This window comes from Maniola jurtina, chromosome 12 (assembly GCF_905333055.1).
Source record: "Maniola jurtina chromosome 12, ilManJurt1.1, whole genome shotgun sequence".
NCBI lineage: Eukaryota > Metazoa > Arthropoda > Insecta > Lepidoptera > Nymphalidae > Maniola > Maniola jurtina.
In genome coordinates this window covers 6,870,344-6,942,432 of record NC_060040.1, presented here as the reverse complement: position 1 = coordinate 6,942,432, position 72,089 = coordinate 6,870,344, and the positions used below count along the sequence as shown (strand labels likewise).

Sequence of the window (72,089 nt, the reverse complement as noted above, 5' to 3'; positions counted from 1 at the left end):
GTTTCAAAGACACAAAGATATCCTATGTTTAGAGTCACCAGACTCGTTGAGCCTTGGTAGGTTCCGGTTATTTTTATCAATAATATCAGCTGATAACTATCGTTAGTACTAATTATCATGATCCAGGAACACTGGTCAAATTAACTACGGCTAATTCTAAACCCTAAAAGAAATGAGGAATATGATACGGAGAGATCGAAATAAATAATATAAACACTGCGCCGTTTACTTTACTACACGATTCGACGCTTTAAATTATTTATAAACGTCACCAAAGGATCCGAGAAATGGCTTCAATAAATCTGTTTGTAGTTAATTCGCACTTTAGCTGCCTAATTTTGGAGACTGAATGATAAATTTTGTACTTTAGCATAAATCAATTGCAGTGATTTTAAAGCCCCTAAAACATTTAAAGAAAAACTGTGATAATTTAAATACTAGAAAGTAGAAATAAAATTAACTTAAGAATCTAATACCCGCTTCAAAGCATTTTATTTATTGGCAATTAAATGATATCCGCGACTATGTAGGTATTGGGCAGGTAGGCATTTTTTATTTTTATATAGGTACTAGAATGTCCTTTAAAAACAAGTTATTGTGAAGAAAATCTGATGTGTATCGATTTAGCATTCCACAATAAATATTTACACAGAAATCGTTTATGGGAAACCTATATAAAGAATACAAAGGGCTCGTTTAGATAGTCTTCTTTACTTTAGAAATAGCGTAATACTGCTTGCTCGCTTTCAGCTATCAGTTTTTTAACCGTTCTAAAGCTTTTATGGTTTCGCCGGTTACTTACGTGTTATACTCCCAATTAGGATATTTCAAAATTGCAGTGAACTCCTAACAGCTCTTTTAGGTGTATCAATACATACTGATATAAATTATTATCTATACTTACGTAGGTATATCATGCAATTTGGTTTCGAGAACTTTACGAAAACTAAGTTCCAATTTAAAGTTCCAATAGGTCGAGTACGTTACAAAATAACATTGTAACTGATTTATGTATAGCAAATACTGTATGCTATAAAAGACAACGTCGGGTAAAATGTTGCTTACAGATATACAGAAAACCAGCAACGATAGCGCATAACATCAAACGAGTACGTGATTTTACTTGAAATGCTTTACTCTCTCAACTCGATATTGCAATTTGCAACATTGGCTTAAAGGTGCGCTTACATTGGCAATTTGTTAAGCAATGCTCTGCAACACGCATGGATCAACCTGGAGCAATTAGTGGAGCAATCTGCAGCAATTTTAATAAAATGCGGCAATCTTTTCGACAATATTGTTTCTAATAGCTCCATATATTCCGTTCATTTTCCCTTGTTGCTGTTTTAAACTCGTGATAATACCAACCATAATAAAACTCATAATAAAACCACTACAAGCCGCTGCCAGTAAAACCTCGTCCATTGCCAGGGACTACTACTGAACTCAATTGCTAGTGAATAAATATATTGCCTAGTTGTTCTATATCCATATTACTCCATGTCTCATTATGGTGCTATGGAGCAACATTGATGTTTCAGGTAGATATTGCAATAAATTTCTTCTTGCTGTCGTAAATTGCCTAGAATGGAGTAATTTTGATTGCCCATGTAAGCGCACCTTTACACATAGAGCTACGAGTGCAATCAAAATAATAATTATGAATACTTTTGAACTGGTGCATGAATTCACATAGGTACTTAAATATTCATTGCCTTTTGTAGCGATACGAATGCTAAAGATCCAAACGCATTAATGCGCTGCGCTGCGCGACGCGACGCGACGTAGCATCGCCTCATGAGTAGATTGCATTGCCTTGTTCCATACAAACTCGTTTAAGTAATAGTTTACTTAAACGAGTTTACTTGCCGCGACGCTCAAGTGCGCTTTGCTCCATACAAACTCACATTGTATAGGTATTAGCCGCGTCGCGCAGCGCAGTTCAAGGATTGATTTAAGTAATCCGTTAACTTGTAAATGAACGCTTGCGCACTGCGTCCCTGAATCCGCAAGCAACATCCGTCGAAACGGACGCGGTCCATCGCATCACAATAAAATCGACATCCGGACTCGAACCACGATATCCAGATCTGAATTTTCTTGGATTTGGTCCTCTCAATTTGATTTAATGCAGTGCGTAAAAGACAGATTTATTTTCTTCCGATTTGATAAATTAGGTTTCATAAAAATTACTATAGTGCAAATAACGTCATACCACGATATATTTGAATTATCGATATTATATGTCTTCATTTGTATGTTATTTACATAAATTATAGGTATGTAATTAAATCCAGATGTGGGCAAAGTTAATCCAAAATTTAACTTCGTTAAGTCGCTACTTGAACAGATAATTTCAACTCGATTATTGCAAGTTAGGATTTGTCCGTGAAAAGTTAACCATCCAAAAAAACCTACTCAGGTTAAAGTTTAATTTAAAACACGAAGTAAGCTTAAAATCATTATTTTACGAAAATTGATGTAAAGTCATCCTTATTTACCTGTTTAAATACACTTTCAAATCAATACTAAGAGTCCAAAAGTAGGTACTTTTGAATTGAAGATATTATTCTCGGGATCGGAAAACGAAATTCGAATCTAGTGCGCAACCTTTCATCACAACCCATTCACTATTACCTATTCACTACACTATCCATATTATAATTAATGTGTTATGTGAAAGTGTGTTTGTTTGTTGGGTTATCCTTCAATCACGCTACAACCGAGCAACGGATCAACGTAATTTTTGACCTGGGAAATGACATAGGCATCTCGTCCCGGAAAATCAAAGAAATTCCACTGGATTTTGACGTGACAACGTCTTATAATTCGATAGAGCCGGCTGCACGCTCGAAAAAACATGACTCATGCGGCGTTACCTCGCTCTGAGGCGTTCCATGTAAGGCTTGAAGTGCAAGCGAGAACGAGCGACAAAGAAGCACAATCGGCCTTTGTTGTCACGTTCAACTATCGTCAGTAAACCGACTTTACAGACAACCAATTTTTTTAAGAAACTAAATCCACGCGGACGAAGTCGCGGGCATCAGCTACTTCGGATCGGGAATTCTCGGATTCAGATTGGATGCAGTAGGTGGGTGCATAAAGAGCCTTAGCGATGCGGAGTATTGTTGAGTTTGTCTTTTCTATTTCATCTTGCTTAGGTACTATCAAAGAGATGGAACCGTACGGGCAAAATGGGATATCACGGCGCATACAAAATCGTCGTCTGCATTTGATAGCAGTGGCTATTAGATACAGAACATCAATTCTTGAACATTACGTTATCGCTAAGTGATCGTAATGTTTATTTTCCCTATGTTCATTCAGATGTAAGGGAAGTCCGATATGAAAATGCTAATGGATCTTATAATTTTATAAAATACTACTAAGGTCTAAATGGACTAAAGTGAAAAGTCACTCCATGGCCGCGAATTCCAGCGGGATGCAGGTTCAATACTTGCCAGACGCCGGTTCTACAATTTTTTGGATGTATTACATTATTAATTTGATACAATCATTGTACTAAACATTTATTAACGGCTCCTAATTTTATAGGTTACGATATTATAATGTTTAATCAGACCGAAGTTATGACGTTATGAAATACGGCGAAACACTTCGAGAAAAAGGTACGTAGCGCCCCGGCCGCCGTTTGGCTCGTCTTGGCGGGGGCACTACCGTGCCGCCCCGATACTTATTATAATAAATGTTTGTTTGGCTATGCTATTTTTTTAATAAGAATATTAGCCAAGTTCATCATGATGACTAATATTCCCCTTTCCCCTCTAACTAAGCGTAAAGCTTGTGCTAGGAATAGGTACGCCAACAGTACTCCTACGACAATAATCCCCAGGATGTAACACTGTACCGTGAAAAGCTAGCAGACAGACAGACGCACTTTCGCATTTATAATAATTAGTATGGATTTGGATTTTATTTAGTAGATAGGCAATAATAATTAAAAAAAAATTAGTAACGTCTGTAATTTTTTTCTGAACCCTACACTTATATCTGTGTGCGTGCGTACCTACCTACGAATTTGTCTTCGAGCAAAGTACATTTGTATGAGCTTTCGCCTATCTGGAGTTCTATAATATTTATATAAGTAGGTATCAAAAGGAAAATGTGTAATCGACATGCTGTTTTAAAAAGTAATTTCTCTAGGATACCTGTTATGTTCATATACGACGACATCTTGTAAATACGTAGCTGCAAACTCTACAGACTATTCTACAGCGTATTATATTCAATACATCAACCGAGGCTAATAAATTTAAAGCAGTTTATCAAATATACTCCCTCCATAAACCGGATATAAATTTTGAGCGTGAGCAGTGAATCCCGCAAGCCGTCGTCCGCAGACACAAGTCTTTATTCTTCCTTACAAAATAGTGGATTCCTGTTATCATATTCAGGTCTTGTACAAGTACTATCAGAGGAAATATTAGGTCAATTATCAACTTCGGGTTCCGGTTGCTGTTACAATCTAGGCACTAGGTTATCCGCTCCTGCATCGCTTGGATAGGTAGACTTATTTCTGAAAATTCGTAAATAAACGCTACGCCCAAACTTCAAAGTTTATAGGTACTTAGACCCAGGCGGTCAGAGCTCTTACGTTGAACTTGTATTGCTCATTTCCTTTTAAATGACTGAAGGAATTGTGCCAGTTTATTATTTCCAGTAAGCAACATTGAAAATCTGAATTTGGCCTTTAGTCTTCCTTCGTGCCTAGGACAGCATGTTAAGTCGTAAAATGTCCTTGTCACTATGTGATATAATATGTGAAGGACTGTGCTTATTAACTTCGGCAATTACTCCTACAATAAATATAAATAATAGGCAGCAAAAAGATGACTAATTCGCTCCTACAGCGTCTTCGTAGAAGCAAAAACAACATTCTGGATAGCAAATAGAAATAGTACGGCCTGTCCATTGCGTCACGGGTTCTAATTATTTTCAGCATTTTTCAGCCTTCCATCAGGTGAAACCCGCCAAAAAGTAAGTAAAAGTTAGCCTTTCATAAAACTTTAGAGTCGAGAACTATTTATTCTTCGGTAGCGTAAACGATGAACGCAATGCTACGTCATTAGTGGCTTGCGCTACGCGTTTATTTTCCACAAAGTCAAAGGAACTAGCAGAGATGCTCATACACCCGTGAAAGCAAGAACGTAAGGCGTAACTGTGAGTTCATCGACAGGCACTAATTAACGGTTTGAGTTCTTTATATAGGACCTTATGCCGCGTTTGCATTGTTCTAGTTCTTGTGAGAAGGAATACCACCAGATTTGCGTACAAGTTCTTTGCTTATGAAATATATTTCTCAAAACTTATACATAGCATACAAGCTTTTACTTTCAAGCAAGTGTTGTGCCAGAAATTTATCAAAAAAATGCACTCAGTGAGCACAAGATTTTCACGACTTTCGGGGCGAACCACTATTATTTTTAAGTTTTAAAACAAACAAGTATTTTCCATCTTGGCTGGGAAGTTACGTCGGTAATTCACAACTGTTGGTAAGCTCCGAATGTTCAAGGTATAGTTTCCAAGAGGCAAAGTAGGTACTAAAAATGTTACATTTTTAAATAAAAGTTTCTTAAAGCGCATTAAAGAGCCATTAAAGTCGCCATTTATTATGGCGTGGTCATTATTGCACCTTGCACTATGCAAGTGGTCTCGAGGGCTAAGACATAACGTCTTGCAAGACCACCCTATTAAGAGATCATTATCTTATTCTAATGAATTTTCTGTCTCTTGCACCTATTCGTAAACTCACCTTTAAATTCTTATGATAAAATTAATATTGTCAAAGGAAACTAGCCTTGCGCCTAGCTAGCAGACTGATGCAGGAAAGTCTGTGCGCAAAAACTAGTGCCCTCTTTATTCCCTCACTCCCATAGTCCTAATGGGACGACAACTGACGCGTTCAGAGAATCAAGCGCAACGCAACATCTTTTCTAAAACCGCTAATTTCATTACACCCGAATTTTACTGAAATTTTTTGACGAAAAAACCCAATAACTGTTGGCCAGACTTAGGATATTTCACTAGCTTTTCCCGCGACTTCATCTGCGTAATATGTATAGGAACTGCTTGTAGTAGGTACTCAGGGATAATGTAGGTATCTATCAATAAAAGAATTTTCCGATTCGGGTTATTAGTTCCGGAGATTACCCCGTACATCCAAACTTACAAACGTTTCCTCTTGACGTAAATGATAATAAGCTAGTCGCTAACAACGAGATAGTCACGTATATGTAAATACAAATTACAGGAATAGCATTGTAGTGGTGTACTGTATAGTGTACTTGCATTGTTATAACAGTTTGCTTAAACCGAAGTCACCCGCAAAACCACTTACATCACCAACTGAGCCGTTATCCATCACTTGCGGACAACCGCAACGACTTGAGAAAACAACTACTTGTAAATCACTGGACTGAATAACGAATAAGTGCTCAAGAAATCCGCTACTTCAATACAGGCTACTGAAAAAAACCAGCCAAGTGCGAGTTAGGGAACCAACCAACCAAACAACGGGAAGTAGGTTTCTTGACAGACACGATGAGCGGACGGACGGACAGACAGACAGACAACAAAGTGATCCTATAAGAGTTCCGTTTTTCCTTTTGAGGTACGGAACCCTAAAAAGGCAATAATTTACATCCCACAAACCAAATAAACAAAAATTTGTGAGAATCTTAAAAGACCTAAACTATTTCAACGTAATCGTTAATCCAAAGCGGACTTCCGGTTAGGTACTTCGGTTCTGGTCATTTCTCACATATGATCACGTAAAGAAACTCCGAGTAAGTATAGTTTTTTTTTATGAAAGTAAGTAATTCTGAGGCCCATAGTTAATGTAAATCCCCACTAATCCTAAAAGAGGATTAAACCACTTTAGATTAATGAGCAAATTATTCGATAACTACGAATAGTTTGCACAACATCCATCAATCCAACTTTGCCGTTTCAACTTTCACACACAACACGCGTCGAAAAAGGCAAGTTTTCATGTGATAAAGTGCTCACAAGCACTCTTCTAAAGGCAGCACCAGAATATGTCAAGATGTTGGCCCAATGCCAGTAGTTCCTGACCCTGTTAACTTACTACTGTAATTTATTGAGTACGAGATCGATATGTGGTATCTTATCCTAGTTTTTCTTTGTTAAGTTTCGTTTGGTTTGAATTTACAGACTAGGATTTTTCGGGTTCCGTACCTCAAAAGGAAAACTGGAACCCATATAGGATCATTTCGGTGTCTGAGTGTCTGTCTATCTGTCTGTCTGTCCGTCTGTCGTGTCTGTCAAGAAAACCTATAGGGTACTTCCCGTTGACCTAGAATGAAATTTGGCAGGTAGATAGGTCTAGCACAAGTAAAGGAAACAATCTGAACACTGTTTTGTGGTTACATCACACGAAAAAAATTAAAATGTGTGAATACCAAGTGGGATTTCATATGAAAGAGCTTTACGTGTAAGTACATTCTAAAACAGATTTTTATTCATTTTTACGCATAATAGTTTTTGGTTTTTCGTGCAAAATGTCGGGAAAATACCTGACAATGGAACCCTCCGTACGCGAGTCTGACTCGCACTTGGCCGGTTTTTATTATAGTTCTAGCTGCTTCTTATGACATCAACCGTGTGGTTTTAGATTTTGTGAAATGCCGTTCGAATTCTAAGATACCTATTCCGGGATAAATCGGTGCATACCAAAAAAAAATTACACTTTCTACTTACATTATTAATTAATAAACAGCTTGAAGTCTGATAAAAAATCTCATTCTTTCCATTGTCTTGTTCGCTCGCTCTGTAATTTCTAGACAACACTACTGGTATACTACACTATGGAAAACTTTTCTAAGGAATCGTCTAAAAAGGCTGATTTTTGGTTTGACTAAGGCTTTAAATGAAATAAATTATTAAATTAGACAAAATGGTTTCAATCAAGGAAAATACATCTTGGAAAGAAGGAAAGAATTTATCTTATCCATAAAAGAGTACCAGTTTAATAAGGCTCACCGTATACCAATTACCACGAGACCTATAAAAGGTGTAATAACTGCTAGAGCCGCAAATAATACTGACCACAGCAGCACTATAATTGGCCGCATCGTTGTAATATCGGACGACGTCAGTAGAGTCCTAGCGCTTAAGTAAGTAATCTCCCCACAAGGATTTACATACTTCGTCGATTCCGATCTATAACATTTTCATTCCTGCTGAAAAATTCGAAGCCAGTCGTTCTTAACCTTTTTTAACCCTCGACCCAAAAAGAGGTGTGTTATAAGTTTTACATGTGTATCTGTGTATCTGTCTGTGGCATCGTAGCTCCTAAACTAATGAACCGATTTAAAATTAGTTTTATTGTTTTAAAGGTGGCTTGATCGAGAGTGTTCTTAGCTATAATCCAAGAAAATCAGTTCAGCCGTTTGAAAGTTATCAGCTCTTTTCTAGTTATTGTAACCTTCACTTGTCGGGGGTTATCAGCTCTTTTCTAGTTATTGTAACCTTCACTTGTCGGGGGTGTTATAAATTTATAATTTACGCTTGTGTTACTGTGCGCTTATAACTGTAATAATCTCATGAAGTAACTACACTTGATGAAGTAGGTAGGATCAAATGGTAGCGAGGAAAATGTAAATATTCAATAAGCTTCAGTCAGCTGTTCTCAATGGAGGTAGTTAAACAAGATTGCACATTATTATTACTGGCCGAATTTCCTAAAGGATCGGAAATGAAATTTTGATAACGTATTACCATTCTCGAACACTCTACGTTTGAGTGCTTCGAGTATAAAGTCCGCTAATCGAATTCTAATATTTGTTTTAGATACGATACTTACAATAGGTATAGGTGCGTACGGTACGTATGATAAAGCTGATTTTTCACTGTGTCAAAATTACATATCTATGGTCAAAAAAGACATTCAAGGTTACAATAATAGAGCTAAAAATTGGTACGTAACACCAATATAAATAAATTGTCAAAAGTCCCCATGGATCCCACATTTGCAAAAAATATATAGTCAAGGTCAAACTGATACAATAATTGTAGATCATAAAATTATCTACAATACAAAAATTGTTTTATAGTTTTTGTATAATATGAATCACTATTCCTGAGATATCACGATTCTACAAGTTTTCCTTTAGTATTTTGGCTGCCGACCTTGTACACTCTACATCATAATATTAATTCTACGTCACGCCCTAGTTTTTGTCTGATTAGACTGGTATTAAGAAAGTACCTACTTCAAATTGATTTAAATTGTTTATAAGTTGAACAAAAACTCTTCTGAGTGATTATAATTAGTGACTTATTATTGCCCAGTTCAGGGCAAAGATTCTTTTAATAAGGTGGAATTTCAACTTTTAAGTTAATAAAAACCTATAATATCAGTTTTAAATGCTTTTCTTATCACAAACTGAACGACTGGCAGCAATCCAAGAGGAAATGTGTAGAAATTAGATGTTCGTAACAGATATCTGTACATTTTCAATCTAAAAGTACGATCAAAAATACATTATGAGATTTTATTTATATAGCCTATTATTGGAATAGTTTTCCATCGGTTTGATCATCACACTAATATTATGAAGGCGAGAGATTGTATGTGTGTATGTTTATTACTCTTTCGCAGAAAAACTACTTGACGGATTTGGCTGAAATTCGGAATGAAAATAGATTATATCCTGAATTAACACAGGCTACTTTCTATCCTGTAAAATCAAAGTGTTTCCACGGAATTTTGTAAACCCAAAACCACGCGGACGAAGTCGCGGGCATCAGCTAGTTGTTTATATATTTTTAAATTCCGCCCAAGCGAAGCCAGGGTCGGTCAGCTAGTCGTTACTAGTTTATTGTAAATTACAAAACACAGATTTAATTAATTAAGCTTCATTTTGAAACAGCGTATAATACCTATTGGTCTTACAAAAGAAAATTTTCTTGAAGGTTTGAAAACTCAACTTGTTTTAAAGGCCGGTTTCTATTAAATATCCCAATCAAGTCTTCTTGACTGAAGTTTTTAACCCAACCATAAAACAAGTTCAAAGTTTTATAAATTCGTTTTTATTAATGAAACTACCTATATGAATGTCTGTTATATTTATTTTGTATATATTATTAGTGTGTTAATATGTTAATATTATAATCGTTTAATTTATTTAGCTATTAGTATTTAGGTTTATTATATACACCACCTCCCACTGTCTATATTTTGTTCGTTTTCTCCCTAGCGTTAAGATGTCTGGAAGAGATCGCTATTTAGCGATAAGACCACCTTTTTGTACCTACATTTTAAGTTTTCTTTTTTTAATATATAGATATACCTAGTGCAGTACGCTTTTTTTTTTTTTTGTTGACGCTGGGGAATGCATTTACGCATCCCCTCCGGAGGGAGGGTATGTGGGAGTCGCCGGCCGAGAGGCGACCGGAATACCCACTAAACCCCAGCGGCGCTACTGCGCGTCGCCTGGCGACGCGCAGTAGCGCCGCCACAAACACAACAGTTAAGCTGTACGCTTGCGTTGTGTTTGTTACCTATTGAACTTAACTGGCACGCAATTCCCCTCAACAGAATAATGGGGCAAATTTTTGCCAATTTTTTCCCCTAAAAAATGTTTCAATATGAAGCGCTTTAACCGCCAGAGCTCATTTTCCCATGTGTTTTGTTTACACGTCTGCGTTTTGTGTAATGCGGTTCATCAACCTTCTTTTTAAGAGCGTAAACCAAAAAAAACATGTTGCATACGTTGAGCCTGACATCATTAACGTAGAATACGTTGACGCAGTTTTAAGTGTAGACTTCAATGTCTATATGCTATGTGTAGGCTATGAATAGTTTTGAACGACTTTTAAAAGTTCTATACGCTATGAATATTATATTAGTGAAGGCAAACTTGCACGTGACCTTTGTTTGGCACTACTAGATAGTAGATTATATATACCTACTAATAAATAAAATATTTACACGTTATGTACACTGAATATTTTTATATTCAGTCATCCAGACAATATGTTTATCAAAACTAATCCTCCAAACGGCTGAACTAATTTTGACAGGGCTTCCACTAACTTAGTCTAGACTCTAGAGGATCATGCAAGAAGTAATCTAGGCATGTAGGCTACTTTTTATCCCAAGAAAATAAAGGATTATAACGAGAGTTTTTAAAGAATATAAATATACGTAGATAAGGCCGCTATCTCATAATAATTATGTCACTATTGGTTGCCAGAAACGTATGCTCACAAATCAATTTGTCATTTTGTGGGAAATATAAAATTTTCTTTCATTCCTCCATTCAAAATGTAGAGGAAACAATAACGAATCTTTTTTAGTTATATAAGATGTACTTAGGTATGTATAAGCAGCTGCAATAAAAGCGTCTGAAAATACAGCAGCAATATTTATTTTTCCAAGGCCGTTATGCGACATTCGACTGTACGGTCAGATTAACAAGGCTATGATGAATGGGCTGTCTCTTGCCTCCTTTCTTCGCTTCTGCCGCTTTATTTTTTATGACCTGAAAATCTGAAATACGCTTATTCATCCGGCATTTTGTGACGGCTATAAAATGTAGGCACTGAGATTAAACTTGTTATATTTGATGAATACAAATGTTTTCTTGTTTTATGTTGGTTCTGGGAAATGTTTCATTCTAAGAAGGTTTTGGTCATAAGGGCTTTATTTTAAACTAGGGATTATTTACATATTTTTATGTCCACTTGACCCAATTTCCGCCACAGCAAATTCACAGGATAAATTATCCATACAATTATTATAAAATGCGAAAGTGTGTCTGTTTGTCTGCCTGTTGGTACTATACTAAGTTTAATGGAAAGGCCATTCAACACGACTCAAAAAAATGATTCGGCAGACCAATAGATTTACAATTTACATGCTCAACGAGGCATGGGATTGTAGCACCGCCAGTATGGCATCTTCTTGGCTCAATCTGAGACTCGAACTCAGGACCTTACAATTCGCAGCAAATAAGCTAGCCAAGAGACCAAAATAAGCCTACATAAGCGTGTACCTTGCTGAAAATGCGATCTAATTTGTTCAGTAGCTCGGACTAAATCTGCATGATACAATAGGGTCTTGGACTGTAGTAATAAAATGATGTGATGATTTGTATAATAGCGGTAGTTTACGGGGCTAGAATTAATTAAAGAGAATAATTAAAAACCATATTTTTTATTTATTGTTAATATAATCATCATGTCACTGTACGGAAGGCAATCAATGACGTCATAAGGCATAAACGACAAAATATATGTTTCAATTTTTTTACATAAAAATAGAGTAATTTCTGCGGGAAAATATTTTTATGTTCAAAAATTGAAAAATATTTGTAAACGCAGTTCGCAAAAGGCTAAATCTACAGGATAAATATTTACGGTCGAGTTTTTCTGCATAGTCAAACTACGGCTGGTAATGTATGTTTACCGATGATATAAGCCCACTTAAACAATTACCTTACTTATTGCATGCATTATGCAGTTCGTACAAGGCTAAATCTGCAGGATAAATATTTACGGTCGAGTTTTTCTGCATAGTCAAACTACAGCTGGTAATGTATATTTACCGATGTTATATGCCCACTTAAACGATTACCTTACTTATTGCATGCATTATGCAGTTCGTACAAGGTTAAATCTGCAGGATAAATATTTACGGTCGAGTTTTTCTGAATAGTCAAACTACGGTTGGTAATGTATTTACCGATAATGTAAAATGCAGTCTGACTTGCTCACCAGTCTGGCACAGGCTAAAAGCTGGGACACACCAAACGCGTGTGCAGCACGTAAGCGTAGACGTAGCGCGTACCATGACGTTGTAATGTATGGAACTGTATGAGATATGGCATAACGCTTGCGTGACGTGAACGTTCGCGTAGACGTAATGCGTGCTGTCATGTTTATGGATCTATGCGCGTCACTACGCGCGTGGTTACGTTACGTGCTTGGTGTGAATCAGCTCTCTGCAAATAAATGTTTACTGTCGAGTTTTTTTAAATAATCATATTACATATTATTAATGTATTTACCGATGATGTAAGCCCATTTAAGCAAGTACCTGGCTGAATACGTGCACTATGCATCCGATTTGCTCACCAATCCGGCCCGGGCTCAATCTGCAGCATAAAGGCCGATTCACACCTAACAAGTACACGGTACACGTGCGTAGTGACGCGCGTGAATCTTAGACAACTGCACGCATTACTTCGTCTACGCGAACGTTCACGCCACACAAGCCATGTCTCCTAGTTCCATACATTACAACGTAATGGTACGCGCTACGTCTACGCTTACGCAGGCTGTGTGAACGAGCTGTCACCTAATGTTTAACGTCGAGTTTTTCCGAATAGTTCATATATTACAATTGGGAATGTATTTACCGATGACGTAAGCCTATTTAAGCGAGTACCTCGGTGAATACGTGCACTATGCAGTCTGATTTGTTCACCAATCCGGCCCGGGCTAAACCTGCAGGATAAATGTTTATGGTCGAGTTTTCCCGAATAGTGAAACTAGAACGTTGAGGCAGGCTGTATTTTGCTTGTCGCTCGCACACCGTAATTCTAGGTATTAACGCAATGTAGTTGTTACTCTGCAAATTGCGCAGCTAAATATTTTGTCACTGCAGCTTCGCTACGGCTTTCAGAAATTTATTACCTTTTATTATTCACTACATATTTTAGTACATTTAAAATTAGAGAACATTACCCATACTAATATTATAAATACAAAAGTGTGTCTGTCTATTTGGCTCTCCATCTTCTGTGTGTTGATCCTGACCGAATTCTGCAGAACAGCCATGGATATAGCTTGGATCCTGGACTCAGATACAAGATAGTACTTTTATCCCCGAATGTCAAAAAGTTCCCAGGGATTTATAAAAACAAAAAGCCATGAGGAAAAGCTAGAACACAAAACGTTTATTTTAATTGATACTTTATAACACTGACATCCCACAAAAACAGTCCAATCCTCGCCGTCTCGATCTGGCTTTTGTCAAAGAGAAGGATTAAACATACGAGTGAACAGTGAACACACGTTAACACAGACGATAAAAATATCTTTCTGACTGCCGAAAGCATACTATCTCTACTCTAGTGAAGGACCACCGCCAAATTGTGCGTTAATTCGGCGTTATTCCACTTCTTTCTATCTAGATCGCCGTTGATAGTTGAAAATCGATCATCTAAGGTCATCTGCAAAGGTCAAGGTCAAATAGGTTAAGTACCATTTTATTAGTTATTGCTTAATTACATTATAATCACGATGACGAGAGAATATCCTCTTTTTTTGAAGTCGATGTAAGCAATTAATTTTTAATTGAGTTACAAATCGTTAAAAGAGCAATAAAAATCTTCTCCCAGCAGATAAATTTTTACCATCTTACATTCAGAAGTAATTCAAAAAAATTGGGGTGGGTCATTAAAATTCAATGGTAATTAAATGTCGGGAAAGAACATTTACCTAATTTTTCGATTCTACAAAATTTTCAGAATTTGCTAAGTTTAGTGCAAACTTAACAAATTCTAAAAGCTTAGTCTTAAAGCCAATTAAGACTTATTGATTGTTATCAAAAAAATGAATCTGCCAGGTAGCTATATATATATTTGATTTTATTCATATTGCTAATAGGTACCTATTAAGCGACTTTCAAACCATTTATAAAATAAAGTCTATTATTTATTATTTTATCATTTATCTGAAGGTGAGCTAATATGGCTCGCGTCACTGCGACCAGCGAAGTATAATTATTGTGAGTCTTGATTCCCCCAGTTCATATCTATTCTTTGAGGCCAACCAGCTGGTCTATTGCGAAAAAGCTGCATTAATATTGTTACCATCTCAACTGTTGTTATTAACTGAATTTATGATACTCTTGTTGAAACAATGCATTTCAATCAATAGTGAGAGAGTGCCGGCCATTCAGAGATGACTTCGGCGCTAGGGCCCAGGATTATAAACCTGGCTATTCTCTACGGCACGAGAGTCTTGATATTACAAGGAATCATGAATAATTGGCTTCCCAACAGTTTGCTGCACTTGTGAAACAAGGCTGAAAAGTAACGGAAATACTAATGAATCGGGGAAATCTTCAATAGAATTTACAGACCGAGGTTTTACATAAGTTTATATTGAACAAGTATAATAATTACCATTTCATTTTATTTACACGCGCTTATCTCGTGAAAACTCTGCCACCAATTTTGAAACCCGATTCTACACAGAAGGGACTGCTTTTCAAAAAAGGTTCAGTAATTAATTAAAAGTCTTTACCGCCCTTCAAAGCTGGGGCGAGTAAAAACTAGATATTATGTTACGAAAAAAATTGCGTCAGATATTCAATTCGACGGCGTCAGAAAGGTGAAACTCAGCGATAATTCTTGAACTTAATTGACGGTGCCGACTCACGGATCATAAATTCTAGATATAATTAAAACGACCCTTGTCGGATCGCACAAATTTACACGTGACCCTTCGCAATGGATAACGACTTTGAATACATGACGGTTCAGCTCGGTTACTTTCGAGGATAAGTACCTACTTTCCTTGAACTGGCTTAGAATTAATACAGTCGTTTCACTAGTTTCCCGTATTTAAGAGTTATTTTTGACGGATATCCATACAATATCCAAAGTAAATCTGAGGAAATACAGTCGAAAAGTCTGTAAATACTAAACAACACCGCACTTTGTTAACACGGCGAGATTGATTTTCAATACAATTTTAGCAGATTTACTTACGTAAAATTCACGTTTTGAAAATTTATTCTCAAGGCGACAGTTACTTACTAATGACATCCGGATTTAGAGGCTCTATAGTAACTCTAGTAACTTTCAAGTTAACGTTTACATTAAAAGTTAAGGCTATTTTACGCCAGAGAAATACAGTGCGACACTGAGGCATGCTACGGACCGCATGTTTGAATATCTTAAAATTAGCAAGAACCTTCAGCGAACTGTCACACTTATACCGTAGTTCGCGACCGTTAGGGAACTTCTAGCAAAACGTCGGGGCTTGGATATCACTGTACATTTGACGCCCTATTTTTCTATGATTTCACGTCAATATAATATATTATCATCATCGATTCAGTTTCAAACCGAGAGTTCCCTAACTCTAGTTCACTTCGACAATGCTTTCTCAGTGTACAATAGACTACATACATACCCTACCGTATGTTGCATAAGATGATAATCTATCAAATCTTTGAAAAGAGCAACCGCCGAGTTTCTTGCTGGTTCTTCTCGGTAGGGAAGGCATTCCGAACCAGTGGTAGATGCTTTTGACGGATCAAAAGAACTTGTAAAAGTCTAATTGAATAAAAACATTTTGAATTTTGAATTTGTTTGAAATTTTAAGACCGAAAATTATATTTTGATTTCAAGTATACAGTATGTCGGACGTTGTCGCTCCGGCGTGAAACAGCCTTTAGGCTCAGGGCTTAGTATAAAATATTGTGGGTCCGAATTTTCTCGGATTTCGATTGGGTATGGGACACGGAACTTGCCATACTGCAAAAGGTCTGTACAATATTCAATTCGTTCGAGTAGGACACGGACGCGATATGACCTAGGTTGACCTAAGTACCTACCTAGTTCATAAAATATCAAATTATACCCACTAAAATTATTTCAAACATGCCTATGCTTGGTATCTCTGAATAATTCATGAAAGCACTCAATTATCCTCTGACATGGTGTCCTAGACCTTTTTGTTGTGAATTTTGCTCTGAAAAGGGCGCCAACTCATGAAAGTCATAAAATTGGAAGTGTTTTTCTTTTCTTTATTCTTTTGAGCAGCATAGTTTCTAGATTTGAATTTTGAGCGACAAGGCATGTGAAAAGATATGTAGAGAGGTCTGTATTTATTTACAACCAATTAATAGGACAGCTTCCTTTTTAAAGCACAGTCGATCCACTTTGGTAGAGGTTTTAATCTACTATGAGTTACGATGAAAAATATATTGATGATCGCATTTTATCTTATTTTATACAAATTATCGGAAAGAGCTGAGCTTATTTTTCCAAATTATCGCTTCAGAATATCCTATTAAAACCTCGGTTTTATAGCCGAATATCTCATTGAATATTTTCACAGTCCGTCGTTGAAAACTGCAGTTATGCACCGAAGTTAAATTGGCTTTAGATCAAGAGATTATTCAATTTATAGTGGGTAAATTTTACTAAGATCATTATTTTTATAACTTACTATAACTTACTTTTCAATATTCTTTAAAATATCTTTTTATATAGTACTTATTATATTTTTCGCGACTTTAGGTAATCCCAGAGAATAACCGTATCCGCCTATTCCGAGATATAAGAAGCGTAGGTATATAATATATCACTTTCTAGCTCTTTATCTATAAATCAGGTTTAAAATATCACATGCATCCGTTGCTTCGTTGAAAACGTGAAAGTCAACAAACAATTTTTTGTATCTATATCTACTTAATAATTTGAAAGTATGGATTGGTGCTTATTGACTGGCAGATATAAATATCTAGTCCTTACTTGTTCATTTAAGAAAGTATCATAATAAGTACTTTTAATATTATCTACAATAATTTGAATCGTGAGTTTTAAGTATCTGGCACTAACTTGAAAATTAAAGATTGATGAAGCTTTTAAAGGAAAATTCAAAAGCCAAGACGTCCAAGTTTGCGCTTTTGAACTTAAAGATCGGAAGCGCGACAATTAGTTCCTTTCACAAAAGGATTCTGTAAGTTATCGTTCACTAGTTGACTCGGCCCGATTTCCCAGTTGGGCTTAAATAAATAATGTTTTATCTCACACTGAGTCCATAGTTAGTTTACAAAAATATACTATTCCTTATAATTATGTTAGTAACGTTAGTACCTACTAAATAAATAAATAAAAAACTTAACAGCTGTTGTATATATTAACGGCTGAAATTAATAATAATAATCAATCCTATCTGAAATCTATCAACAGGTTACTTAAAAACGTTGTTGTTTTGTCAAAAATTGTAGTAATTTTTGATCTTCAACAGCGCGGCGTCGCTAAGTAATTTATCGACAGATTTCGGATAAATTAACTTATTAATTTTCGCCGTAGGTAAGTAAATGTGCTGTACATATTGGTACTGTTAATATCTTTCGTTTAATCATTATAATTAATGACGATGAAAACGAAGTTCAAATCCACTTGGAAGTTAAGAAGTTATGAACGAATACTTATACAGACAAACACAGATTTATACAGACAAATACAGATTTATATTATAGATTTTAGAGAATATATATATCTGCAATTATTTCCAGAAAAGAAGCTGCACAGTACCATTTTAATGAACGCCAAAAATATGACAAAGCGTTCATCATGTTATGAGAAAAAATCACCATCCATGAAATTGGATGTCAAAAAATTTCATCACAATTTACTAAATTGCTATAAAAAGCATAGTCATCAAAAGGCCGTACATTTTAAAAATTATAGAAGTTATGTAATTCAATTATGAATAACTAGCTGATGCCCACAGCTTCGTCCGCGTGGATTTTGAATTTTAAAAATCCTTTGGGAACTTTTTGATTTTCCGAAATGAAAAGTAGCCTATGTCACTCTCCAGGTTTTTAACTATACCCATGCAATAAATCACGTTCATTCGTTGCTCCGTAGCAACTTGATTGAAGGACAAACCAACCAGCAAAACAAACATACTTTCGCATTTATGATATGGGTAGTTTGTTTGTTTTGTTTGAAAAATGTCTTTATTATCAAATATTAAATATATACACAGTTTATGTCCCGGTAACACACACAGGATAAACACAAAATAATAAATCTAACACAGTTTTGCAGGCTATACACGCCCCTTTCAAACTTACCAATATCATAGTTAACACTCCATTCACATCATAAATACATAACAATAGGTTAAAAAAAAAAAACTAAATATGCAAACCTTAGTACACGGTTAACACTTCTACACATATTGATATGGGTAGTGATATCGCCTTGCTGCGTGGACATAGCTTAGTTAGTCTAGTTTATAGCAGCTCACTGCTATAAACATTAAACCTGACCTAAACATTGTTTAGGTCAGAACTTGAAGGTGTTGGAATGGAACTCTGCAACGAAAACGCAGCCCACCACGAGGTAGACTCTCAAGCAAGGCTGTGAGTCACGGGACACAAGCGGAACATCCATGTAAAAGATGTCCAGTATTGAATGTCGATGGACTGAATAATCACAAAGCGTAACAGCACCATGACGCGAGAAAAAAGTCGAACGGCTGAAGCTAAATGGACGTGCGGACTGCGGACTAAGAACAATCAAGTGGGACAACGCTTTCACGCAGCTTTTTAGGGTTCCTTATTTCAAACGGAAAAACGGAACCCTTAGAGGATTACTTTGTTGTCTGTCTGTCTGTCTGCCCATCCGTCCGTCTGTCCGTCTGTCGTGTCTGTCAAGAAAACTTATAGGGTACTTCCCGTTAATCTAGAATCATGAAATTTGGTAGGTAGGTAAGTCTTATAGCACAAGTCCGAAAACCGTGAATTCATGGTTAGATCACAATCAAAAAATTAAAATATATTCATTAAAATATATAAATTAGTGTTTTCAATTTTCAAAGTAAGATAACTATACTAAGTGGGGTATCATAATATAAGAGGGCTTTATCTGTACCTTCGATAACAGATTTTCATTTATTTTTATGCATAATAGTTTTTGATTTATCGCGCAAAATATCGGAAAAAAAATCATGCACCAAGGGTTCCGTACGGGGGTACCGTACGGAACACGGTGCACGAGTCTGACTCGCACTTGGCCGGTTTTTTAGCAATGTTAAAAAAATTTCGGGCAGGTACCTACTGCTGATATTCAAATTGAATGTGATAATAATTGATATCGAAATCTACAACCAATTACGGATATTTACTCAAAGCGTAATGACCTTTAATATTTGGGTCAGTAAATTTATATATGTGTACATGGTTCTATTAAACGGGCCCAATTATAATATTTTGCACGATTGATAATAAACTTTGTCTTATAATATTAAATAACCCGACGTTTACCTCAAAGTCTACACTTACATAATAGGTACTCTAGGTTGCCTACTTGCTAGCACACCCATGAAAATTAATGTTTATAAAAACAGATTTGAATGTATGGAACGCCTACATCCGGTATCAGATTTCCCCTCCACTTTTAATGTAGGTACCTTAAAGTCATGAGTGAACAGGTGAGTAGGCAAGCGCTCCAGCTGAAGACTGCATCAGCAGGTCTGGCAATCAGACCTGCTGATGCTACGTCCCTCTGCCAGACACCCTTAATCTTTTAAACTTTAAGGGCATCTGAAGGGGGTTGCCACGATACTATGTGTCTGGAAATGCATGACTTAATTTCTATTTTTTTTTTTTTTTTTTTAATTAACTATCAAATATTGAACGTTTTACAAATGCTTTTAACACAACAAAAAAAAAACCACTAAGGTTTAGTAACCTAAACTAATTACTATTCCGAAAAAAAAAAAAATTAGACGTGACGTAAGATTTTTACACCTTTATTATGTACTTTTTATCTCCCTAAGCAGCATGATCTAAACTTTATAATCGCTGATCATTCCTTCCTGTTTTGGGAAAATTATATACGCAGAGAAACATTCAGCTTTTATAAAATAACGAAGGTGTACTAGAGCTCAGCACGTGCAATTTATAATTTAAAAGCGCGCGTTTCCCTACGAGAGAAATTTAAGGAAATAGGTATTCTTAGAGTAACTTCTCAATATATTTCCACTAATATAATTTTTGTACGACAAAACATTCTCAGTTACAAAAAAATCGGTGACTTCCACAACAGGCCAACTAGAAACCGTAATAAGCTCGCAAATCCTACGCTCCGCTTCAAGGAAAGTGGGAAAGTCATTTGTGGGAATGAGTGTAATATTTTACAATAAAATTCCACAGTAAATTTAAAGTAGACTTGGCTTTACAAAAGTTAAAAAAATCTATTAAAATTATGCTCCTGGTAATATTATACAATCGAAGATTATGTAAATGCGATATTATATATGGCATATTATTGTTAACTAATCAGTTGAAAAGAGCAACCGCCGAGTTTCTTGCTGGTTCTTCTCGGTAGGAACGGCATTCCGAACCAGTGGTAAATTGTTTTGACGATTCAAAAGCACTTGTAAAATTTACTTCAATAAAAATATATTCTATTCTATTCAGTCTCTGGATTTAAAGGTAAGCGGGAGCGCTTGCTCGGTTGCTGCCCAATCTCGGTGGTCCAGACGCCTCCTGTCGGAAGCTCTACACTGGGATCGTGCGTTCAATGGCCCTTTATGGGGCTCCTGTGTGGGCGGAAGCTCTGACGGACCGCAACGTCGCAATATTGCGGAGACCGCAAAGATCGATGGCCGTCAGGGTAATAAGGGGGTACCGCACGATCTCCTTCGAGGCGGCGAGCCTCCTTGCCGGATGTCCACCCTGGGATCTTGAGGCAAAATCTCTCGCCTCCTTGTACCAGTGGAATAAGGAAGTGCGCGGGCGGGGTGAGTTACCGATGCCCCAAGAATATGCGCGGCATCGCTCCCAGCTCCGAGGGGTCTTATTAGTGGAATGGAGGGAGCGGTTGGATAATCCCAGCGCAGGGCATGCCATGATAGCGGCGGTAAGGCCTGTCATGGAGGATTGGCTGGGGCGCCAACATGGCGTCCTAACCTTCCGGCTGACGCAGATACTTACCGGACATGGTTGTTTCGGTAGGTATCTGCATCGCATAGGTCGGGAGCAATCGCCCGATTGCCACCACTGTGAGGACCGCCTTGAGGACACGGCGCAGCACACCCTGGAGGAGTGCCAAGCTTGGGCAGAACAGCGCCGTACACTCGATGCGGCAGTTGGTGGTGGTGGTCTCTCGCTCCCAAACATCGTGCAAGCGATGGTTCGGAGCGAAACAGCGTGGAGTGCCGCTGCCTCCTTTTGCGAGGAGGTGATGTCTGCAAAAGAGGCGGCGGAACGTGAGAGGGAAATCTCGATGGTGGATCCCTCTCGCAGGAGACGCAGCGGGCGCCGAAGGGCAAATGATGACCTCCGGCCTCCATGAGTTGCCGACCTGCGGTTGACGGGCGTAAGGGGCGTTCGTCGGCCGATACATAACCAGGTCAGGAGGTAGCGCGCCGTGTTCCGGGTGCGCTTCCGAGACGGAGCTGGTAGCAGCCAGCCTAGCGATGGGACCCGTCCGCTTGGCGGTGGGTCAAGTCCTGGCGGGAGTGCGGTGAATACTACATTAGTGATACCCGCGCAACCGCCAGTCCGTTGAGGAACAAACACAGGTTTTAGTGGGTGCAAGCCCCACATAACCCCTCCGTTTCCCCTGACGGAAGGGTATGCGTTAGGCATTTCCTGTGTATAAAAAAAAAAAAAAAAAAAAAAGGTAAACAGAAAGCGGCGTCGTCATTGGGTATACATATACGAGTAGAATAAGTAAAAAAATATATTATTTTTGTATTCAATTCGTGACTACCCCCACGGCGAAGTGCTTATTCCTATATGTCAGATATTTATTTAAAAAGCTTATTGAAAAAGCTTTTCATTTTGAATCTGAAGTATATTCGCACTTATTCCCAGATTTATTTAAAGGCAACTCCGAGTAGAAATGGACCTTTGATCCGTAATTGAAAGGCTTTAGATACACTCTACATGCTTATTTATTTGCGAGAAATCCCTTTTTCTTCAATGTAGAATCTTCTTTTGGATAGGTATAAAATTAACTGGAAAAGTACTTACTATATTCTAAAATATTCCTAATTTTTAACCGACTTCGAAAAAAGGAGGAGTCAATTCGTCGGAATCTTTTTTTTCTCCAGGACAAGAGGTAGATATCTCAATCAAAGTTGTAGCATTATTTACTTGCAGATTATATCAATGTTAATTTTTTAAATCATGCATCGTTTAGAACAGTGAAAATTTCTACTTAATCTCAGTGAAATGAATGATAATGCGAAATAAAACAGTTTCATAGAGAAACTAGATATTGAACTGTTATAGCCTTATAGTAGTAGTGCCATTAGTAGTAATAAAACCAAATTACAAAAGAAAACATTGAAACTTCCTGAATTTTAGAAAACTAAGGACCTTTATCATTTCTAATTAATTTTATTTGTTAACATGAAATCGATCTTACAATTATAATAATAGTAGGTAATTAATCGTTATTTATGTCGATATTTAATTTAAAAAATTGTTATAGGTACGCTTTATTACAAACAATATTAAATATACTGAATTTGCACTTTTTACATCAGATGCTGATACCTCTTGATATATCTATTCCAGAAAATGTTGGGATTGGAGATTTTGATTGGAGAAAACAATATAACGCAATTATTTGTGAAATACTTAGGTATACTGCAGGCAGAAGTAGTGAAGTATTTACTGCACAGGCCATAATTGACATTATTTCATGCTACTGTAACGACCCTAGATTTTACACCAAAGTGTTAAAAAAAAAAAAAAAAAAAAATATAAAAATAGTATTAAAATTTTTGCTTCAATTTTATGAAAATCAGGTCATTGAATACTTGTAGAGATGTACTTACTCATACGAACATAAAATTAATTCCTTTAGACGTTTCAATCTTAATGTGGGCCGTCCGCATTTTCGAAAAGAGGCAAACACCGTTTGGCATGTCGGTGATGCAGCGGCGCGATCGACTGCGGTCGAATTGCGTCGCGAACGATGTGTGCGCGGGCGTTAGTGCTCGAGAGTCGAAATCAAAATGTGAACGAAATAGCTCGCACAGCGAGACCGCGTGCATTTGCGTCGGCGGGCGGTGCCTGCGCGGACGTCGTAATGCGCGGAGATAATTAATTTGTTTAAATTCTGTACTGGGGCGATACATAAAGTTTATATTAAAGAATACTGAGTTGAGACTCGGACCAAGTTGGTGTTTGGAAAGAAACATTCCAAGCAAACACTCGAATAGAAGGGACCACTTTAATTACACAGATATATTTGTTATATAGGGGCGATACCTCCTAAGATCTAAAAGCGATTTATGTTTGAACTGTTGACGACGTGGCTGCTCAGGCGGGGAGAACCGTGTGTCCTCCGGATGTTTGGTGATCTTTGCTTGAGATGGCTTTCGGTGATATTAACTAACTATCTGACATATGACAGAGCGCGTTAGAAGAAACTTATGCGAGGGAGAACCCTGGTGCCTTTGATGCTTTGTCAATCCTAACTAAGGAGAGCCCTAGTGTCTTAGGTGCTTTGTGAATCCTTTGCTGAGATGATTCTAATGTGCTTTAATAACAGACTGACCACAGAGGGCAGGTAATGCTGCTATTCTGTTTGTATTCTGACATTTGTTGGAATACTTAACCGCCTTGTGGTGGTTACCCAATATTAATAATATACCCATACAAAATTACGCTAATGCATATATACTGAAGGTTGGGTTAAGGCCTGTGGATATTCCCGCAGTGAGTCTGACCCGTCCTTGAAACCTATTACAGGTCTGTAGTGGGAGGGCACCACTATAAAAATGCTATTTCAGCTTCGGCTGCAACGTGGGATCATAAGTGGCACGCACCACTTCCTAAAGTATGCTTGCATACGCTGCGCTGTTTATTTGGATGATGACGTGTGTGGGGGGGGAGCTACTGTTCATTGGTATTTTATGTGCCATATTGATCTCTTGATTTATCGAGGGTCCCAGTATGACGATGGGATACCAAGGGAAGGCAGAAGCTCACCGTACGTGGCGCGGTGGAGCTACGTACCATCATTCACTCTAAACCCTTTTTACGCCAACTAGAGTGAATGATGCCGCACACAACTTCTTCCTTTCCTAAGGAAGAAGCACACTCACACACACACGTCTAATAAGTAGGGCTCTATATGAAGTGTTGTCTTGTAAGAGCAGTCTCATGATCCTTTCATATTTTAATGCGTTCCTATGCGGAACACACATTTTAATTCTCGAACTAGCACTTGTCTCACCATACCAAATGCTAAATAAATATTCATACACAAACAACACACTTTCAATACTCGAACTAAGTACGCACTGGCAATAGTCTTGCCGGACCGAACGCTCGAGAGACATTATACGAAATCACACATTTTCAATACTTGAACTCTGTAAAGTCGTTTAAGTCTGATGAACTCATTATTTCCGACGCTCTAAAAGTTCTTGGTTTATTATGGACACAACATCACAAGGGGTCCTACCACTATACGATACACGTGCCACTTTAAAGAAATTGTTTTAAAATGTAATCTTTAGAAAGATCCGAAGGAAAAATAGGGTAGAGTTTTTTAGGACCCCGTTAGTTCAGTTACAATTTGGTGCCGTGACCAGGATTGGTCATAACGGCTTAATAGAGTAGGGTAAAGTAGGCGAAAGCCTACAATTTGGTGCCGTGACCAGGATTGGTCATAACGGCTACATAGAGTAGGGTAAAGTAGGCAAAAGCCTACAATTTGTTGCTCGTGAAATGGAAAGAGTCTGAGGAAATTTTGAGTTCATAAAGACTTGGACGACTTATTATCAGGGGGTTGTGGGGGAAAAGGTGATTGAAGAGAAGGAAGTAAGAATGTAGTAACTGTCTAATTGACAGGGGGTTGTGGTAGCTGGTTGTGTTTCGTGATTATGAGTGTTAGCTAGTGTACAAGTACCCTGTTTTAAAGCTTATATGCGCAAAAGGTTATAAGAGATGGTATGTTTAATGATTGACGGAGTAAATGACAGAGAATAAGGAGCGAAAGACAAATAATAGATGAAAGGTGAACAGAGCAAAATAAAGAAAGTTTGATGAAGCGAAAGACGATAAATAAAAGGTGGACAGAGCGAAAGACAGAAAGGTTGTTGAAGCGAAAAAATTTAATATATTGATCGATGATGGATAATAGGTGATGGAGACGTGGATTTTAAGAGGAATTATAGGGTAATCATGTTATAGCATAACACATGCTATAACGTGAAATCTTAATAAGTTTTAGATCATAAAGTCATAAAATCAGAGTTTGTGAAAATTTAAGATATAATAAATAAATAGATAGCTTAAAAAAACGGAAACATTGATAGATGGAGCACTAGACACTTTAACTAGGGGAATCAAGAATTATTGAATTGACGCTTAGGTAATTAAAAAGGGGATAGTGGGGAATACGGAAGTACTGTGATTAAATATTTAATATTGTTTAGAAACGAGAGAATGTTATGAGAATATTATCAGGATGTTGTCAAATGAATGTGTGAGTAAATATTATGTATGTTGATTGACGATGAATGATATGACAAAGAAGTGAGCATAAAGTAGTAAGTTATGAAAGGGAAGTGTGTAAAACAAATGATATATGATGTAAATACAATAAATAGTCAAATGAAGTGTCAGGCATAGATCGCTTTTGGATCTGGGTATAAGAATATTAATCTTAGATAAATTCAGCTGTCATAGAATCATAAGATCGGGGGGTTGACCATTGAAAGTGCAAAGTAAACAGGAATTGTATTTCCTAGTGTAAATTCTATTCAGCATGCTTCATAGAAGGTATTCTTTTCGCATTCTTCATAGAATTTAGGGGGTTGAATGTAACGACCCTACATTTTACACCAAAGTGTTACAAAATAATATTAAAAAAAAAAAAAAAAAAAAAAAAAAAAAAAAAATTGTATTTAAATTTTTACTTCAATTTTATCAAAATCAGGTCAGTGAATACTTGTAGAGATGTACTTACACATACGAACATAAAATTAATTCATTTAGACCTTTTAATCTTAATGTGGACCGTCCGAATTTTCGAAAAGAGGCAAACACCGTTTGGCATGTCGGTGATGCAGAGACGCGATCGACCGCGGCCGAATTGCGTTGGCGAGCGATGTGTGCGCGGGCGTCGTAACGCTCGGAGCAGAGTCGAAATCAGAACGTGAACGAAGTAGCTCGCACAGCGGGACCGCGTGTATTTGCGTCGGCGGGCGGTGCCTGCGCGGACGTCGTAATGCGCGGATATAATTAATTTGTTTAAATTCTGTACTGGGGCGATACATAAAGTTTATATTAAAGAATACTGAACACGGACCAAGTTGGTGCTTGGAGAGAAACACTCTAAGCAAATATTCTAATAGAAGGGACCACTTTAATTACACAGATATATTTGTTATATAGGGGCGATACCTCCTAAGATCTAAAAGCGATTTATGTTTGAACTGTTGACGACGTGGCTGCTCAGGCGGGGAGAACCGCGTGTCCTCCGGATGTTCGGTGATCTTTGCTTGAGATGGCTTTCGGTGATATTAACTAACTATCTGACATATGACAGAGCGCGTTAGAAGAAACTTATGCGAGGGAGAACCCTGGTGCCTTTGATGCTTTGTCAATCCTAACTAAGGAGAGCCCTAGTGTCTTAGGTGCTTTGTGAATCCTTTGCTGAGATGATTCTAATGTGCTTTAATAACAGACTGACCACAGAGGGCAGGTAATGCTGCTATTCTGTTTGTATTCTGACATTTGTTGGAATACTTAACCGCCTTGTGGTTGTAACTGAACTAACGGGGTCCTAAAAAACTCTACCCTATTTTTCCTTTGGATCTTTCTAAAGATTACATTTTAAAACAATTTCGTTAAAGTGGCACGTGTATCGTATAGCGGTAGGACCCCTTGTGATGTTGTGTCCATAATAAACCAAGAACTTTTAGAGCGTCGGAAATAATGAGTTCATCAGACTTAAACGACTTTACAGAGTTCAAGTATTGAAAATGTGTGATTGCGTATAACATCTCCCATGCATTCGGTCCGGTAAGACTATTGCCAATGCGAACTTAGTTCGAGTATTGAAGGTGTGTTGTTTGTGTATGAATATTTATTTAGCATTTGGTCTGATAAGACAAATGCTAGTTCAAGAATCAAAAGGTGTGTTCCCGCTTAGGACCGAATTAAACTATGATAGGATCATGAGACAGCCTTACAAGACAACACATTATAAAGAGCCCTACTTATTAGACGTGTGTGTGTGTATGTGTGCTCCTTCCTTCGTAAAGGAAGAAGTTGTGTAGCGGCACCATTCACTCTAGTTGGCGTAAAAAGGGTTTAGAGTGAATGATGGTACGTAGCTCCACCACGCCACGTACGGTGAGCTTCTGCCTTCCCTTGGTATCCCATCGTCATACTGGGACCCTCGATAAATCAAGAGATCAATATGGCACATAAAATACCAATGAACAGTAGCTCCCCCCCCACACACGTCATCATCCAAATAAACAGCGCAGCGTATGCAAGCATACTTTAGGAAGTGGTGCGTGCCACTTATGATCCCACGTTGCAGCCGAAGCTGAAATAGCATTTTTATAGTGGTGCTCTCCCACTACAGACCTGTAATAGGTTTCAAGGACGGGTCAGACTCACTGCGGGAATATCCACAGGCCTTAACCCAACCTTCAGTATATATGCATTAGCGTAATTTTGTATGGGTATGTTATTAATATTGGGTAACCACCATGTAGGCTTTCGCCTACTTTACCCTACTCTATTAAGCCGTTATGACCAATCCTGGTCACGGCACCAAATTGTAACTGAACTAACGGGGTCCTAAAAAACTCTACCCTATTTTTCCTTCGGATCTTTCTAAAGATTACATTTTAAAACAATTTCTTTAAAGTGGCACGTGTATCGTATAGTGGTAGGACCCCTTGTGATGTTGTGTCCATAATAAACCAAGAACTTTTAGAGCGTCGGAAATAATGAGTTCATCAGACTTAAACGACTTTACAGAGTTCAAGTATTGAAAATGTGTGATTTCGTATAATGTCTCTCGAGCGTTCGGTCCGGCAAGACTATTGCCAGTGCGTACTTAGTTCGAGTATTGAAAGTGTGTTGTTTGTGTATGAATATTTATTTAGCATTTGGTATGGTGAGACAAGTGCTAGTTCGAGAATTAAAATGTGTGTTCCGCATAGGAACGCATTAAAATATGAAAGGATCATGAGACTGCTCTTACAAGACAACACTTCATATAGAGCCCTACTTATTAGACGTGTGTGTGTGAGTGTGCTTCTTCCTTAGGAAAGGAAGAAGTTGTGTGCGGCATCATTCACTCTAGTTGGCGTAAAAAGGGTTTAGAGTGAATGATGGTACGTAGCTCCACCGCGCCACGTACGGTGAGCTTCTGCCTTCCCTTGGTATCCCATCGTCATACTGGGACCCTCGATAAATCAAGAGATCAATATGGCACATAAAATACCAATGAACAGTAGCTCCCCCCCCACACACGTCATCATCCAAATAAACAGCGCAGCGTATGCAAGCATACTTTAGGAAGTGGTGCGTGCCACTTATGATCCCACGTTGCAGCCGAAGCTGAAATAGCATTTTTATAGTGGTGCCCTCCCACTACAGACCTGTAATAGGTTTCAAGGACGGGTCAGACTCACTGCGGGAATATCCACAGGCCTTAACCCAACCTTCAGTATATATGCATTAGCGTAATTTTGTATGGGTATATTATTAATATTGGGTAACCACCACAAGGCGGTTAAGTATTCCAACAAATGTCAGAATACAAACAGAATAGCAGCATTACCTGCCCTCTGTGGTCAGTCTGTTATTAAAGCACATTAGAATCATCTCAGCAAAGGATTCACAAAGCACCTAAGACACTAGGGCTCTCCTTAGTTAGGATTGACAAAGCATCAAAGGCACCAGGGTTCTCCCTCGCATAAGTTTCTTCTAACGCGCTCTGTCATATGTCAGATAGTTAGTTAATATCACCGAAAGCCATCTCAAGCAAAGATCACCAAACATCCGGAGGACACACGGTTCTCCCCGCCTGAGCAGCCACGTCGTCAACAGTTCAAACATAAATCGCTTTTAGATCTTAGGAGGTATCGCCCCTATATAACAAATATATCTGTGTAATTAAAGTGGTCCCTTCTATTCGAGTGTTTGCTTGGAATGTTTCTTTCCAAACACCAACTTGGTCCGAGTCTCAACTCAGTATTCTTTAATATAAACTTTATGTATCGCCCCAGTACAGAATTTAAACAAATTAATTATCTCCGCGCATTACGACGTCCGCGCAGGCACCGCCCGCCGACGCAAATGCACGCGGTCTCGCTGTGCGAGCTATTTCGTTCACATTTTGATTTCGACTCTCGAGCACTAACGCCCGCGCACACATCGTTCGCGACGCAATTCGACCGCAGTCGATCGCGCCGCTGCATCACCGACATGCCAAACGGTGTTTGCCTCTTTTCGAAAATGCGGACGGCCCACATTAAGATTGAAACGTCTAAAGGAATTAATTTTATGTTCGTATGAGTAAGTACATCTCTACAAGTATTCAATGACCTGATTTTCATAAAATTGAAGCAAAAATTTTAATACTATTTTTATATTTTTTTTTTTTTTTTTTTTTTAACACTTTGGTGTAAAATCTAGGGTCGTTACATTCAACCCCCTAAATTCTATGAAGAATGCGAAAAGAATACCTTCTATGAAGCATGCTGAATAGAATTTACACTAGGAAATATAAGTCCTGTTTATTTTGCACTTTCAATGGTCAACCCCCCGATCTTATGATTCTATGACAGCTGAATTTATCTAAGATTAATATTCTTATACCCAGATCCAAAAGCGATCTATGCTTGACACTTCATTTGACTATTTATTGAATTTACATAATATATCATTTGTTCTACACACTTCCCTTTCATAACTTACTACTTTATCCTCACTTCTTTGTCATATCATTCATCGTCAATCAACATACATAATATTTATTCACACATTCATTTGACAACATTCTGATAATATTCTCATAACATTCTCTCGTTTCTAAACAATATTACATATTTAATCACAATACGTCCATATTCCCCACTATCTCCTTTTTAATTACCTAAGCGTCAATTCAATAATTCTAGATTCCCCTAGTTAAGGTGTCTAGTGCTCCACCTATCAATGTTTCCGTTTTTAAGCTATCTATTTATTTATTATATCTTAAATTTTCACAAACTCTGATTTTATGACTTTATGATCTAAAATTTATTAAGATTTCACGTTATAGCATGTGTTATGCTATAACATGATTACCCTATAATTCCTCTTAAAATCCACGTCTCCATCACCTATTATCCATCATCGATCAATATATTTAATTCTTTCGCTTCAACAACCTTTCTGTCTTTCGCTCTGTCCACCTTTTATCTATCGTCTTTCGCTTCATCAAACTTTCTTTATTTTGCTCTGTTCACCTTTCATCTATTATTTGTCTTTCGCTCCTTATTCTCTGTCATTTACTCCGTCAATCATTAAACATACCATCTCTTATAACCTTTTGCGCATATAAGCTTTAAAACAGGGTACTTGTACACTAGCTAACTCTCACAATCACGACACACAACCAGCTACCACAACCCCCTGTCAAATAGACAGTTACTACATTCTTACTTCTTTCTCTTCAATCATCTTTCCCCCACAACCCCCTGATAACAAGTCGTTTAAGTCTTTATGAACTCAAAATTTCCTTACTCTTTCCATTTCACGAACAACAAATTGTAGGCTTTCGCCTACTTTATCCTACTCTATGTAGCCGTTATGACCAATCCTGGTCACGGCACCGAATTGTAGGCTTTCGCCTACTTTACCCTACTCTATTAAGCCGTTATGACCAATCCTGGTCACGGCACCAAATTGTAACTGAACTAACGGGGTCCTAAAAAACTCTACCCTATTTTTCCTTTGGATCTTTCTAAAGATTACATTTTAAAACAATTTCGTTAAAGTGGCACGTGTATCGTATAGCGGTAGGACCCCTTGTGATGTTGTGTCCATAATAAACCAAGAACTTTTAGAGCGTCGGAAATAATGAGTTCATCAGACTTAAACGACTTTACAGAGTTCAAGTATTGAAAATGTGTGATTGCGTATAACATCTCCCATGCATTCGGTCCGGTAAGACTATTGCCAATGCGAACTTAGTTCGAGTATTGAAGGTGTGTTGTTTGTGTATGAATATTTATTTAGCATTTGGTCTGATAAGACAAATGCTAGTTCAAGAATCAAAAGGTGTGTTCCCGCTTAGGACCGAATTAAACTATGATAGGATCATGAGACAGCCTTACAAGACAACACATTATAAAGAGCCCTACTTATTAGACGTGTGTGTGTGTATGTGTGCTCCTTCCTTCGTAAAGGAAGAAGTTGTGTAGCGGCACCATTCACTCTAGTTGGCGTAAAAAGGGTTTAGAGTGAATGATGGTACGTAGCTCCACCACGCCACGTACGGTGAGCTTCTGCCTTCCCTTGGTATCCCATCGTCATACTGGGACCCTCGATAAATCAAGAGATCAATATGGCACATAAAATACCAATGAACAGTAGCTCCCCCCCCACACACGTCATCATCCAAATAAACAGCGCAGCGTATGCAAGCATACTTTAGGAAGTGGTGCGTGCCACTTATGATCCCACGTTGCAGCCGAAGCTGAAATAGCATTTTTATAGTGGTGCTCTCCCACTACAGACCTGTAATAGGTTTCAAGGACGGGTCAGACTCACTGCGGGAATATCCACAGGCCTTAACCCAACCTTCAGTATATATGCATTAGCGTAATTTTGTATGGGTATGTTATTAATATTGGGTAACCACCACAAGGCGGTTAAGTATTCCAACAAATGTCAGAATACAAACAGAATAGCAGCATTACCTGCCCTCTGTGGTCAGTCTGTTATTAAAGCACATTAGAATCATCTCAGCAAAGGATTCACAAAGCACCTAAGACACTAGGGCTCTCCTTAGTTAGGATTGACAAAGCATCAAAGGCACCAGGGTTCTCCCTCGCATAAGTTTCTTCTAACGCGCTCTGTCATATGTCAGATAGTTAGTTAATATCACCGAAAGCCATCTCAAGCAAAGATCACCGAACATCCGGAGGACACGCGGTTCTCCCCGCCTGAGCAGCCACGTCGTCAACAGTTCAAACATAAATCGCTTTTAGATCTTAGGAGGTATCGCCCCTATATAACAAATATATCTGTGTAATTAAAGTGGTCCCTTCTATTAGAATATTTGCTTAGAGTGTTTCTCTCCAAGCACCAACTTGGTCCGTGTTCAGTATTCTTTAATATAAACTTTATGTATCGCCCCAGTACAGAATTTAAACAAATTAATTATATCCGCGCATTACGACGTCCGCGCAGGCACCGCCCGCCGACGCAAATACACGCGGTCCCGCTGTGCGAGCTACTTCGTTCACGTTCTGATTTCGACTCTGCTCCGAGCGTTACGACGCCCGCGCACACATCGCTCGCCAACGCAATTCGGCCGCGGTCGATCGCGTCTCTGCATCACCGACATGCCAAACGGTGTTTGCCTCTTTTCGAAAATTCGGACGGTCCACATTAAGATTAAAAGGTCTAAATGAATTAATTTTATGTTCGTATGTGTAAGTACATCTCTACAAGTATTCACTGACCTGATTTTGATAAAATTGAAGTAAAAATTTAAATACAATTTTTTTTTTTTTTTTTTTTTTTTTTTAATATTATTTTGTAACACTTTGGTGTAAAATGTAGGGTCGTTACACTACGAATAGTTACATATTCTAACTATTCGTAGCATAAATTTGGGTCATATTCGCTTGATAGAGTATAGATTTAGTTTTGGATTATAATATTTAGGTTAGACAAACATCAACCTAAGGATTATGTCGATGGCTGTGTAGTTGCCAAAGTTTGTTTAAATTGATCCTTGGTCTAAATAGAAAACGTTTACATCGCCTAGGTACATAGAGGTAGTTCTGTAGGTTATAAAATAGCTGTTATCGACTTAATATAGAGACTATGTTTTTAAAATAATTCTTTATTATCAATAATATTTTACAAAACATATAATTTTATTTAAAACTTACAAGCTAAGTCGCGCTTCTTAAAGTTTACAAAAGGAAGGATTTTATAGGTACCTACATTTATTGGAAAACTTCTAATTTATTCGAACAAGTAAAATTTTATAAAAGAGCCATTTTAGACAGTATCCATTTTAAACAATATCACACAGGTAACATTTCAAAGGACTAATGAGACATCTGAACGCTATGGGTATTTACTTTTCAGTCCAATTATCCTCAAAAGAACGCCGCTCAGGTCGCTTCATAAAACTGCTTACTTAACATTTTCAGAATTCGTCCATTAGAAAATAAAAAGACGCTATTTCCTCAAAACTGTCTGAAAACTTGATTTATTTCTTTTTTTAACCCCCGACCCAAAAAGAGGGGTGTTATAAGTTTGACGTGTGTATCTGTGTGTCTGTGTATCTGTGTATCTGTGTGTCTGTGTATCTGTGTATCTGTGTATCTGTGTATCTGTGTATCTGTCTGTGGCATCGTAGCGCCTAAACGAATGAACCGATTTTAATTTAGTTTTTTTTGTTTGAAAGATGGCTTGATCGAGAGTGTTCTTAGCTATAATCTAAAAAAATTGGTTCAGCCGTTTAAGAGTTATCAGCTCTTTTCTAGTTTTCTTGTAGAAAAGAAGGTTATATAACCGTTAGGTTCATAATATTATGTCAATAGACAAATGTCAAGCTGTCAAGATGGACGTTGCCTAAATACATAATTATTTATTTGAAAATGATGTTTTGGAAAACTCAAATACTTTGGATCGTCGGGGGTGTTATAAATTTTTAATTTACACTTGTATTAGTAAGCCTTGTTTTCCTAAAAATGTTGTATCGATGAATTTTCATCGATATCAGACACTGGCTTTCAGTTTATTTTCACGATTGTTTGATCAAAGCTCGATCAATTCCAAGTCATTATTATATTTTTTTCAGGCTTTTCAAATCGATCGAACCGGGATACCAATCGGGATTTGATTTACTATTAAAAACATAAATCTTATTTTTCGCTGCCGTAAAATACAACTACAAAAATGAAAACCCACAATTTTTTAGCTTACGTTTCTGCCTGAAAAAATATGAAAAGGGATGAAATAAGGTTGAATGAAATGAGTCCATTTATGGAATCTTTGTGCAAAATAAAGTCTTCAAAAATATTGTCCATCCATTTATTAGGAGTTAGTTGGTTATATGTAATTTGGCGCACATTTATAGAATACTAGTTGTACCCTGCATGCGTTGCAATGCCGTAAACAAAGATTTTTTTTTTATTCATATACATGTAGTTTTTTTTTAATGCAGGAACCATCTCGGACGCCCTCAGAACACCCTACAAAAGTTTCATAACAATCTGATCAGCGGTTTAGCCGCCTATAGAACACAAACATACAAACATTGATTTTTATATACAAGATTATTAAAAGTTAAGAGCATCGGAAATGATCCTCATCCTGATTAAGTCACGTTATTATATGCTACGAATTCTTGGACTTTCAGGATCATAAGTAGCCTGTGTAAGTAACTCTACAGGCTTTTAACTATACCCATGCAAAAATCACGTGGATCCGTTGTTTCGTTCAGTTGATCCGAAGGATAAACCACTAAACTAAACCATCAAACAAACACATTCGCATTTTTAATATGGGTATGATGAAAAGAAGTTAAATATGGGTAATTATAATTACTACTAAGCAAGAAAGCTCCTACCATTATGCGATTAATGGAAAAGGTCACGATCCTCAGCAATGAGGAAGGCACAGAGTTACTATTGTTAATACTTTGGAGAATTTAAAATGTTCGAAATGAATACTTTTCATGCAATTTTTTTTTCTAGTTTGATCTTTAAAGATTTCATGCTAGATAGTTATTTGTGCGATCTTTGGTGCAAGGAAATTCGACAGAGTTTAGAGGATGGAAGGTCAAATGACAAAGCGTTATTGTAGAGGGTTTGCAATTTGCCCCATCCATCCTATTTCGCTTTGAGAATCGCTTTGGGTAATTTACCACCTGTAGAGAAACTTCCGATAAATTTTCAACTACGGCAAAACCTTTCCAAATTGACTTCCTTAGAAATCGTTATTTTAGAACATTATCGTTATACCTAATACTTCACGTTACTTTGAAAGTATAATTTACCTGAATGCGTCTGATTTACAAGTCTGTCCGTTAACTTACAAACATGAATTAAATATATAATAATACCTACTGGCAACACTATTTTGATTTTGCTAGACGTTTCTTTTTGAAACAAAAACCCGGTCAAGTGTGAGTTGAACTCGCACACAAAGGGTTCAGTACCATCGTACAAGAAAGACTTTTAATCTTTTTTACATGGCGGTTATTTTGAAGTTTTTATAATTTGTTGTTATAAGGGCAATAGATATGCGCACTCTGAGAATTTTAACTCTCCTAACTATTACGGTTCATGAGATACAGCTCGCTGACAGCCAGACAAACTGACAGACGGTGGAGGCTTAGTATAGGGCCTCGTTGGGACACTCCGGGTACGGTACCCTAAAAACCATGGACATTTTTGTATGATAGGATAACGAGATCTGGCTAGTGAACTTATAACCGTACATGACTAACGTTAAAACCGTTTTATTTGAATAGCGACTTTCCGTAGCAAGTCAATAAAATTAACTACAGCAAAGTTCGAAACTCCAACATAGTTTTATGTCATTTGGACACGTTTGAACAGTGCAATCAAATTGTTGAATTTAAACAAAAGTAAATTGAATTTAATTTCAAAGTGGTATTTACATTGTATTGGATTAATCGTATTGCTCTATGCATAGTGATTGGATTTATTTATTGTTATTGCCTACAATAAAAATTCTCTATGGTCTATGGTACACAAACAAATGATGGTTATTTTACTGGTTTTAGGTATATGTTATAATTAGTGAATCCTCAAACATAATCAGTCTTATCTATATCGGAAAATCCATCCCGCTAAGCTATTTAGCGTTCACTTACATTTATTTAAAATAGATTATTGAATTAAATGACTTTTTGACTTTCTGCAATTTTTATTGCTTGAAACGTACATATCTAGTGCGTAGGTGAAATTAAATATCACCTGAAAACATCACGAGGAACCTGCTTGACTGAGAATTCTCCATAATTTTCTCAAAGATGTGTGAAATCTGCCAATCCACATTTGTAAAGCGTGGCGGACTATAATAGCCTACACCCTCCTCATTCTGACAGGAGACCTGTGCTCAGTAATGGGCCGGCACCGATGAAAAACAACCTGAAAGGAAAAAAACTAAATTATAATGCATGAAACGTCGTAAAATAAAATTATGTATCCATTTGCGAAATGGCACAATCATTGTCATCAAAAATATTGCTAGCACAATAACAACCCGGGACGGCGTTGAATTTATTCGACGCGCATTTCTACTTGATTGAAAAATAACAGATAAGTAAACCTTTAAAAATAACGGTGCAAAACTTCAGCACAAAAATAACATGTAAGATAAGCTGTCATTATTATGAATGCAGAATCAATGAATAAAAATACTATTAAAATATAATACTTATCAGACACTAACCATTTTTACTTTTTTAATAATTTTTATTCGGATACAAACTAGCCCTTGACTACAATCTCACCTGGTGGTAAGTGATGGTGCAGTCTAAGTTGGAAATGGGCTAATCTGGAAGGGGTATGGCAGTTTATACTAAACCAATAATTAATAAAATTTTTACTAAACCAATACACCCCTTTGATTTCTATACTACATCTCACCGGACTGGTAAAATAGCTCGGCGGCACGGCTTTGCCGGTAAGGTGCTAACTACCCACGGTCAAAGCCTCCCATCAGACCAGACCAGAGATTTAGAAATTATAAAATTCCAAACCCCCGCCGAGAATCAAACTCGGGACCACAATAAGACCACAGCGCTTACTACGTATCAGAGAGGCCGTCGTCGTCGTCGTATAAAAATGGAAAGAAAAACTGATTTTTTACGTCACAGTTCTTGGTAGCTAGCTAATTAAGTTAGGTACATGAATATAATTACCACAAAAATGGAACCCTTCCATTATATAGAAGCATCGCGAGGTAATCATGTTAGCATGCACTTACTGCTGCACTTTCCGCATACTTCATTACTATGCCTTAGTGAGCGCATAAAATACCCATTAACTAACTTAACTTGTTATAGCTACTGAAGACTTTTCTACAATGTAGTGTAAGTTGTCTATTACTATAGAGTCATGTGATGCCCCTCAGCAACCTGGGCGGTCTACTCGGCTTCTGGAGCGAGCCTGGATGGCTGGAGTGAAGACTTCGGCGGGGAGGGGCAACGAACGCACAACAGACGGAAACGTTTAAGTGCCGCAACCAGCCCAGAAAGAAAGAAAAAGAAGATGGTCTGATTTTACCTGGTGATACTACAAGGGGACCACAGCAGACTTGCGGCTGCTGTGCTTCGTCGTCGTCATCTCGGACTCCAACACGCCACAGTTTTGCGCCTCCTGAATCCATCGATTCCTTGCGACTCCTTGACTTGGTGCTTTTATTCTGTTTCCGGCTATAATATTAATATCGCTTTCTTTATTGTGCGATGCAACTTTAATGATAAAAATCATCTGAACTCATCTCAGGCGCACTACTCTCAGAATGAGAAGGATTTAGGCCATTACTAGCCAATTACGGATTGGCAGGCTCACCCACCTTTATTATGTAGAATTCTCATACATGTAGGTTCCCTCACGACGTTTTCTTTCACCACTATTTCTTCTTTCAAAGCAATTATTATATTCGCCAGTGTGGTATGGCTGAAATCCTTTTCGTTGAGAGAGGAGACCCGTGCTCAGTAGTAAGTCGGCGATGGGTTGAAATGATGATGATGATGGCCCAAGGGTTCCAATAAGGAAGGTATTTATAAAAAAACGTTAATCCACGCGCACCAAGTCGCGAAAATAAGCTTGTATAAGATACAAGTTCTGGTTGCCAGAATAATAAATTGCACCATCATTTCTCTAGTCAGTTACAAATGGCGAAGGATGTAATATAATTTGACATATTTTCCCCTTTGATTAACACATCAAAAATACGAAGTCTATCCCGAAAGAAATATAAAAGGCCAAGGGTGATATTAGGTGTAATAAAATTCCGGCTCCATTTGCGAAATAGCTGCGCCACAATGAAGTAATTCAAAATATTACTCGCACATTTATAAAAAGTTCTATTGATGCTGTAGCCCGAGTACAGTCAGTGTGACACATCTCTCTTGCTACTTCCGCACTCCCTTAAATATAAGCCATAAAAATGAATCGATGTAAAGCTGCAAGAAAGCGTTGTCGTAGTGATTGTGCTTGGGCTGAGGAGAATATCATGAATTAGGTAATAACCAAACTTTCGTATCCCAGTTATAAAAGTATCTTGTAAGTATTTTTTTGTCAGTACCCCGTGGACTCAACGAGTTTGGTTTTTAAAAATCCCTTATTTGGAAGATTCCCTTGCCTTTTTGGGCTACAAATTAGCCCAGTTACATCTGTATTTACCTGAAAAAATCCCATCATAAACTGTATTAGCCTGATTTCGAAGTTTGGCTTGGACAGAAATACTGATAAAAACATAAAAAGTGTGAAAATACTCCAAGAAGCGTCCACGTATTGCCTCAAGACCGCTCGCATCGTCTACGGTGCGCTCCACTCGGTTTTTTTGGCTGTGAGGCGCGGATAACTGAATACATGGAGAATGTGGACGCCTAAAGGTAAACTTGGAACTCCGTATAGAAAATCGCGCGGCTGAGGCCATGGTATCGACGACAGGGGAAGTGAGAACAGACTGATGATACGGCACCTACGCATTCATTCATTTATTTTGGTGCCACCTTATCACTTGCCCCCGTTGTTATAGGGAGGTATCCCGCCATCGCTCCCGCTCCACCTATCGCTGTCGTCAAGGCCGTGACCGAATCGCGTCATGCGGTCAGATGGCTCAAAGTCTACCGGCCTCTGGTTGCCACGCCTCACTCGAGGGCCTCTGGGAGAGATATTCGCTAGATTGTGAAACAGGGGTTACACCCCGAGTTAAATTAGATTTTTCAAATTGATCAAAACAAAAAGTCCCCTTTGTTTGGTAATTATTATTTAAGCGGCAACTCCAGCTGTCAAAGTCACGTTGTCGTTTTGTCGTCTGACAGGTGACAGTGTCACTGTCAAATTCATTCATCGGTTTTTTCGGTTGGAGCGGCCGCGGCTCGCCGCCCTTTCTCGGCATAGTTAATTTAATTTCGGTTAGAGTGCAATAAATACCACATTCCACCACACCCACAAAACACACTAAAGTGCCTCAAGCCAGAAGCAAGAAGAATCGGGCCCGATATTCGCCGGCAACGAAGAGCACTGCACGAGGTACCTGCATGCCCTACTCACTATACAGCGATTGATTAGGAATTTTGGGGTTTCTGGGGTGCTCCGCGAACCGCGGACGAAACATTTGGTAGCAGAGCGTGGTTTTCGGTCTTTTTCGTGATTAAAACACGATATTTCTTGGTTAATATACGAGTTTCAAAGTTTTTTCTATCTACCTACCTGTCGGTAAAAAATAAATTACCGCGGGTTGATTACGTAGACACGTTAAGGTGGCACCTCACGTACCTATATTGTAAGGCGGCTACTCACGTACTGATTTTGTTGAGGCCGACACATGGGTTCTTGGTGATTTTTGGAAATCGTAAATGATTTGAATGTGGTATTTTATTAATTCGGTTATGTTTTAATTATTTCGGTGTTTTACGTATTTCATTATTTCGGTATTTTATTATTTCGGTATTTTACGGATTTTCGGTTTTTCTTTTCGGTTTTTCTTGGATTCCTTTTATGCATTAAAGATGTCTGTCAGAGCGAATTGGTCCCAGTTTAGGGTTAAGCTACAATGGTTGTTGGACAGCGCGGACCTTATAGATAGGCCCGACCATTCAAGGCGCTTATCAGTACGACTTCTGACTGTGAATTCGGAGTTCATGAATTTGGAAAACTCATATCAGCGCATCCTTGAGTTGGTGGATGAGGGTGTTCCAGCTGAGAGGGAAATAGTTCTGGGAGCCCGCGCGGATTATGCACGTGCTTTAGAAGCTTTTGATAGACTAATGTCGATTAAGTTAGAAGAGGCTCCTGCGAATTCTAGCAGTTCTACGGTAAATGCTAGATCGGAGGTCGCCGATCTGGACGCGCTGCTGTCACGTTTGCCAGCCCTTCGGCTTCCGTCCTTTGCTGGGGAGATGGACCAATGGGTGGGGTTTAACAATCTATTTGATAGTCTGGTCGATAAACGTTCAGATTTGTCACCGGCACAGAAACTGGCATACTTGATGTCGTGTTTATCCGGTGAACCCCGTGGATTGGTCCAACACCTCAAGATTGCGGATGAAGGATATAGTATTGCCCGTGATCTTTTAATGAAACGGTATCAGAACACTCGGCGTTTAGGTGACGTACACGTTGACCAAATTTTAAAATTACCTACTATTTCGGGTCGGCTTAGCGGTCTTCGGTCACAATTTTTAAATCCACTGATTATGGCGGTTAATCAATTAGAGCGTCTCGGTTTTCCTGTTTCGGAATGGTCGTTTATACTTTTACACATATGTCTATCAAAATTACCAGCGTCACTTAAATCTCGTTTTGAACAAAAATTTGGTTGCGAATCGGATACCATACCTAAATATTCGGATTTAGTTGAATTTTTAGAAACGGAATGCCGCTTAATCGAGTGCGCGAATTTGGAATCAACAAATCAGCATAATGACTATAACAACTCGAGGCAAGCGAAGCCCGCTCGCAGATCGGTTCATTATGCCGCTGCTGAAGTAAAGCAGCCGTGTATATTCTGTGGGGATTCGAAACATTCGAGCTTAACAATTTGTCCGGAGTTTAAATCCATGTCGCCTTTTGCACGAAAAGATTTTGTGGACAAGGAACGTCTATGTTTCCACTGTCTGGGGAACCACAGCTACCGCGATTGCCGTCGAGAGCTTCATTGCAGCTGTAGAAGCACTAAGCATCACCCGATGCTATGTTTTAATCGGTCGGGGGTGCAACAGCGACATAATAATAATAATCGGAGCTCGGCCGAGCGGTCAGCCCCTCGCACGGGCGGGGGCTTTCGGCAACAATCTAACGTCGGAAGGGTCAAGTCACCTCGCGATCTTTCACCCGTTCAACGTACCTCATCTCCTCCACGACGACGTGAGGAGCAGCGAGATGACTCACGTAATGTAAATCGTAGTGATAAGCCTCGGTACGGGCGTTCTGACGAGCGGAATGAGAGTGGTAGGCGAGATGACGATCGTGCTCTCCTCTATTCCCCTACCAGACGCTAGGATTGGGCGCCCACGTGCCCTTTACTAACTGTACTCTTACCCACTGTTATAGTCAAAGTCTATTTTAATTCAGAAATAAATTCGGAAATGGGGGTTTCGACCAGAGCCTTACTTGACAGTGGATCTCAGGGGTCTTTAATTAGTACAGATTTAGTGGGCAGGTTGGGCATATGTTTAGATCCGTGCAGCGAACGGATCATGGGTGTTGGAGGTATTGAAACAACCTCAACTATAATCGGTCGGTCTTCGGTGACATTTTCTCCGATAAATAAAAGATTTCCTAAAATTACTACTCCTGTTTTGTGTATGCAAACGGTTATAGGAAAATTACCTACGGTGACCTTGGATGATTCGGTGAAAGACCTAGCCACCGGCTTAAGTTTAGCAGATCCCCACTTTCACCAGTCATCGCCAGTGGAACTGCTGCTCGGTTCGGATGTTTTAGGATCTCTTATGGGAGGAGATAAAATAATTTTAAATTCTATCGGTCTTACGGCTTATAACACTATTTTCGGTTATGTTCTACTTGGTCCTGTAGAACTCACTAAACAATCTGAGTTGATTGATGATTCGGAAGTCGTCGGTATTTCGGTTTCGGACACTCTTCAAAAGTTCTGGGAGGTTGAGGAACCTCCAGAAACATCCTCTCGGTCTGCTCCACTTGATCTAGAGTGTGAACAGTTTTATAAAGATAGTACGTATCGGTTGGAAAATGGTCGGTTTGTCACGAAGTTGCCATTTTTACCTAACAGACCCTTGTTAGGTGACTCGAAAACTATTGCGGAAAAAAGATTTTTGGCTTTGGAACGGAAACTTATGAAAAATTCGGTCTTACGAGAGAAGTATATTAATTTTATGCGTGAATATTTGGATCTCGGTCACATGTCGGTTTCGGATTTTGATTTTAAAGGCGGACAAGAATATTTTGTCATACCACATCATGCGGTTTTTAAGGATTCGGACGAAAATGCGAAAGTACGCGTTGTTTTTGACGGTAGTTGCGTCACAAATTCGGGGGTTTCTTTAAACCAGTGTTTACATTCGGGCCCTAAATTACAAAGGGATATTTCGGAGATTTTGATGAACTTCAGACGCCATCGAGTTGTCTTTGTGACGGATATTAGGATGATGTTTCGGCAGACGCTTATTGATAAATTGGACAGAAGGTACCAGCTCATATTTTGGAGAGAGTCTCCAGATGAGCCCCTTCTTACCTATGAACTTGGAACCAACACATACGGGTTAAAATCAAGTCCTTACATTGCGATTCGGACGCTTTTAGAGTTGGCTGATCGAGAACGTGATCGGTATCCTCGGGCGGCTTCGGTTTTAGAGAACGACATTTATGTCGATGATATTCTGTCGGGATGCAGCTCACAATCGGAAGCTCTTGAACTGCAACAAGAGTTAATTCGGCTCATGCAATCAGGGGGATATGAATTACGGAAATGGATCTCGAACGATCCTGTTTTACTTCGGGACTTGCCTGACGATCATCAACAGGTGCCTCATCTGTTTGATAACCCAGACATGCAAAGTTTAACTTCGGTTTTGGGGGTACAATACAATCCTGTAGAGGATGTTTTTTCTTTTCGGACGGATTTAACTCATGGACCTTCGGTTACTAAACGGAAAATACTGTCGACAATTGCTCGCATGTATGATCCAAGCGGGTGGATCACTCCTGTTTTATTTCGGGCTAAATGTTTTTTGCAACGTCTGTGGCTTTCGGGTTTTACTTGGGATGAACCTATTACTGGGGATTTAGAAAGAGATTGGATTAATTTTAAAATTGACCTCGCTCGGATTGAAGATGTTCGGATTTCGCGATGTATGCTCCCACCAGCGGTAAAAAATATTACTATGCACGGTTTTTCAGATGCATCGGAGGCTGGTTACGCAGCTGTTGTATATTTACGCGCCGTGGATGACACAGATAATGTTTCGGTTCATTTAGTAATGGCCAAAAGTAAGGTCGCCCCAATCAGAACACGTCTGACGATTCCTAAATTGGAGTTGTGCGGAGCCGTGCTTCTACTTAAGCTTCTGCATCATGTTTGCCTTTGTTTGCAAAGGACCATCGATGTTCACGAGGTATTTGGTTGGACTGATAGTTCTATAGTTTTAGCTTGGCTTAAAACTTCACCTCATACTCTTCAAGTATTCGAGGCTAATCGAGTTTCACAGATACAAAATTCTACAGTGCCAATCACGTGGCGACATATTCCGGGCGAATTGAACCCTGCCGACTGTGCTTCACGGGGCCTAACAGCTTCGGGTCTGGTATCTCATCCATTGTGGTGGGGTCCGCGATGGCTAACTTATTCGGAATCGGTTTGGCCTGCATCAAAGGCTAATCAGGTATCACCTGCGGATTTACCTGGGATTCGGTGTTCGGTTGCTACAAATTCAGAATCACTCCCAGATTTCGGTTTCCTCGTGGAGCGTTATAGCTCCTTAGATCGGCTTATTTCGGTTACCGCGTGGATTCGGAGATTCATTTTTAATTGCCGTCGGAATAATAATCGGAATACTACGCCTTATTTAACAACACAGGATAGGAAGCACGCGTTGCTAATGTGGATCTCTCTAGTGCAGAGGGATAGTTTCGGTGCAGAGATTGAGAAAGTTCGGAAAGGCCAAACCTTGAAGGGGCATTTGAGACGTCTCAACCCCTTCATTGACTCGGACGGACTCCTTCGTGTTGGAGGACGCCTTCAACATTCGGACTTACCTTATGAAGCCAGACATCCATTGTTGCTTCCTAAATCGGGACATTTTATTGATCTGTTAATTTCGGATTCGCATTTGAAAAATTCACATGTAGGCCCAAACGCTCTTTTAGCCATATTACAACGGGACTATTGGATTCTCTCGGCCAGAAGAGCGGTAAGAAAAATCACATTCAAATGCATTTCGTGCTACAAATTAAAGGGACTCACAACCCAACCCTTGATGGGAGATCTGCCTAAAGACCGCGTTTTAGCGGCTAGACCCTTTCAAGGCGTGGGAACCGACTTCGCAGGTCCATTTTATGTAAAGTCTCATAAGTTGCGGAATCCAAAGGTCACCAAGGCCTATTTGTGCGTATTTGTATGCCTGGCCACTAAGTCCGTCCATTTAGAATTAGTTTCGGATTTGTCTTCGGAGGCTTTCATCGCCTGTCTCTCTCGCATGACCTCGCGACGCGGTTTTCCAGCGATCATTAGGTCAGATTGTGGGTCAAATTATAAGAGCAGTGACAGATATTTAAAGGAAGTTTTCCAATTTTTGGAACAAAATCGATCACAAATCGGTCATGATTTAGCTCGGCGCGGTATAACCTGGCTCTTCGATCCTCCCGCGTGCCCGTCGTGGGGCGGTTTATTTGAGGCGGCCGTAAAGTCGGCCAAGACGCATTTAAAACGTACTATTGGGGAAACAACTTTGACCTTCGAGGAACTTAGTACGGTTTTCTGCAAAATCGAAGCAGTCTTGAACTCACGGCCTTTGTGCCCTCTGTCTTCGGACCCAAATGACCTAGAGGTTCTGACCCCAGGTCATTTTCTTATCGGACAACCGCTAACAGCGCTTCCAGAGTACCCCTTTCAGGATGAAAAGACGTATAAATTATCTCGCTTTCAGTTGCTACAGCAACTATCTCAAAGAATTTGGCATCGGTGGCATTTGGAATATCTTCACACCCTACAACAGCGATTGAAGTGGACTGACCCAGCTGTCCCACCTAAAGTTGGGGATTTAGTTTTACTAAAAGAGGACAATGCGCCACCTCTTCAATGGCGCCGCGGTCGGATAGTAGCGTTGTATCCTGGGAAGGACGGCGTGGTCAGGCTCGCAGATGTACGGGTAGCGAAGGGTACAGTTTTGCAACGGGCAATCTCCAAATTGTCTCGTTTGCCCTTAGATTAGCTTTGATTAGGTTTATTTTCGATTTGGTTTAGGCTTAAATAGTTGTTAGTTTTTATTAGGTTTTCGGAAGCAGTTGAAGACTGCTTGGGCGGGGGAATGTTTGGTAATTATTATTTAAGCGGCAACTCCAGCTGTCAAAGTCACGTTGTCGTTTTGTCGTCTGACAGGTGACAGTGTCACTGTCAAATTCATTCATCGGTTTTTTCGGTTGGAGCGGCCGCGGCTCGCCGCCCTTTCTCGGCATAGTTAATTTAATTTCGGTTAGAGTGCAATAAATACCACATTCCACCACACCCACAAAACACACTAAAGTGCCTCAAGCCAGAAGCAAGAAGAATCGGGCCCGATATTCGCCGGCAACGAAGAGCACTGCACGAGGTACCTGCATGCCCTACTCACTATACAGCGATTGATTAGGAATTTTGGGGTTTCTGGGGTGCTCCGCGAACCGCGGACGAAACACCCTTTTCAAAAGTTTTGCGAATTAAATTTTTATTGCCGGGTGTCACGTTCGAGTGGCTTCATAAATATGGGTAAAATATCCAAAGCCATTAACACTGTGATCGGTTTTGTTATTTTAGGAACGGAATTGCTTTGTCCCTAATTTTGTTTATGTTATTGAAAATTTTGGCGTTGTAGTGCTTTATTGGAAATCCTATAATCCGATAGCATATTTTACAGTAATAAACTCAGATTGCTCGACCTGCATAATTACATAACACAATTGCAATCACTATGGCGTTAGTATTTTCCCAGTCCAAACAATGCGAGCCATTCGTATGCATTATATTTGTAATAATATTTTCGGAAACTGTCTAAGAAAGTTTAAGGGCAAAATAAAGATAAAAGGATTACCATCAGCATGGTGTAGAGTGTAGACCAATCGATAGCCATTGAGATCGAAATCGCGTAGCTCAATTTCTCCTTCAGACTCCAACAAGCAACAAGCAGTGTTAATGAACAGGAAAAATTTGTAAACCAGCCTACAGTTTAAAATCATTTAAAACTTGTTTCACGCTCGGGCAAAGTTTACATCCCGCTTACGAGTCGAGACAAATCGAAGATTGAAAAAGCGGTGGCTTCTAGAAACAACTTGGCGGGATTTCAATACTACTTGAGTATTTCCACTTAATTTGGCAACAATAATTACTCTTCCATTTTACATGATCAGAATTGTTCAGCTGTTTAATTTTAAACCACAATGATACTTCACCTTCAGTTGTGTGTGTGCTGTGGCCTTCAGTTTTAACAGCGTGTTTATCTTTTACCTTCAAGCAATTATTACGTTGAAATTCACGTGCAACCCAAGTAATTCAAGGGTGGAATTAGGTACTTGACGTTAAGTAACGTTCACATAAAATACAGTTTAGATGGGTAATGAAACTTTATTAAGACTCATCAGGTAGGTACTAATTTTGACTATACTCTACCCATCTTCCTACCATTTTAGAGTATATTATAGGATATTATGCTAAGCAAAAGTAAGCCTCTAATAAGGAACCATGAATCGAAAAATGAATAAGTTCGGTTTTATTGCCACTTTGACTCGTTTTATTACAACAGCAAAAACAGCCTTCTATCACACATTTTGTTCAACTGACACTTACGAAGGAGTATGTCGTAAATTGTGATCTTCTATAAAGGACAATCATAATAAATGTGTCAGCCAAAGTTTCATGTCCTTCCACGTAGGCATCTTCACATAATCGCGACATACACACATCGCGCGAATATTATTATATTTAAAAAAAATGACTAGGTTTTTTAAAACACCATAGGAATCATTTCTGTTTTCCCGGAATTCAAAAATCATATTATGTGTTTCTGTTTCCTTTTGTGATCTGTGAATGTGCTTCGATTGTGTTTTTATGATTAATTCTACGACTTTGCTTGCTCCCTGGACTCCGAAGGCTTCGCTTTTCTCAACGGACTTACGCGCAAACTCCTGGACACTGATAATTGCCTAACGACTTGGACTATGGCTGCTTCTGAGAGTGATTGTTGTGTGCCAAGATGCGGTAAAACTCAAATGCTGCACCAACAAGAGAGAACAGAGAATACAGAATGTCCTCAGACCCTAGATGTCCCAACAAAATCTGATAGCAGTATAATGAATAATATTGAAAATATAAAGTTCCAAGACCTTGGCCAAAGCTACAATAACTAGAATTAAAATACTCGTAAGTAAATCCTTACAAATCACACAATATGGTTACACTTTACAATATGGTTTCCCTGGAAGCACAATGTAAAATCGATTATTTTACGTCCATTTTCCATAAAATTGAGCAAGTCTATTCTCCGTTGACCCTTACAAAGGAGCCATTTGTGGTAGCATTTTAAAAATGGTCGTGCTCCAGATTTCGGACTTTTGTCCCAGAGACCAATAATAATTCTTCGTGGAGCAATTGGCAAGACGTTTACTGACCCTGTTTATCGAGAAAGCCTTTTGTAAACTTCTGTTTTTTTAATGCTGTCCCAGTACTTTTGTTATAAGTATTTTGATTTTTTATTATAATATAAAATACAATAAATGTGCGTTGTACTTTAAAATTTTGTTGCTAAGCGTCGTTTCCATTAACAACTTTAAGTTCAAAGTTCTATTTTTTGCGTTTAGTGTAATTTATAAGATAAGATTCCTTTTTTCTCTCTTTTTTTTTCTTTTCTTCTTGTCCTTAGTATTATTTTGGGTAAAAACCCTTTTAAGCCACTGTTTAATGAAACTCTAATTAGTAGATAAAGTTTCAGTTATCATATTTAAATCTTTTCCGTTTTATTTTTGGCGAACAAAATATCATAGGGAGTATTGATAAGATTTTTCTATACTATTTGTTGTTCACAATTGTAGTGACAAATCCAATTTCCTGAAGCGGACCCGGTTGAGGGTACAATGCCGCGGTGCCATTGTCACGGCTCTTACGGAGACCTGCACAATTCCATACTTCCAAGAATTAAGTGAGAAATACACTACACTGAAGGAACCGGCTCAGCTGATGCGAGGTATTTGCGAATGAAAAAATTGTTATCAATTTCCGTATACACTGCGTAAACTTTTTTATTGGCATAATAGGTATATTAAATAGGAGCGATTTCATATTAATTATTTTAATTCGTGAATCTTAAAATAACGGTAGTTAGTTTAAAATCAATTCACACCGTATGATCGATTCACACTGTAGGTACGTGTATTTAGACAAACAGAACAAAAGCGAGTCATTAAAAACCTGCTGAAACGTTTCATTTGACTCGTCAGTAATAGTATATATAATACCTAATAAAATAGAGAATAATATATCACAGAGTAAGGAAAATACTGTTCTAAAATGGTATGCCCTTATTTTAACTCTTTCCTTCTCTTTTTAAGGTTCCGTACCTCAAAAGGAAAAACGGAACTCTTATAGGATCACTTTGTTGTCTGTCTGTCGGTGTGCGAGTATGACTCGCAGTTGACCGGTTTTTTTTCTGTGGGAAATAATTAACTTCAATTTTTTTTCTTAATATTGTGAACTTAGAAGAAGCTTTCAAGTTTTGTTAGTAATTTCAAGTCCGCAATTTTGGAATGATTTATTCTCGTCTTATTAAAATTTATGACTAGTTGTCGTACCCATACTGGAGAGATAAATTATATCTGGTTTAATTTTAGGTCGTGAACAACAATAACAAAAAATAGATAAATAAATTGATTGTGAATTTATCACAATCTATTGGGGTAGGTATACCTCTTAAATTATTAAGGTAATCATTTTATTTAAAATTGACTTCTCTAATTCAACAAAAACTGTGTGTGTACATTTACTTAATTTCAACAATGACTATTATATTTTTAACCACCTTCTTAATAATTGAATTTAAACAATACCGGAAGGAGCTGTAGGAAAGTTTCAGTCGTTAAAAAAGTCGTAATATTGTTGGTGTGGAACTAATAATGGTTTTAAAAGGCTGCCTCAGCTGAAACTCGCGAAGCGTGAAAGAGGCGGCCATTCTGCGGTTGGATAATTTACAGGACACTTTTTTCTAAATACAGACCCTTTTGCACGACTTTGATCACGGCCCAATTTTTTGTCAGTATTTTCGAGTACCTATATCTAGTCTCTTGCCTTTGCTATCTTGTATAATTTATTCATTTTATTACAAACAATTTAAACTCATAGAGAGATAGAAAATACGTTGAATCGACGATAACGATTTCAAGTCAAGGCTTTTTTTTGACGTGACAACGTCTTATAATTCGATAGAGCCGGCTGCACGCACGAAAAAACATGACTCATGCGGCGTTACCTCGCTCTGAGGCGTTCCATGTAAGGCTTGAAGTGCAAGCGAGAGCGCGGAACGAGCGACAAAGAAGCACAATCGGCCTTTGTTGTCACGTTCAACTATCGTCAGTAAACCGACTTTACAGACAACCAATTTTTTTTAGTTAAAAAGCAACGCTGCGTGCAGGTTAAGGAGGAGAATAAAGTTAGCTGAGGGAGGCCTCAGCTAACTTTATTCTCCCATCAGGCATAGCATGCTAACGTTTTTACTAACGTACTTACATAATTAATATATAATTAAAGCAGCATTAATTATTATTAAAGTTGGTAGGTGTCAAGCACTATACTAATTATGTAACAATTTCATACACAATCAATTTCGACGGGATCGTAGCCAATACGAATAACATAACATACATGAAGCTGATTCATAATTTCGGATTCCCGGATTTTGAAATCACCACCATAATGATTGGGACAACACACAATCATCATTAACTATGTTATGTATGAGTACAATCGATTTAGCGATCGTATCATTATCGGAAGGATTTGTGCACTTTACGCAATATTTGCATCATGATTCTTATGATTGAGGTTTTCGATACAATGATACTCGCTACATGACAACAACTCTAGTTGGTTTAAAATAAAACTTTCGGTTCTAAATACTAGCGCAATATTAATGCTTTTTATGGTTCAAGATCCCAGAGTCCCCAAACGTTACTTATTTTCTGAATAAATAAAATAACAAAATTTGTGTGGCACAGTAGTAGGTATGTATATTTCACGTATGCATATCTGTTAGCTTAGGCCGATTGTCAATCATAGCTTTCAGCCACTAAAAGTATGTAAAAATAACTCAAATTCGAAGAAATTGAAAAAAGAAACGAAAATTACCAACTCACGGCTGTTTTTTTGTTCCTTTTAGAGAGTATTCTCTCTAAAATCTATACTAATAAATAAAATTGGAGTGTCTGTCTGTAATTTCGAAATAACTACCTCATATTAAGCTCATATGGTTATTTGAACGATACCAACACTGAATCACATGTTTTTAAAATTTTTGTCTGTCTGTCTGTCTGTCTGTCTGTCTGTTTGAAAAGGCTAATCTTCGGAACGGCTGGACCGATTTTGACGGGGTTTTCACAGACAAGTAGAGAATTGACCAGGGAGTAACATAGGCTACTTTTTTAACCGACTTTCAAAAAGGGAGTTGTGTTTTTCTACCTATGTACACCGAAATCTCCGAGATTTCTGAACCGATTTGCGTCATTTCTTTTTTAATCGATTGAGGAGCTTCGCGACATTGTTTCATAAAAAATTTGGAGTCCAACTCCTCAATCCTGATGCTGCAGGGGATCTGACCAATCCACGCGGGCGAAGCTGCGGGCATCAGCTAGTAATCAATATGAACAATACTGCCAGACACTTTGAAACTCGTAAAAATATCATACTTAATCTTACTTATAGTTGTACTTATATAATATGATGCTCAGAGAATTATTTCAATACTTCTTGTAAGCATCCAGACCAATATTGTGGGCGCCAAAAATCCCCTAGACACAATTAAAATATTACTGTAAGTACCCTAGGTATGTGGGAACGCATTGTATACGCTGCGTATCTAGAACCAGATTTAATAAAGTAAGATGCAAGCAGCTTTACTAAAGCTATTAATAAACACGTAAATTGTACTTGACATATTTCCAATCAGGCTATGTTCAAAACTACAATGCCTTTAATAACTACAATGATGTTCAATCTGTGCATATATTGTGTGGCATCAGCTCAAAATAATTATCAACTTGTTAAAGTTCACTCGCAGGGTACACTTTATAGGAAAATTAATATCACCGAAATGCAATTAGTTTAACAATATATCTCTACCTATCGAAGTAATTGGTTCACACCTAACAACAAGCTTATATTAATCTGCATTTAATTGATATTATGTTACTGTAGAAGCCATATCTTGGATAGAATCAGGCGTTACTTTGCGGAAGTTCATGTTTAGCAAGAAACAGTTAAAAATTATTTTGCTATAATCCGCCAACAGGATAAATCTGTATGGTCAAACATGCAGTTACAAGCTAAGCACCGCTTACCTCCCCAACCAAGCAATAAAGCCAAGTTCCCAAGCAAGCACTGCCACCACCATTCACATGCAACACCACACAAGACTTTTCCACTACTCTCGACGCACGTTATTGTCACAGTGACAATACAGCATTGTAAAGTCGAAATCTCCTGAGGATGCTCCGGTGTCGGGGCGAAACGTGCGTCGAGAGTAGTGGAAAAGTCTTGTGTGGTGTTGCATGTGAATGGTGGTGGCAGTGCTTGCTTGGGAACTTGGCTTTATTGCTTGGTTGGGGAGGTAAGCGGTGCTTAGCTTGTAACTGCATGTTTGACCATACAGATTTATCCTGTTGGCGGATTATAGCAAAATAATTTTTAACTGTTTCTTGCGAAGCCATATCTACTAAGGTAGGGCTTCTCTTTGAATTTACCGCAGTCGGGTAAAAAATGAATCCCTATTTCCCTTGGTCACGCCATAACTTGAGAACGAGTGGACAATTGGAGTGGCAAGTTGGATAATTCTTTTTTAGTTGTGTTTATAATTGTAGGATAGTGTTCATATAAAAAGTTTTTTTTTTGAAAATCCACGGGTAAAGACGAAGTCGTGGGCAACAGCTAGTAAGTGATAAATAGATAAAAAATCTTAGGATTTCGTACTTTACAGGCACAGATATCTATACTACTATTATAAAGAGGTAAAGTTTGTAAGTTTGTTTGTAGGAAGTAATCTCTGGAACTACTGAACCGAATTTAACAATTCTTTTACCAGTACAAAGCTACAGTATTCCTGAGCGACGTATTAGGCTATATTTTATTTTTAAATAAAATTAGAGATCCCTACAAAAATTGTAGTAAGCTGCCCGTGCGAGGCCGGGGTGGAAAAATAGTGTTGGTTGGAATCAAGAATTTATAGTTTAGAATAAAATGGAAAAGTCTATATCTGCAAATAAATCCGCTTAATAGAACCGTAACTGTTACGCAATACGACTGCGTCAGTTAGAGACTAGAGTAGATAATCCATCAAACCACCTTTAATCCATCTAACGCAACATGACGTTTCCCATGGTCCTTTAGACAGGATACAATATCACAAACCCACACAAAAGTATGATTGAAAATAACAAAAAAGTTATCCCATGCTTTTATTGCCTGAGCGAAGCGAGCACTCCGAGTCTTACCAATAATCTACCTAGGTTTATGGGATATGTTTACAAAGAGTTTTGTTAGCATGCAGAAACCATTTTCTAAAAATAATCTAGTTTTGACGACCAAAGTCACTATTTTTAGACATATTTTACTGAATAATTTGTTTTAGTAACAACTTTGTTTAGAAGCAGTAACATTGTTAATTTCAGTCCTATCCTATACTAACCAACATAATAAATACTAACGTCAATCTAACGTCTAATATTACTTATAACAGTAAGAAAAGAAGTAGAAAAGTTTTTTACTGAACCACTGGTTACGAGTGGGTCGACTATTTCTAGTAGCCATTTCCGTTCCGTTGACAGGTTGCAGCCGTTACATTTTTAGGGTTCCGTAACTCAAAAGAAAAAAGGAACCCTCATAGGATCATTTCTTTATTCTGTCTATCTGTCTGTCTTTCAAAATCTATAGGGTACTTCCCGTTGACCTACAATGATGAAATTATCAAGTCTTACAGCACACGTAAAGGGAAAAATACGAAAACCGTGAATTTTTGGTTCCATAACAAAAAAATAAAGATTTATGTTTCCGAAATGATTAGTTTACTAAATCACATCAAGGTGCTGAACAGCATTAAGTTGCAAATTTTTATCATACTGGTTTGAGATTTCTTGTATAAATAGTGCGGAACTCTTCATTCGCAAGTCCGACTCGCATTTGACTGGATTTTCAACCTAGTGCAGACCACTTACTCGTAAAGTAGGTACTCTTCGTCGGCCAATCTCTTCGTGCTTCTACAAGAGTCATATTCTTGGAGTACGAAATACCGCGATATTTTATATTGCCAGGTGATACTCGTAAGTATGAGTTCTCAAGCGCAAATGGAAATGCGTTTACAAATACATTCACGGTGGAATTTCTCTAAGGGCTCTCATGTAAAAAATGGGCAATAATAATAATTTCGTGAAACTATTATATCGGTGGATTTATTAATCTTGTCAGGTAACTGTCTAACAATTCAGGTTAAAAAAGGAGCGTGTCTTTTGGATACAATCACTTTAGTTTGTTACAATACTTTAATGGGTCCCCTGAATAAAATTTTTAGTCCCAGTGTTTCCTGCTGACAAGCAACTTAGTCTTAAGCAAGCGGGGTGATTATTTCAGTCTCTAAGGAGTCGTATAGGAAGGACTTTGGGTTTAGGTAATTCCAATGAGTTTTTTAAATTCAAACACGTAAAAAAAAGCTGGCTAATCTATCAACGCACATCTCAGACTACTAGAATTTGGCATGCTGATAGCTATTAAGTATGACGAAGACGTCCGCTGAGAAAGGGTTGTTGAAATTTCAAAACCTAAAAGGGTTGGAAATTAGTGTTGTCAACGCGGACGAAGTCGTGGGCATAATAATAGTCCTATGGGCCTGTATGACAGGCTTTGTGTAATCGTCTTTGCCTGGCTTCCGCAGGACTACTATCGTTGATTCTTTCCACAATACCGGAAATTCCGAGCAAGTCATGGCTGCATGTTGTGATGTCTACTATGCTCTTATAAATAACCCCGTTTCTGATGGTGAAGAAGGTCGGGTCAGTTCCCTCGTTCAGTATGTGCATTTCCATCTTCTCGATAGTGCCCATTAACGCTTCACCCCTATGGTCCTCAGAGTCACTACCCCACCATGTGCTCCAAGCATTAGCGTCACCTCCGATGATGAAGTATTTTGTCTTGAGCTTATCTTTAATGCTTTTCACTTGAGTGAGGTAGGGTTCTATGGGCAAGCTGTCTTCAAAGTATATGGAAACGACGCACACCGCCCAGGACCGCGTCTTCAGGACTGCTACAGCAACATTCTCCGTCGTTAGTGTTGGGTGTTCAATCACCTCAAGACCGTTATCGAACACTATAATTGCTGACTTGACTGGCTTACTCCTGTTACTCACTTTCTGAACAGCACGATAACCGCTCGCCTGAGCGAGCTCCCCGTCCCCTCTGACAGATGGCTCCTGCACCATGGCGAAGACGATACTCCTTTTTTGGGATTCCCATAGCAGTTCTTTCGTAGCCAGCTTTGCACGTTGTAAGTTAGCCTGAATGGCGCGGTACGTATGCTCTGCTGCAGCTGCGCATCGTGTGTCCTGTGTTCCGCCCGGTGCAACCTTAGCAATAGGCCACCCTCACCCTTGCCAGAACGTCCCATTTCTTCCTTATCGGACAGCTTTCATCAATTGCACTCTGGCAATTGCAACAAGTAGGCTTGTCTCCGGCCTTCCACAGTTCGCATTCGCTGCGCAGGTGTGGCCCCGCGCAGTGACTGCAGGTGTTCACGGACTCCTTACAGTTCTTCCATCCGTGACCGTACCCGAGACACATGAAGCACTGCGTCAGTGGAGACTGGTCTTTAACGACCACTCGCTGAAGGTCGATGTGCACCTTCCCGGTTGTCGTAAGCCGCTGCCAAACCGCCGGTGACACCTGCAGGACAACGTGGTTTTCGAGCGAATTTCTTGCCCTTTTTCGGTACCTCACGCTCGCCCTGTATTCGCTCTCAGGTATTGTCCCCAGCACGTTTCCGTTTTGCCGCTTGAGGGCACCCAAAATGTCTTCGTCGGTATTAATGCTAAGGACGTTTAGCAGTATAACTAGCGGATCCCTATTTTCTACCTACTGCGTCAGGAGTGTTGGGCTGCCGGCCTTCAGTTTCTCTACTACTCTGGTGAGCTCCTCTCGTGACTGGTAGCCCAGCACTACCTTTTGATCTCTAGCTTTCCTCAATCTGTCCACTCGCACGCCGGATGTCTTCGCGCTCACTGCAGTTCTTATTTTGTCGATTATGTCCTCGCTTGTGTCATGGGAGTCGACCGAAGACACGACCATCGAGTGGACAGGTTGGGGCAGCTGGGAAGCGGCTCCAGCGGGCCTTGTAGTCGCCGCCATCGCCGCATACGTAATGCGGTCATGTACGTCAGTGACTATGTTCATCTTTTCTATATTATTATCAATTTTCTGTACCTGTTCTTTGACGGCCCCGATGTCGGCCCTGGCTGCAACCACCAATTGCCGATGCTGCTGTAGCTCTTCCAAGACCTCCCTCGCAAAGTCAGCCGCCGTTGCTGTAACGGTCTGGGTGGCGGGAGGCGGTGTCCCTCCGTTGAGCCGCAACACGATCGTGTAGAGGCTCGAGATGCACTCGATGACCGTCTCCTTTATTGTTGACTTTATGTTCCCAGACTGCTCCAGCTGAAGTTTGGCCTCCTGGAAGAGCCGGTTCGCAGTGGTTGCCAGCTCTCCGAAGGGGCCCTCCGCGGCCGACTTCGCCAGGAAGGGCATTTCAGTAGACGGGGGCTTAATTGGGGGTTTCTTTTTAGACTCTGGGTCCATGTGCTTTACAGAGGTGCTCCCTGTATTAGGAGGTTTGCTTGTTGCACTCAATTGTGTTGGTGCCATTAGAGAGATTTATTTTAGACCTAATTAGAAGAAATTGGAGGTGTAAGGGGCCTCCAATTGTCAAAAACCTACTACTAACTAACTAACTAGCAGTGTACAGTCTGCTCAGTCCAAATACACTTAAAATTAATAAGAAAGTTTAGTGTTCACCGTTTTCAGGTTACTGCACGCCTAAATTAAATACCACGTGGCAACACCAAATTTAAAAAAAAATCGTAACAAATAAACTACTCGGTCAAAAATTATGAAATTTAGAATGAAGTTAGAACCAATTTAATTCTACAGACCTGAATAAAAATAATGGGGGGTTGTCGATTTAAATTTTTTGATATGAAATTTTGAAATTTTGAAAATGCTGTAACTCTGCAAGTCCCAGTCCAATCTTCAGTATCGAAACGTCTCAGTGTGTGGCTTGATCTTTTCTATCGATTGGGGCCGCTACCAGCGCCCCCTGGTGTCCGGAAGACGGAGCACGTGGCCACGTGGTTTGTGGTTTTTCGCTATTTTCTCCGCGCTCATGCGCGGAAAAAATCAGAATGTAGTGTTAACTTGCGGAGCTCGGTGAGGCACGTCGGTAGAATTGGTGAAAGTTGTGGGTTACAGATCTTGTTTAGGCAGCGCACGCCGCCAAAGTTCGAAAATCTCCAAACTTTGGGGTTTTTTGGTCGCTGCCCGTCCAATTTTATACCAATTTGAATGCACTTTTCACCAAATTATAGTCCTTGACGAGATGCAACTTTTCACGTAATGCACTTCCAATTCTGATGTGAAAAACCCACTTTTTCGATTTTTAGAAGATTTAAATTACGCGGAGCGGGCGTAAGAACACTTTGAAAGCGCGCGCTTCCGACTGTGGGCAACGGCGGCACTCTACACGGCATTGTATGTGTAATGTGAACGCTTAATCGCTTGGCGGGATGATTGCCGGTAACTAGTCACGGCCGAAGCCTCCACCAGACCAGAGCAAAGATAATTTAGAAAATATAAATTCCCAATTTGAACTTGCCGGGAATAGAACCCGGGACCTCTTGCTTGACCACAGCATTCACCACTGCACCGGGGAGATTGTCAAAAGCTATCGTCGTAAACTATACGCATTGGAATTACTTAATGTATTTTTAACCCCCGACCCAAAAAGAGGGGTGTTATATCTGTGTATCTGTGTATCTGTCTGTCTCCTAAACTAATGAACCGATTTTAATTTAATTTTTTTGTTTGAAAGGTGGCTTGATCGAGAGTGTTCTTAGCTATAATCCAAGAAAATCGGTTCAGCCGTTTGAAAGTTATCAGCTCATTTCTAGTTACTGTAACCTTCACTTGTCAGAGGTGTTATATATTTTTAATTTGTAAATCTAAAATTTAAAATCTTTATTTATCCGCTTACAACTTGAATCCTTTTTTAAAGAGTGGACAAATTAAAAGTGGTAGTAACAAAGGCAGTTAGCCGGTTTAATTAAATTTTTTTATTACACTGTATACACACTAAGCACTTACGGTTCAAAGAGGAAACTGAATTAATTTAGAACGAATTTTATTCATATTTATTATTACAGCAGACATAAAACAGTAAATATCACATTTATCTACATAAATTAGCCAGTAGAAGTATAAAATATGACAAACTATTCTTTACTTAAAATCAAAACAAAGGAAATATAACAATATCATATTCACAAACATCTTAGTTTAAGAATTGGTATCCATTACTCTCCGGTAGACCAACACTTATCCTATGTGTAAGATATCTGTATATTTAAGTAAAAGAAGGAACTGACTGACAGGTCCATCAACGTACGGCTAGGTCTAGGAGCTTGAGTGGGTTCTCTCTATCAGAAATTCCATCGCGCGAAGACGCAGTGGATCAGCTAGTCATTTTATTAACCCCCGACCCAAAAAGAGGGGTGTTATAAGTTTGACGTGTGTATCTGTGTATCTGTCTGTGGCATCGTAGCTCCTAAACTAATGAACCGATTTTAAATTAGTTTGTTTTGTTTGAAAGGTGGCTTGATCGCGAGTGTTCTTAGCTATAATTCAAGAAAATCGGTTCAGCCGCTTGAAAGTTATCAGCTCTTTTCTAGTTACTGTAACCTTGACTTGTCGGGGTTGTTATAAATTTTTAATTTACACTTGTATGTTATATGATACGACAAACAGAGGAGCCAACGTTGAGTCAAGTCGACAAATGCCATTCAATTATTTAAATCCCATTTCGTATTCCTATTCTTGCTCTCCCCATCAATTTTACTTAAGCCTGCATAATGTACCTACTTATTGAGATTTAAATAATATATTTGACTGAAACTCATTCACTATTAATCCTGTCTTTTGAAAAAATTATACTGGTGTTGACACTTGACTCTCACTATTGTGCCTGAACAAAGCATATTAGGTCGTGTCCATACAGACGGACCGCAAACATACTAAATAAATACACGAGTGCTGCGTAGTCAATCATCAGTTTGGATGCAGATAAATGCCAACTATGCAGGTCTGTATAGACTCTTTCGGAGCCTCCGAATCAGCACAGAAAATAACTGTCACTTTGTATGTCACACTTTTTTCCAGCGTAGGTACCTTCGTAGGTACTTGTATGCCCATTTCAGTGATATATGCGATAAAATTCGGTCAAGGCTTTTTTGTACATTTAATTTTTGCTAGAAAAATAGGATCAAGGGTAAACAATATCTGAAAGCCATTTTTTTTGTAAAACATTCCGTGAATTTCAAAGTTGCGCAACATTTTGCTTTCCAGTAAATTATGAGGCTAACCGTTGTATTTTATTTAGGAGTAAGGCTAAACTTTTTATTCGGGGCTTAGTAGATGTCTCATAAATTTGGATATAAATTGGGTCCAAAGTTCTTAGATTTAAGGCTTAATTAATAATTAATTAACAAGTCCATGATATTAAAAAACTTTTGATAAATCGCCAGAGTTAATCAATATGTATTATATTATGTGTGTGCTGTGTAGATATATTATTTTTGATGACCTTTGTTTATAAAGCAAAGCAATGCGATCAGATATCAGATTCAACGGTTTTACATGCTTAATTGAGATACGGGGGGATACCACCAACTAGCCATCTCCAGGCTGCAATTAAAAGTTTCTTGACAGAAATCTAAATATTATAAAAACTCCTGACTCACTTTCTGACTGACTAATCAACACCTAGCTAGAGATGGTCGTTTTTGTAAAAACGTTTTTGAACAACGATGCGAGTATACGATGCCGGCATCCGATGCCAATATATCGAAAAACGGATGCCCGCAACGAATCGAATAATACGATCTGTGCGAACGAGATAGTTGACCACGCAACGGAAAGCGGGCGGCGCATCGGCACTACTCGGCAGTCGGCACGCCTGACGCCACTGCTACATATATATTACATTACTAGATGCGACATCTTTAATGTGGAAAGACTAGGTTTACCTATCTACTCTATCCACCTCATACAACAGCATCTATTACGTAACTTTCATATAATTTTATGACAGATTATTTTTCAGTATGTAGGTACTGTGTATAGGTACCTAAGTAGATCACAAGGGCGATCGATGGGATAGGGAGTGTATAAAATATGACTGAAGTAAGTACTTATCTTTTTCTATCCTCAAGTTATTCTTGCAGGATGGATAAAATTTACCTATTTACTTATTTTTTTTAAACTCCACTCGCGCATTGATGTAGGTACTTACTATATTGCGCTCAAGACTCTTCTTGTGAACGCAACATCTATGGTGTAGAAAGAGCACCACTTGTTTAAGTTTGTAGTTTTGATTTTGTCATCTCATTACGCGTGAAGTTCAGATGAGAGTAACAGTTATTACACCTACGAGGAGGTTCGCAATTTTCTCTGCTATTTTGTTTCTTTTGTAATCGATCATGCCAAGACGGGAAGCAAACCCGTATTGGGACCATTTTGATAGAAAAGACGATATTATCGGGATTTGTAAATATTGTAGTCAGTGTATTAGTTATAAATCTACGACGGGTAACTTAAGGTCTCATTTAAAAAAAAAGCACCCACATATTCTGGCAAATGATATTTCCGTAAATCCATCAGTACCGCCTCCACAACAAATGCTACCTCAAGCTCCACAGCCACAGGAAACCGCTACAACAGAAGCAATAGCGGACTTCCCTACTACAACTTCAACGAATGCGACCGCAGAGCTGCCATCATCTTCAACTTCCGGTACACGCACTGTTCCTACTGTGGTTCTTGCTAGACAACGCCGACAAAGGACAATAAATTCCTATATACCTAAGCCCATAACACAAGAGATGAAAAAAAAAATTGACAGAGATTTGCTCGATCTGTTTATCGACGACATGCAGCCGTTTAGTATCGTGAATGATAAAGGATTCCAAAAGTTATTATCATGGATTCCTGGTTACATACCGCCATCCAGAAAGACGATATCGAACTCTTTAATACCGGCATTACATGAAAGAACATCTAATGAATGTCGAGAAATATTAAATACAGAAGCGGAAACTGTATGTATAACAACTGACTGTTGGACCTCTAATAATAATGATAGTTTCATTGCAGGAACTGCCCACTACATTTCGCCAAAGTTTAAATTTAAGTCCATCTTATTAGAATGTAAAGGATGTCCCGGCAGTCACACAAGTGAACTCCTTGCACAGCAAATTAAAGGCATTATACTAGAATGGAACCTACTAAACAAAGTAAATTTCGCAGTGTCTGATAATGCACACAATGTTTGCAATGCAATAACAACACAATTAAATTGGAAACATTATGGCTGTTTCGCACACTCTCTTAATTTGATCGTCAAAGAAGCCATCATACCAATCCAAGTCACGATCGAAAAAGTAAAAAAAATTGTCGCACATTTTAAACGTAGCACCCAAGCCACCGAGAAACTGATGAAGTACCAAAGCAACCACTTGGGAATGGAACAGCCAAAAAAACTGGTCATGGAAGTAGCCACAAGGTGGAACTCGACTTACCTCATGGTAAAAAGATTTATTGAGCTCAGTGAGGCAGTCAAAGCCACTACAGCAGTGATAAATAGAGAGTGGCCAATCGTGACGGAAGAAGAGTGGACAAACCTTGAGTTGTTGGTAAGTGTTTTAGCACCATTTGAAGAAATTACTTCCACTTTGAGTGGTCAGATCTATGTCACTGGGGGGCTAGCAATAGTTTTGAGTAATAGCCTTCAAGATATTTGCCAAGAAATGTTACAAAACAGACGCTATATAGACGCTGAGGTGATACAAAATGTTTTATTAAAATTGAAAAGAGGCCTCGATACGCGGTTCCAGAATATTGAACAGAGCAAGTCTCTAGCCTTGTGCACGCTGTTGGACCCTCGCTTTAAGTTAGAGATGTTTAAATCTGATACCAACAAAAATGCCATTAAAGAATATTGCCACGAGTTAATGGCAGGCATTTTGTCAAGACAGGTCCAAATCCCTACTACAATACAAGTAGCCCCTAATGCAACTGTTTCTGGATCGAGTGTATGGAATAAAGTAGACAGTCAGTTAAGCAAGACTAGAGTGCCAGGGACGCCATTATCCAAAGCAATCAGGGAGATGCGGTTGTACATGGAAGACGAAATTTTGCCCCGGCAAGCCGTTGACGGAAAGTGGAACGATCCCACCGAATGGTGGTTTCGTCATTCCAAAATATATCCAACGTTGGCAGAAATATACCGTTCCAGGTGCAATATTGTGATAACTTCTGTGCCATGCGAACGGATATTCTCCAAAGCCGGGTATATTTTGAATGAACGCAGAACTCGTCTCTCAAGTTCTAAATTAGAAAAATTGGTTTTTCTCAATATGAACTCCAATTTTGTTAAAAATAAAGACTAATATTAACTACCTTTTGTTTCTTTTTTAACCTTCACACTTTTATCCCAAATAAATATTATAATTATTGCGAAAGTGAGTTTGTTTGTTACGATTTCACGGTCAAATCACTGCATTACGCACAGCTTAGGATACATTGTAAATAATGAAATTTGGTACGATCATAGAAGCGTGTAGAAGGACATTGGCAATATTTAGTTTAGGCGTCTCGTAGCTGTTAAAGATATTTAAGAGTAGAAGTAGTTTCGTTTAGTTAAGTTTAGGCAAAAAATGTTATCATTACTGCATCGTTACTAACGATTCGTTACCGAGTACCTATCTTTGGCAGACTTCATCCGGCACCTAATTTTGGCAAATTCCATAGTCGAATCGATGCTAAAAAAAACGATGCCGGCATCGGATGCGGCTTACTTAATAACGATCCGCATCGATGACAAAATTCAACGAAAACGCCCATCTCTACACCTAGCCCAAGATAAGAAAAGAAGAGAACAGAAAACAAAATATTTAGTGAATAAAACCCGTAGTACGGGCGAAACCAATTTATTGGTAAAATACAATTTAATATACACTTCTGTACACACCTGTCTAATAACTTGATGTAACGTAAAGCAGCGCCATCTAGTTTGTAAGAAAGTATTTTTTTTTACAATACTTTAGTGTTCACGTTTAAATGACCAAACGTGAACACTAAAGTATTGTTTTTTTTTACAATACTTTAGTGTTCACGTTTGGACATTTAGCGTTTCGTTCACATTCGGATACGATGCCGACTAGAAACTACTAATTAGGGGTATGGGTTTATTAAAACAGCCATTTTCCTCCCACTTACCACAAAGTGAACGCAGTCTGTTTTGTCATCGAATAAAAATTCAAAAATCATTTTTTTAATATACTGGATATGAAATTGCTGGGTAGGATGTGCCAATATTATTTAAATTTACTTTTAATACCCATATTTCATTACCTTCGGGGGAAACCATCTGCTGAACGAACCCCAGCTTTGATGTGAATCTTTAATCAACTGCCAGCAATTTTAATAAAAGGCTTCACGGGTACCAGCGTCCATTGAACTATCGATTTAATATTGTTAATAAAATATTGTAGTTATCTAAGGAAAATTTCAATAAACTTATCGTGCTTCGATTCACGATTAGAATTTCTTGGAAATTAATAATTGTGTGTTTGTATTATATAAATTGCTAGAGCATTTGTTTTACTAATTTATTTATTTATATTTGACGAGTTTGTTTATTCTCATAAAAAGTTAAGTTTGAAAAAGCTTTCCATAATCTACGCACTACAGACACAGACGTAGATTCACATTTATATCGCTGTCTACAGATAATTGTAAACCATATTTTGAGAAACACAAGTTATTGACATATCTAATTAGCTATGTACATTTACGAGAGTATAACAATAAAGATTAAAGATAGCCTTATCTAATTACTACTATACAATCATGCCCGAGATGAATGGTGCCAAGAATACTTATGAGATGAAAAAATTAAACTTAACTTATATCTGTTTGAGCATTGCAATCAGCGACATAATAATTCTACATACATCAATGATTGCTAAAGTAAAAGACATATATAACAAGTGTAAATTAAAAATTTATTACACCCCCGACAAGTGAAGGTTACATTAACTAGAAAAGAGCTGATAACTTTCAAACGGCTGAACTGATTTTCTTGGATTATAGCTAAGAACACTCTCGATCATGCCATCTTTTAAACAAAAAGAACTAAATTAAAATCGGTTCATTAGTTTAGGAGCTACGATGCCACAGACAGATAGGTACACAGATACACACGTCAACCTTATAACCCCCCTCTTTTTGGGTCGGGGGAAGAACATCTTCTGCACAGGACCAACTTTATAATCATTTACCTAGTATTAATATTGAAGCAAATATTTTCAAAGGTCACAGTAGTTTTCGTCGTGAAGCACGATTTTAAAAAGCATTAAAATAAGAGCACGACCGTACAATTTATCTGTTATTAATGAGAGAGTTCGGACATTATCTTGACATGATGTTCCGCTTTGGGTTGGTAAGTTAGTGCGAAAATATTACACTGAAATTTAAGCTTTCCCTAGTGGAAAATAACTTCAAAATGTTATACAGTACTTAGTTATGTTTTTGTTTCTATTTTTTGAGTCTATACAGACTCTGAGATATTTAAGTATCTATATTAGGATATTAAAAAAGACTTGCCTTGACTGACTGATCATCAACGCACAACCAAACTGCTGGGAAAGAAGTTTGAAATTTTTGTATGTACTTTTCTTTTATGAAGTATGTTCTCTTTCTCATAAAAATTAGTATTAATTGAGTATTAATAACAATAAATAATAAAAAACCAAGATGGCTGCCATGCAAAAAAAAAGTAGGTAGGTAAATAGGGTTCATCTTTTACGATGGTACGGAATCCTTCCTGTGCGAGTCCGATTAGAACTTGATCGGTTTTTCAAATTATATCCATAAAAATTGGTATCTGGTGGCCTTTCGGTTAAAAATACATGTTTCAGGATTTTTTGACACTGGATTTTGGGAACAAGTCAGCTACTTCTGTATAATTTTAGACCACATGTAAACTGCAAAATAGCTGCAAAATTCCGGTTTATTGCGCAAAGTCACTAATTGCCATTAATAAACGTATTGTGTGTTTTCGGCCCTAAGTAATTGTGGGAATTAAAAAGGATCGTCTTCGCTCCTAACTTCAATTTAGTCTTGATGATTGAATTACTGCCAAGCGGTCGACGGTTAACTCAATTTTGACCCCGGGAAGTTTTATTATATAACTCTGATAAATAATTGCTAGGAATATTCATTTTCCGACTTCGTTTACAAAGTTTAACTTCTGTTTTAATTCGAGTAATGTGATAGGTATTAAGTTTCGCGAATAAGATTTCAGAACCTTTCCGCGCTGAAATTCAAAACATCTCTACGTAACTCTATTTAATCCTTTTTAACTAAAGTTGTATTCAAGCAAGGTTGAGTGGAAGAGAAAGCTTAGCGAGGTGAAAGACGAACCTAATATTCGTCTTTTGTACTATTTTTGACAAGAAAACATATTATTAATATGAAAAAATATCGTGATAATTTTTCATATTATGTATTATGATATGTTACATATTTGTATGAGATCTCGGTGCCTCCAATATGCGTTCAGGGTGGCCACCGAGGGATTTAGTAGGTAAAAATTCTATGTAATCCGATGTTTTTTTTTTCAGGACGTCAAGTACAGTAAGTAAAACACACGACGCGCGACGGCAAGCGCAGCATGATGATATAAATGCTCGGAATGTGACATTGAATGCTCGCGTACACGTGCGCGATCTGGTATATCGGCGGTATCAGATTCTTAGTTAAAAGTTGATTGAAATTTGTAGGAATTGCTTAAAGATTGCTAATTGAATTATTGAAGTTCATTTAAACTGATATTTGACTAAATCGATGTATCGTCGAAGCACCGTCTTAAATAATTCCTTTTTTGATATTTAGATTACAGTTTCCAAGTATTCCAAGTTATTCAAGTTTCAGTATTTCCAAGAATTAAAGATCATTAAATACTTGCAGTCGTCCTATTTGAAATACGTACATGCGAAGAACAGAATTGCGAAAGCAATCTAAAATGTAAACTGTAAAAAACTTGCTGAGTGCAGTGATACTAAAATTTATTTATTAATTGCTTAATGTAAGTTAGTCTTGAGAGAACATAATACTATCAGTTTGATATGAATTCAGTATACGTGGCTAATATAGTACCTATATAATATTTTATACTTAATATTAATTTACTTTAGATAAAGATCTGGGACGCCAAAGCTCAGCTCGTAAAAAGTGCATACGTTAATAAAATGGCTGCTTCTGGAACGATGTTAATATTATATACAATACTTAGTATTCTTCTTCTTCGTCGTATCACTCTTGGCAGAGCAGTCGTGGTCATCACGAAGCAACGTCTTTGAGGGCAGATGTTATACGCCTCACGAGCATTCGCCACTTTTCCCTGCTGGCTGACAGCCTGGTACACTCGTGCAAGGGACCGCCCACAGCAGATTTAATTTGGTCGGTCCATCGCATGGACTATTATATTATGTCTAGTATGAATTACGTCACACTGCAAAGCATCAGCGTTGGCCACGCACCGTCGCGCATGGTATGTGTTTCACGCTTTGATTGACTAGCCAGGTTATTAGGGCGCTATTCGGCATACTCCACATAATTCAAATGTGTTCGGACCGGCTTATTAAGGAATAGCTGACATTGCTTATGATAGTGATCCATGCGAACATTCTTATGAGATTTTTGCTAGATTTTGATATTCTCCTCGTGTAGTCTAGTGTCGATCCTCCTAACCCTCTTTAGAATTCAGGATGAATATTGTAACCTAAGCTAGATTGGATGGATAGAATATGTAAGTAGTAAGTAGGTAGGTACATAGTTTATACCTAGAACCTGAAATGTTAGCGTTTTGAGATATGAACATATTTTTTAAGTTGTGAATAAGTAGCAGTGAGAAATAGTTGCTTGGCTTAGGTGTTTTTGTTACTGATTTAATTATTTTACTAACTAATATTATTATTTTCCCTTATTCAGCAAAGCAAAAGTACCACTGTATTGGGCACCATGCTCGTTAATGACCACTTAGACAGTTCACAGTATCACCAGAGTAAGGGCATACATACGTAGTTAAGGGTCTATATTGAAGGGTCGTCTTGGTCATCATTTACTTACCTACTACGAGATCGTGAGAAGTAGAGAGTTGGACTACTGTGTCTCTCTTTATACTATGACAGTATATTATTATATCCTTTGTAAATATTGATTTTTAATAAAAAAATTATAAAGTTTTGAATACGTAAATTTTGTTCTGTGTATTTATAAAGTATTTGTAAATTACAAATCTAAATAAAGAGTATTGTAAATAAAATTTTCGACGAAATTAACTGTTTATTAATTTAAATTGAACTGAAACAATATGTTTACGCGTCTAGATTAGCACACCAGTCACTTATTCCCAACAGGCGTAATGTGAAATCGTGTATAGAGCTGTGAATACTACGTCATGCTGTAATGGTTCGTCTAGTAGGTATTGCAATCTAAGCGATTTCACTGTACCTACGCAATAAACGCATTGAAAAACACAAACTAATCGTTAAACAATTTAAAATTTTCCACGTTAGATCGTAGCTGCTAAAAGGAATTTATCGTAATAAATCACACCGAATATTTGATTTAAAATTGTCTCTTTGTGACATAATATTGTTTATAATAATATAATCTCCCAGCTAGTTTTTAGAGTATCGTTCATAACCGATTGAACTCAGCAATAAATTATACAAATACTTAAAGATTAAAAATACTCAAGAATTTATCATACATTCTAAATAATATGTGTACTTTTATTTCTTAAATGAAACACAGGATACCTACGTCCAGATTCTTTAAATTATCTACCTTAATCATGAAACGTTAGGTAACAATGCTATTTTCTACAACATAAAAGTTAAAACTTTAAAGTGAGTGAGTAAGTGAGTGAGAGAACCTTTTAGCATGTTAAAAATATTTTTTTCTATATATTTTCTTCTTTGACTTGACGCTGTTCACCTAAGTGGGGTCCGCCTCCCGACACTTTCCATTTCGCCAATTCTTCGGTCCTAAAAATCCGATAATAATTTGAGTCTAATTTGCTCCCTTTGTGTTCTAGTTGTACCTAGTTTATAACACCCTCGACAAGTGAAGGTTACAGTAATAACTAGAAAAGAGCTGAAACTCTGAACTTTCAAACTGCTGCTGAACCGATTTTCTTGGGTTACAGCTAAAAACACTCTCGATCAAGCCACCTTTCAAACAAAAATAAACTAAATTAAAATCGGTTCATTAGTTTAGGAGCTACGATGCCACAGACAGATACACAGATACACACGTCAAACTTATAACACCCCTCTTTTTGGGTCGGGGTTTAAAAAGACGGCAATTGTTGCGGCATTTTTTCAAATCTTAGAAAATATAAAGTTAGATATACCTAATACAAACTTTAATACAAAATTTCAAATGAAACTGAAACTTTCACAAACATCAAACAGAATCGATTCGATTGCACAAGCACACAAAACTTCGCGCGTCGACCGTGAATGTAATTCACAAAGCCAGAACTGTTCATCCTTAATCCTAGTAAACCCACATGCCACGGTTCCCACGGTCGAACATTGACCTGCACAAAACATTTTCGCATTTCCTTCCATTACTTTGAGATAGAGTTTTAGCCCAGCCATTAGTGGCGGTTACTGTTTTTACTAAAAAAAAAATACAACAAGAAATACGAAAACACTCATTTATTTTTACTATTGTTCGAGCTTCTTCCTGACTGAATTCTTTCGCTCAATCAACATCTAATTACTACCTAATAATATGTGTGCCCATTTTATTTTATTTTGTAACTAGCTTTTATCCGGGAGCTCCTTCTTTTGTCTTAAGGTTGTTTTGAAAACCCCAGAGGAGCCCTTATTTCCTGGGGATAAAAACTCCTTGTACAGTCCTCTATCTGCTCGCAACAGTTCCGTTAAAACCCGTTAAGCATTTCCAGATAAATTACCGTTGGTTTTGATTATTACGAAGTCAGGCATCTCAATATTTTGATTTGTATCATCATTATCATCATCATCATCATCGTCAACCAATAGACGTACCTACCTACATTCCTAGATAGGTATCTCCTGCGACTCGTTTGATGTCGTTAGTCCACCTTGGGGGTCTTCTAATGCTGCACTTTCCGGTGCGAGGTCGCCATTCTTTAGAGCCTTCTTTCTCTTTAGAGCCTCAATAGCTCAACCGGTAAAGGAGTGGACTGAAAACCGAAATGTCGACGGTTCAAACCCCGCCCGTTGCACTATTGTCGTACCTACTCTTAGCACAAGCCTGACGCTTAGTTGGAGAGGAAAGGGGAATATTAGTCATTTAACATGGCTAATATTCTTTATTAAAAAAAAAAAAAAATTCTACTACCTTGAGACCCCAACGCTTATCGATTATATGTATAGCGATTGATTAATAATGTATAAGAAATCCTAAGAATTTGTGGCTAAAAGTATTGGATTAGTTTTGGATTACGTAGGTACCAAATGAAAAAATACAGTTTCTTCCCAAACTCAATACCCGGTCGAAAAAGCAAATTCCTAGAGATACTTGTGAGGTATTTTTATTACAGTTGGTGACTTGAAAAACCGTCTCGCCATTATTATTCAACGAGGGTTTACTGTGAATATACGACTTTTGGATTGTCGAAGTATTTTACGATCCTTTTGTGTTTTCGCTAAATATTGTTTGACTTTTAGTGATTTTGTTTGAGTTCCTTCTTTATTAACTTAGGAGTATTAAGCTTAAATATACTTACTAATACTTAAGCTAGATGGTGATTTCATCAGCATCAGAGGAACCGAGAGTGTGTTGTTGATTTTATAGGTGTTTATACGTGTTTATCTGCCCTCGAATAATAATAATTATACCAAAATTCTGAGGGATATCCGCTAAAGAAGATGTTTCCATACGTGGAAGGATTAAACTGACCTAGGTAGTAAAAATAAAATAAATTAAAGATTTTAAAGGAACGATGATGGAAAAAGTCCAGCAAAATGTTCTCGAAGATGCGTGAAGTCTGCCAATCTCCACTTGGCCAGCGTGGAATACCTACTATGGCCTTAGATTTTCTCATTTTACGAGGAGTCAGGAAACCCATCGGTAGTGGGCCTGCAGTGAAATGAAATGAAATGAATTTCATTAGCAAGAAACTCAGCGGTTGCTCTTTTCTCGTATCGTATCTCCAGTAACGAATGGGGGGCAATTTTGCTCTGGATAATCAATTACAAGGTCACTTTGGACCACTAAGTAGTAATTCCTGATTCCAATGTTCTTCCATTTTCTTTATCAAGAACCTTCTGTTTTGCCAACGCAACAAATTATCATTAATTAAAATAATATATCCTGTTGATGACACCCTAGAACTGCGTTGGACGATCGATCAATCACATAATTACGCTATCATGGCCTTGTGGCGGTCACTTAGATTGATTACGCCCTTGGTTATGGAATAGTAATTTACGGCAGGAGGATAAATTGCATTAATTACTGATCGATGAAAGTATGATAAATATCTATCACATATTTAATATCTGTCACATAATATGGATAGTGAGGGTAGTGGTAGGTAATATGGGTAGTGATTAGGTGGTACGAAGTACTTCGGCGGAGGGATCTGTGTAGCCGCGCTATTAGTTCGTCAATCAAATTTTTGCTTCGCGCTGCAATAAAGTTTAGGTAGGTTACTAATAATAATTTAGGTAGGTTAATACTTGCGCTGACACATTCCATCCAATATTATCCCGAGCTCTTTTTACCTGACGCCAACTGTAAAGGTGCCCACGCACTTACACTGAACTGCAACTGAACTGCGCGTCGTGTCAGCGCCCCGCACAATATTCTCTCCAGCCGCGCCGCGCGACAGTGACGTACGCGCGTCGCGGCTGGAGAGAATATCGTGCGGGGCGCTGCCGCGACGCGTAGTTCAGTTGCAGTTCAGTTCGAGTGCGTGTGGGCACCTTAATTAGTTCTGCTCTCGTCAGATTTTTGTGATATAGGTATCTTTATCTATGTTAACAAATATCATACATTTGTGAGGTATTTTCCTCTCTCGACTCGTAGTCAGTTGAAATAAATACGGTTGAATAAATTATTTTGTAGCAAACAGTAAATAGGTACCTACTTAGTTTAATATAATCACCCAAAACATATCATTTTCGTAATTTTCTCTTACGCAAATAACGATTGTTATGGCATTGATCAAACGAGCGTTTATCTTTGAAGGGTAAAGCAAAAACAGCAACAAAACACACATATCGGCAACTTTGTCGGCTATAAAACCCGAGTCAGCCATTTGTTGGCAAAGTTTTGACTTAAACAAGGGAACAACGCTCGCGTCTCACGTAGCCTGTCATCGTAACTTGCTTCCGAACATCTGCGGCTTCTACGAAAGCTGAGCAGGAACTTACGTTGAGCCGTAGTCCGTACCGGAATCGCATTTAAGCAGTTTAGCCACCGTGTGTTAAGACCATTCCAGAAGCAGACTTCATATAACTACTTTTGACGGGTTCAAAAGTACTTG

The 72,089-nt window shown here is 38.3% G+C and overlaps 2 protein-coding genes and 1 long non-coding RNA gene across 3 annotated transcripts; 2 read left to right on the top strand and 1 right to left on the bottom strand.

Moving 5' to 3' along the window:
- Positions 1 to 42,329: 42,329 nt before the first annotated feature.
- LOC123870481 lies at positions 42,330 to 46,151 on the top strand. The gene has a single exon (XM_045913808.1). It carries the CDS (start codon positions 42,330 to 42,332, stop codon positions 46,149 to 46,151), a length of 3,822 nt encoding a protein of 1,273 aa, XP_045769764.1.
- A 4,076-nt stretch (positions 46,152 to 50,227) lies between these two features.
- Positions 50,228 to 53,301, top strand: LOC123870070. The gene is made up of 3 exons (XR_006796997.1): positions 50,228 to 50,239; positions 51,379 to 51,383; positions 53,154 to 53,301. It is a non-coding gene; the product is annotated as an uncharacterized LOC123870070 (long non-coding RNA).
- Positions 53,302 to 55,857: 2,556 nt separating this feature from the next.
- Positions 55,858 to 57,134, bottom strand: LOC123870069. The gene has a single exon (XM_045913237.1). The coding sequence runs from the start codon at positions 57,068 to 57,070 to the stop codon at positions 56,288 to 56,290; it is 783 nt and encodes a 260-aa protein (XP_045769193.1). The 5' UTR covers positions 57,071 to 57,134; the 3' UTR covers positions 55,858 to 56,287.
- Positions 57,135 to 72,089: the final 14,955 nt, after the last annotated feature.

What these genes read in the sequence shown, in the direction of transcription:
- LOC123870481 (XM_045913808.1), top strand. Translation starts at nt 42,330, where the DNA reads ATGGGGGTTTCGACCAGAGCCTTACTTGACAGTGGATCTCAGGGGTCT.
- LOC123870069 (XM_045913237.1), bottom strand. Translation starts at nt 57,070, where the DNA reads ATGGCACCAACACAATTGAGTGCAACAAGCAAACCTCCTAATACAGGG.